At 36.6% G+C, this 72,089-nt stretch overlaps 2 protein-coding genes and 2 pseudogenes across 4 annotated transcripts in view; all 4 read left to right on the top strand.

Moving 5' to 3' along the window:
* Positions 1-24,885: 24,885 nt before the first annotated feature.
* Defb41 (defensin beta 41) lies at positions 24,886-39,046 on the top strand. 2 transcript variants are annotated; one of them, NM_183124.3, is made up of 2 exons: positions 24,886-24,998; positions 38,691-39,046. In NM_183124.3, exons 1-2 carry the CDS (start codon positions 24,944-24,946, stop codon positions 38,822-38,824), a joined length of 189 nt encoding a protein of 62 aa, NP_898947.1. In that variant the 5' UTR covers positions 24,886-24,943; the 3' UTR covers positions 38,825-39,046. The 2 variants fall into 2 exon arrangements, with proteins under 2 accessions (NP_898947.1, NP_001035116.1); NM_001040027.3 differs by lacking the exon at positions 38,691-39,046 and adding an exon at positions 29,358-29,633.
* On the top strand, positions 26,645-27,629 carry Gm17837 (predicted gene, 17837; annotated as a pseudogene).
* Positions 39,047-52,547: 13,501 nt separating the features above from the next.
* Positions 52,548-53,622, top strand: Defb18 (defensin beta 18). The gene is made up of 2 exons (NM_001039123.2): positions 52,548-52,650; positions 53,364-53,622. Exons 1-2 carry the CDS (start codon positions 52,581-52,583, stop codon positions 53,549-53,551), a joined length of 258 nt encoding a protein of 85 aa, NP_001034212.1. The 5' UTR covers positions 52,548-52,580; the 3' UTR covers positions 53,552-53,622.
* Positions 53,623-66,459: 12,837 nt separating this feature from the next.
* Defb44-ps (defensin beta 44, pseudogene) overlaps positions 66,460-72,089 on the top strand; it is a 13,512-nt pseudogene continuing 7,882 nt past the window's right edge. Inside the window, exon 1 of the transcript NR_002879.2 lies at positions 66,460-66,503. The product of NR_002879.2 is annotated as a defensin beta 44, pseudogene (transcript). The remainder of the gene's footprint in view (positions 66,504-72,089) is intronic.

The raw sequence follows: 72,089 nt of genomic DNA, 5'->3' as shown, positions 1-72,089 counted from the left end.
TACCCAGTAGGGGTCATCTCCAAAAATAAACGAGAACAGATACACAAATGAGACACCATCAAGAAAAAGCCGAGGGATAAAAACTCCAGTGGCAGAGGCCCCGTGTCACAAAATACTTCAACGACGTAAGCAAAAAAACTTAAAGAAGTTATTCTTTTATGATTTCAAACATTTTAATATTTATTTTAGATGTATATTTTAATTTTGTGTGTATACATGATTTGGTGGCATGTATGTCTATGTACCGTATCCTTATCTGGTGCCTGTGACATTAAGTTTGCTTGTGAGGTAGCATATGAGTGCTAGGAATTGAACCCGGTGCATTTGTGAACACAAGTAGGCTTGAATGAGGAGCATTCTCTCTAGGTGTAACAACAAAAGACTTAAAAAGTTTATTCATTAATGACTTCATGAAAACATTGTCCTCAGAATTGGACACCAGGTAGATCACTACAGTGACAGAAAATCATTTCACATACTTAATATAAAGCAGAATATGTGAATTATCTCTTGTAATCATTATAATAATCTGATTGGAAAAAAAAAAAAGAAAGAAAGAAAGACTAGCCCTTGGGATTGAAGAACAAGGATCATACATATGCCCAGAAAGAGCTCTGCCACCAAGCTATATTTCCAGAATGCAATTTCTATTATTATTTCAAATTCCATTCATGAGAGAATTCAGTACTTTGTTTTCCAAGTTTGAAGGAAACTGCGTTAAGTTGATCCTTAGCAAGTCCATCATCAATGTCTGTGTTCCTCGCCATTAACCATAATTAAACAATTAGGAATGTCATTCTTCTCTTACAGTGGATAATTCAGGGTTTTTCCCCCGAACTATTGCTTATTTTATACATTCTTTATTGGCATATATCCATATATATCTCCATTCTACTTTGTCTCACAAAGGCAGGCTCTCAGACCTTCTGACTGCAATGTGCATTGTCTCCATCTACCACAAGAGGGCGGTAGTCATATTTTCAAGGTGGTTGAATCCAATCAGAACCACTTGCTCCAAACATTGTAAAGGCCAATGGCTACTGTCGATTCAGAATTGTAAACATAAAACCTACTAAAATGAAACAAACAACAAATAGTTTTATTTGCTACCTAAGAGACAGCCTGCTCCAGGAGTTTCTTCTATATATTAGAAACCATATATATATATATATATATATATATATATATATATATATATATATAAAACAAATCTTAGTTGTGTGGACAGTGGGTTGATAACATGAAAGGAGAAACCACTAATTTAAAAAGTAACAATACATAATAACTGGGCGTGGTGGCGCACGCCTTTAATCCTATCACTTGGGAGGCAGAAGCAGGCGGATTTCTGAGTTCTAGGTCAGCCTGGTCTACAAAATGAGAATCAGGACAGCCAGGGCTACACAGAGAAACCCTGTCTTGAAAAACAAAAAAACAAAAACAAAATACATATTAATAGAATGTTTTTAAAGTTCATTCTTTCCATTTCAATTACTAAATGTCTCACGGTTTACACCAATGTGTAACTGCAGTCTACTTCACAGATGGAAGCTCTGAGAATTAAAGACATTTGAAGGTCAATGTCTACTTTGGGCAGTGATGCTTATTAACATGAAAGATTTCCCACTTACAGTTCAAGTCTATGACACAAGCATTTTCCTTTTGCGTTTTGATTTTCTAAGAGTGGGTCTCTCTGTGGCCCAGCCTGGCCCAGAAGTCACTATGTAACTCAGGCTCGCCTTGAACTAGTGCAATCATTCCATGTTACCTCCCGAGTACTGAGATTCTAAGTGTGTCAATATGCTCTGCTAAAATACATTGTCTTTATTTCTCACAGAAAGTTAGCATGAAAAGGATAAAACTTGACAGTTTCCAACAACATAGAGTTTTGAGAAATTGGTCTTTTCCCTACAACTTTCCATCACTCTTAATGTGGTTTGGTGATACTTTGTTGTTGTTGTTGCTGTTTCCAGAGTTAACTGGCTGAATAGATCAAATATGTATGTGTGTGTTTTTAATTTCACTAAAAAAATAATAACTTGGTTCTGAGCCTCAGATCTTGTTTGCCAAGTTTCTACAAGGAGAGAATTTTTATGGTCAAATTATAAAACCCTGAAAATAGGACTTTATAATAGAAGTGCTGATGCAACCGTAACTATGGTATTGCAATTGTATCAGGAGAAGAAAATTGGTTTAGATAATGTACCCTTCCGGAATGAGCACCATTCTAAATGATTGCACATCTCCATAAATCTAAGCTAACTCAGTAATTCAAAATTACTAAGATTTAAGTTTAGTACCAATAAGCAATAAACTTGTGGCTACTGCTATAATAACTGTTGGTCTCTCTACCCTTATTCCACAGCAGGTGGTCTGCTCCATGCTGTTTGCAGACTGAAAGAAAGCAGGCAACACTTGCAAACTAATTCTGGAAGTTGATAGAAGATTCCAGAGCCATTTCAATGGTTGAAATAGTTTTGTGAGGCTCCCCCCTCCTTTCTTTGTGATTTAAATGTTCTGAGACACTTGACCTTTCCAACAAAGGAAGGACAAATAGCTTAGCTCTAATTTCACATCTTAATGATGGGCCCCTTGAGTTCTAGAATTTTTCTGAGCAGATGATTGTCAGCTTTAAGTCCTTATTATGAGATTACCTCTATTAAGGCAAAATCATTCATTTGTTGTTGAAGGAATTTCATCACCTCCAAAAAGTTAGATAATATTTCAATCCATTTGTGCTTGACACTGCTTAATCAGTTATGAAATTATACTCCTTTCTTTCTAAGATTTAAAGGTCATACCATTTGTTCAAACTATGTATTTAGTGGATCACACTGATATGTCCAGTTGTCAGATGTAAGAAACATTTTTAAACATCAACTTATGAGGAATCATCTAGGCAGCAACTGAGTGACTCACTTCCTTTTGCTCTAGTCTGAATTTTTCTTGAGTAAGTACTGTAAGTACTGTTCTGAATTATTTGCAAATTCATTTACAATTTTTATTAACATATACAGCTCAGGTGAATAAGTTTCTCCTACTATAATTGTATGACTTGAATCTCAAAATTCTTTCTTGTTATTATTTGTTCTAAACTTACTCAGAAGAAAACTTTATATACAATACTCACTGAATACATTCTATACATCCTATACTTTGAAGACAAAGAGGTACTCTGAAACTAGAAAGTGATATTAAAGATAATAGAAGATGGTTGGTTAAGCTGAAATATGACATCAAATATTTTGCTTATTGCCCTTTACTTTGGACGTGATACAACCTAGAGACAATGTGGAAAAGGAAACTCAGCCAAGGAATTTTCTGGATCAGGATGGTCTATAGCCATACTTATGAAAGATTTCTTGATTGACAATTGAGGTTGAAGGGCCCAGCCCACTTGAATGATGCCATCTCCAGGCTGGTGGCCTTCAGCCACAAATGAATCCAGTGACTGAATTATTAACAAGTATTCCTCATGGTTTCTACTTCAGCTCCTGCTTGACTTTCTGCCATGACTTCCATAATGATAGATCAAGAGTTGGAAGTGTAAGCCAAAGGAACACTTTTGTCCCCCAAGGTGTTTCTCGATAATGGTGGTTTTATTGGAGGGTGGGATAGGGGAGGAAAATATTTATTTGGCTTACAAGCATAGATCATAGTCCACCACTGAGGGAAGTCAAAGAAGGAACTCAAGCATTGCAGGAATCTGGAGTCAGGAGCTGATATAGAGACTATGGAGGGGTGCTGTTTACTGGCTTGCTCCCCAACGGCTTATGCAGCCTGCTTTGTTTTGGGGGGTGTTTGTTTGTTTGTTTGTTTGTATTGTTTTATTTTGTTTTGTTTTGTTTAAGTAGAACTTACCAGAGACTTGAGAAGTGAGAGACTCTCAGGACTCAAATGAAGGGACCATAGATGAAATGCCCAACAGTGGGGAGAAGGAACTCATAGAGTCTACCTCTAGTAGAAAGACAGATCATCAAGTGGAGGGATGGGGTTGCTATCCCACAGTCAATAATTCTGACCCAGACTTGTTCCTGTCTAAAAGAACTTCAGGGACAAAAACAGAGAAGATAGTGAGGGAGAGGAGGTTCAGCAACTGGCGCAACTTGGGATTCATCTCAAGGGGAGGCTCCTAGGTCTGACACTATTACTGATGTTATAGTGTGCTTACAGACAGAGGTATAGCATGGCTATCCTCTGAGAGGGTCAACAAGCAGCAAACAGAGACAGAGGTAGTTACTTACATGTAACCATTTGACTGAAGTTGGGGACCCCGTGGTTGAATTAGCTGAGGAGGAGGGCAATTTCATAGGAAGACCAGCAGTCTCAATTAACCTGGACCCCTGAGATACTGAGCCATCAACCAAGCAGCATACATGACATGGTCTGAGTCCTCCTGTTCCCCTACACACACACACACACACACACACACACACACACACACACACCAGAGGACAGCTGAGTCTGGCCTCAGTGGGAGAAGACATGCCTAACACTCAAGAGCCCTGGCCTTCCAAGGAGTAGGGAGGTCTGGAAGGGAACATCCTCTTGGAGACTGGGGGAGGAAGAATGAGCTCCCAGGGAAGGGGGGGGGGGCTGGTGGGAAACAGGAGGAGGGACATCCTCTTGGAGATAGGGGTGAAGAAGAATGGGATGAGGAACTGTGAGAGAGGGGATAGGGAGGATGACAACAGGTGAACTGTAAAACAATAAAAGTAATAAGAAAGAAAGAAAGAAAGAAAGAAAGAAAGAAAGAAAGAAAGAGGAAGGAAGGAAGCAAGGAAGAAGGAAGGAAGGAAGGAAGGAAGGAAGGAAGGAAGGAAGAGGGAGGGAGGGAGGGAGGGAGGGAGGGAGGGAGGGAGGGAGGGAAGAAGAGAAAGAGAGAAAGGAAGGAAGGAGAGAAAAGAAAAATTATTATTTTTTATTCATTTTACATCTTGCTCACTGCTCCCTCTTGGTCACCTTCTATTACAATTCTTTCCCCATCTTCCTCTCCTCCTCTGAATGGGTAAGAGGGCCATCTAGATACTCCTTCCCCTACCTGATTACTTCGTCTATTTTTTTAGGCTATGTGCTTCCTCTCACAGTGAAGTCAGCTAGTAGATCATATCTCATGTACAGGAAACAGCTTTTGGAATAGCCTCCATTCCAGTTAATACAGGGTATGTTGACTATGGGTCTTTATGTAGATACTAATGACTTTTAGGCACTGCAGAATATTGAAAATATGAGTGCAGCTCTCATTTGATCTCAGGCTATCATATCTCTTCAATTTGTGATAAACTTCTTCCTACAATTGATCTGATGTCTGACAACATCACATTCATGTTCAGCAGACTTCTTTGCTTCTCCACACATTTTAAAATGCATTTGGGAAAGTTAAGGTTTGGCCAAAGTTGATACTCACATGGAATTTGAGAAACCTTAGAAAGTTCTGTCTATTTCCAAATTGACCTTGCATATTACTGGCATGATTATTAATATTATTTTTAAGTTCTGATATAACACAGTCAACAATGGTTTTGGAGTTGACAATTAATCCTGCCCAAATCAACCTGATGGTGGCAGCACATTCCTCACTACCAGCTCCAATGTTCTTGGTTCCCATACAATTTTGGGGACACCATTAATGTAATATAAGTAGCCTTCGACAGAATCCACAACACAATGGTCTTGAGCATCCTATATAACCAGGACTGCCCTTGATCTTCAAATCTTCCTGTCCTACCTTTCTTCTATGCATTCTTTTCTTTTATAGATTTCTTTTCATATAAAATATACTGATTATAGCTCCGCTCCTCCAAGTTCAACCTCACTTCCCCCCTCCCTATAACCAACCATTTATGTCTACCATGACAAAACAAACAGATTTCAAAGGGATAACAATCAAATATAATATGATAAGCTAAAAAAAATTGGAATGAGACAAAACAAAGAAAAGTAAAAGAGCCCCCCCAAAAGAACAATAAGCAAACATAGATGCAGAATCCCACTAGGGAGTCCTGAAGGTTGGGAGTTGATGAAGACATTCCTTGAGGACTGAGTATTCCAAGGTGTGGATGTTGGTCTCCCTGTATTTCCAACTGGTGAACAAGGAAGCTTCTCTATCGATGGCTAAATAAGGCATGCATCTACAAGTATGGTAGAAAGTCATTAGGAACAATTTTATAGCTACATTCTTTTTAGTAGAATTGTAGCATTTTGATATACCCTTGGTACCTGGACTATTTAGTCTCAGGTTCTTGTTCAATATCAGGTATGGGTTCCATCTTGTAGAGTTTGTGTTAAATCAAATCAAGTATTGATTGGTGACTCTCACAAGCTTTGTGTGACAATTGCACTAGCACATCTTGCAGGCAGGACACCATTGTAGATAAAAGGCTTGGTGGCTGGGTTGGAATTTTTCTGTTGGAAGCATGCAAAGTAAACTCTGTTATCAGAACATTATCTGGTAGGAATAAAGGCCCTAGGTAGATACCAGGTTGACTACTCAATGTTCAGAGGAGGTATACAGGTGTTTCTTCAACAATGGGGTCTTGCCTTCATTTTATATAGAGCAATCTATAGTTTTAGCAACAGTCTGAGTTGTTTGGAGTTCTCATGTGACCCCATTTGGCAAACATTTTAATTAGATGTAACCCAATGCTAGTAATAGAAGCTTAATTTTCTGACAAGGGTTGTCAGAGCTCTGTGCTCTGTCCCCCTTATTATTTGGCAATTTCATTTAGATTGCCTTCATATGTTTATATGTCTGTTTCCCTTACTTGTTCATATATGTGTATATACATACACACACACACACACACACACACACACACACACACACACACACAAACAATTGTATTATGTTTCTATACTACCCTTCAAATGGTCCTCAATTTAAACTGTTTATTGCCACACCCACACCAGTGGTAACTGTGTCCAAGCAGTTCTGAGGCAAAAAAGTTTCACAGAAACTTAGTCTCCTGGAGCCTTGGCATTCTGTAGCACGAATGCTCCAAACTTGTCCTTTCATTACTCTGTGAATAGATCTGTGTGCTTTCTTTCAGTATTGTTTTATTATAGGTGCCTCTAAGAAATGATGTTACAAATACCTAAATCGGGTTGAACTTTACTTCCTGGCCTTCACCAATGTCCTAGGAAATCCTTGTGCTGACCCTCGGCTTGGAATTTTGTAAGAATGTTACTCATTCAGACAAAATGACCCAGTGTTGACAGTTAGTAATCAGGTATCTCACAGTTGCTGGATAGGAGCTAGTAATCTCAGGGCTAGTTCAAAATAGTAAACTTAGAATTCTCATTACAGACATGAATAACAACCTACATTACATAATAATAGAAAGAAGGATGGTTGTAGTTTAAGGAGGAACTGGATTACTGTATTATTCATGAAAAGGTTAGTAGTATGGAACGCCCCTGGTGCATGATTTTCACTAGGCCCAGAGGAATAGCATAATTATGTATTTACTAAGGGACCCTTGGTGGTGGGTTTAACAGTAGACTAGCATTGCATCAGACCTTTCACCTGGCTCCTATAAATAGTTAATTTTAGATAGAGTTGTTCTTATTTCAGTTGTAAACATTGCCTGGCTTCTGTAAGCCTTTTATGTATGCATTTTCTCTGTTTTGTGAAAAGAACCATTATGCATCTTGATGTACCCTGGCTGATGTATCGCCTAGATTCCTTGTTTTTCTTCTGTATTATAAGTCTAATGCTCACTTTGAGACATTACATTCAGATCAACACTCCCTTGTGTTCATATCTGTTTGTCATCCCACCAACTCCTTGTCCACCTGATTACTGCAATCCTGGTTCCCCACAGGTTGAGAGACCAACTGAGTCCAATCTGAGGCAGTTTATCTCATATTCCTTCACTGATATCTTCTTTGTCCCATTCTCACATAATTCTCCAGTTTCTGTCCCTCAGTCCCTTCCTTCCATTCACCTATAACAATCTACTCCATTTCCCTTTCCTAGGGATGTGTATCTGGATCCCACAGTCTCTTACTCTATAACTAACCCCATTGATCCTATGAACTATAGTTTGCTTATCATTGACCTAATGGCTGATACACAGCATGCCTGTCTTTCTGATTCTGTTAACCTCACTCAGGATGATTTTCTCTAGTCTTATCCATTTTTCATTTAAATTTTATGCTTTCATTCTTAATTTCTGAGTAATATTCCATTTTGTAAATGTACCACATTTTATTTTTATGATCCAATCATCTAATGTGGGACATCTAGGTTGATTTTAATGTCTGCCTATTGTGAATATATCAAAAATGAACATGGTGAACAAGTCTCTCTGGCAGGATGAAGTTTCCTTTGGGTATATGACCATGAGTGATATTGCTGGATCTTGAGATAGATTGATTCCATACTCCTGATTTTCACACCAATTTCCACAATGGCTACACAATTTTATACTTTCACCAACAATCGATGAGTGTTTCTCTTACAATATAATCTGCCAGTATGAGCTATCATTCATTTATTGATCTGGGCAATTTTAATTGGGATAAGATGAAATCTCAATTTAACTTTGACATGCATTTCTCTACTGAATACAGGTGTTAAACATATCTTTCTAAACCTCATTTCCCTCTTTTGAGAATTCACTCTTTAGATGTTCACTTTATTTTTAATTGAGGTATTTTTTCCTTGAATTCGTTATAGTAGGTCTCTACCAGATATATAATTTACAAAAATCATTTTCTATTCTGTAGGCTGTTGCTTTGTCTGAATGATAGTGCCTTCAGCATGAAGAAATGGACAATTTTCAAGTGGTGCCATTTATTGATTGATATTATTATATTTTTGGTTGTGAGCCTAGCCTTTAATGGCTGAGCCATGTCTCCAGCCCTTGATTGCTATTCCTAATTCCTATGATAATGGTGTTTTGTTCAGAAAGTCTTTTCCTGTGTTAATAAGTTCAAGACTATTTTCTAATTTATTTTCTATCATGTTCAGTGTATATGATTATATATTGTGGTTTTGATCCATTTGGAGTTGAGATTTTCCAGATTGGTAAATATGAATCCATTTGGATTCTTCTACACACAGCTTTCCAGAATGACTATCACAATAAATTGAAGATGTTGTCTTTTTTTTTCCAGTAGGCATCTATGCCTTTTTGTTGCTGTTGTCAAATATCAGTTGTCCATAGATATATGGATTTATGTCTGGGTCTTCAATTTGATTACTTTAATCAAATTGTGTGTTTTTGTGCCAATATCATGCTGTTTTTATTACTATACTTCCATAGTACAATTTGAGGTTGGAAATAGTAATACTTTCAGAAGATTTATAATAATAATAATAATAATAATAATAATAATAATAATAATATTATTATTATTATTATTATTCAGGATCTTAGTGTCTATCTGGGTTATTTATGTTTTTACAAGAAAATTAAAAGTGTGCTTTCAAGATCTGTGAAGCAGTCTCTTAGATGTTTTATGGGGATTGCATCGAATCCGTAGATTGCTTTTAGTACAATAGCCATTTTTACTACATTAATCCAACTGATTCATGAATATGGCAGATCTTTCCAGCTTCTGATATCTTCTGCAATTTCTTTTCTTGAAAGACTTGAAGTTTGTATCATACAAGTTTTTCACTTGCTTAAATATAGGTATCCCCAGATATTTTATAGTATTTACAGGCATTGTGAAAATTTTGCTTCCTGATACCTTTCTTATGTCATTTATTGTCTGTATATTGGAGAACTAGTAACTTTCTGAGTTAATTTTGTATCTGGCTATCTTGCTGAAAGTATTTATGTATTGTACAAGTGTTCTAGTGGAAGGTTTAGGGTCACTTTCTGTATACTATCATTTTATCTGCAAATAAAGAATATTTGACTTCTTCTTTTCCAATGTGTATTTCTTTGACCTCCTTCAGTTTTCTTATTGCTCTAGTGAAGGCTTCAAGTACTTTATTGAATAGGTATGGAGAGAGTAGGCAACTTTGTCTTATTCCTGCTTTTACAGGAATTGCTTGGATTTTCTCTCCATTTAAGTTGATATTCGCTTTGAGCTCTTGTAAGGTGCCTTTATGATGTTGAGGCAAGTATTCATATTCCTAATCTCTTCAGAACTTCAACCATGAAGGGGTGTTGTGATTTTATCGAAGGCATATTAATCATCTAATGAGATGATCATTTGTTTTTCCTTGCATTATTTTTTATGTGGTGGATGCTTTATTGATTTACATATGTTGAACTAACCCATTTCTGGAGTAGTTGCTCATGATGGATGATCTTTTTGATGTGTGTTTAGATTCAATTTAAAAGTATTTTATTGAGAACAATTGCATCTATGTTCATAAGCAAATTGGTCTAATAAAATAAATGGTTCAATGTTCCTTATATTCCTGTTTTGGGGATAATTGGAGGAGTGTTGGCATTAACTCTCCTTTGAAAATACTGTAGAATTCTGTGACAAACCTGTTTATTGTTATTGATATTATTATTATTATTTTATTATCGGTGGTGTGGTAGATTTTAATTACTCCTTATATTTCACTAGAGATTATAATTATGTTTAGATTGCTGTCTGACCTTTATATAACTTTTGGTATGGCATATGTAGGGATGCATTTCTTTTAGATTTTCCAAACTGGTAGACTACTGTCATTTTGAAAAATTTTATTGTATTTATTTACTGTCCAGTTGTTGCCCCCTTTGGTCCTGTTGCTACAGTTACTTATCCAATTCCTCCTGCTCCTTGCCCTGAGAGGATGCTTCCTCCCCCTATCAGACTTCCCCTTTCCCTGAGGTCTGAAGACTCTGATTAAGCACATCTTCTTGCACTGCAGCCAGACCAGGCAGACCTCTGCTATATATGTGCCAGGGGCCTTGGACTGGCCTGTGTATGCTCCTGGCTGGTGGCTCAGTCTCTGAGAGCTCCCTCAGGTCTCCGCTAGTTGAGTCTGCTGGTGTTCCTGTGGGGTCACTCTCTCTTTCAGCTTATTTAATCCTTCCCCCAATTCAACTTTAGGGGCCCCTGACTTCAGTCCAATGGTTAGGTTTAAGTATCTGCCTCTGTCTCAGTTAGCTGCTAGTACAGTATCTTAGAAGACAGCCGTGAGAGGCTTCTATCTGTACACACATCATAGCATCAATCAGGCCCTGGTGCCCCTCCCCCTCCTGCCATGAGATGGATTCCAAGTTGGGCAGTTATTGGACTGCCTTTTCTTCAGTGTCATCTTCATATTTGTCCCTGGAGTTCTTTTATTTATTTATTTTTTTATTTTATTTTTCAAATTGTATTTAAATGATTTTTACAATCCAGATTTTATTCTCCTCCCGATCCATACTCTGACACATCCCATACATCCTCCCCCATCTCGACAAGGAAGTTCCCAATCCTCCACCCCTACAGACATCTCCACTCCCTGGAGCCTCCACTCTCTTGAGGAGTAGGTGCATCTTCTCTGACTGAGCCCAGACCCAGGAGTCCTCTGCTGTGTATGTGTTGGGGGCCTTATACCAGCTGGTGTATGCTGCCTGGTTGGTGGTCCAGTATTTAAGAAATCTCAGTGGTCCAGGTTAGTGAGACTGCTGGTAATAGTCAGAAGCTTGAAACAACCCAGATATCCTTCAACCAAAGAAATGAATACTGAAAATGTGGTTCATTTACACAACTGACTACTTTTTTTTTAATTAGATATTTTCTTTATTTACAGTTCAAATGTTATCCCTTTTCCTAGTTTCCCCTCTGAAATTCTCCTATCCCCTACCCCTCCCCCTGCTCCCCAACCCACCCACTTCCATTCCTGGTCCTGGCATTCCCCTATACTGAGGCATAGAGCCTTCACAGGACCAAGGGCCTCTCCTCCCATTCATGACTGGCTAGGCCATCCTCTGCTACATATATAGCTAGAGCCACAAGTTTAATCATGTGTTTTCTTTGATTGGTAGTATAGTTAGTTCCAAGGAGCTCCAGGGGTACTGGTTAGTTCATATTGATTTTCCTTCTCCTGTAAGGCTCTGCTGGTGCCTGGAAAATACAGAAGTGGATGCTCACAGTCATTTGCTGGATGGAGCACAAGGTCCCCAATGAATGAGCCAGAGATATACCCAGGGAGTTGAAGGGGACTGACTACTGGTTTTTAAAGTGTGTTCTTATGATTCTCTGGATTTTCTATGTATCTGTCATTTTACAATCTTTTTATCTCTAATTTTCTTCATTTTGGATCTTCATTCCTTTCACTTAATTTTGATCAGTACTTCTCTATCTTAATGATTTTCTCAAGAACAAACTCTTCGGTTTTTTTATTCTTTGTATTGTTTTGTTTGTTTGTTTTTATTAATTTCAAACTTGAATTTGATTATTTTTTGCTATCTTCTCTTTTGGGGGTTGATTTCTTCTTTTGGTTCTAGAACTTTGAGGTGTGCTGTTAACTTACTTGTATGATATATCTCCAGTTGTATTGTTGTTTTTGTTGTTACTTTGAGATGTGTTTATTTGTTTTTATGTAGACAATTACTGCTGTAAACTTATCTCTCAGAACCACCTTCATTGTGTCCCATAAGTTTGGATATGTTGTATTTTCATTTATATTCAATCCTAGAAAATCTTTAATTCCTCTCTTAATTTCTGTCCTGGCTCACTTTTTACTCTGTATTCAGTTGCTTGATTTTCATGTATCTGTAATCATTCTGTTGTTGCTGTTGTTGATATCCAGCTTTAATCTATGGTGGTCAGATAGGATTCATGGTGCTACTTCCATTTTCTTATATCTTTGTGACTGAGTATGTTGTGAATTTTGAAGAAAGTTCCATTAGGTACAACGAACAAGGTACATTCTTTTGTGTTTGGATGAAATATCATGTAAATATTTGATCTATTTGGTTTGTGATATCAGCTCCATCACTCCTCTTTTTAGTTTTTGTCTGGATGACCTGTCTTTTTGTGGTATTGAAGTCACTTACTATCAGTGTGTGAGGGTCAGTGTGTGATTTAAGGATTTAAGCTGTAGTAATGTTTATTTTATCAGCATGGGTACTGATTTATTTGATGCATAGATGCTAAGAATTGCAATATCCTCTTGAGGGAATTTTTTCTTTGATAAGTATGTAGTGTCTTTCCTTATATCTTTTTGATTAGCTTGGGCTTGAAACCTATCTCAATATCTCAGATATTATAATGGCTAAATCAACTTTCTTCTTAGGCACTAACCCTTTTCCCTGAGATGTTGTCTACCCTTTATGTTAAGGATATTTTTCTTGAATTCAGCAGAATGATGTATCCTGTTTTCACACTCATTTTGTTATTCTATGTTTTTTATTAGGGAATTGAGAAAACTGACGTTGAGAGTTATTAATGGTAAGTGTTACGATTCCTGTTGTTTTGTTGTTTTGGTTATCCCTTTTTGGTTTGCTTATCTTGTATTATTTATACCTGGGTATAGTTAACATCTTGTGGTTGACATTTTTCTTCTAATAACATCTGTAGAGCTTGATTTGTTGAAACACAGGGCTCAAACTTGCTGTTGTCATGGAATGTCTTTTCTTCTCCATCTATTGCAATTGAAAGTTTTGCTGAGTATTTAAGTCTGGGATGGCATCTGTAGTCTCTTAAAGTCTATAGATCCTATGTTCAGGCCCTTCTGTGTTTTCACGTCTTCATTGAAAAGTCAGGTCTTATTTTAATAGGCCTGTCTTTATATGTTAGTTGGTCTGTTCCCCTTATACATTTTATTATTCTTTGTTGTTGTTGTTGTTGTTCTGCATGTTTAGTGTTTAGATTATTACATGTATTTTAATTGTCTTCTCCTTTAGGTTAGGGAAATTTTCTTCTATAATATTGAAAATATTTTCTGGGCTATTTATCAGGGTTTCTTTTCCTTCTTCTATCCCTATTATTAGCTTTGTACTTTACATAGTGTCCTAGATTTCCCAGATATTTTGTACTGGGAGTATTTTAGATATAATGTTTTCTTCCACTGAGGTATCCATTTCTTTTATCTTTTTTCACCTGAGATTCTCTCTTTCACCTCCTGTATCCCATTGGTGAGGCTTGTCTCTAAGCTTCCTCTTTGAGTTCCTAAAATTTTCATTTCCCTATTTCCCTTAGTTCTTCTTTTCTATTTTAAAAATTAGATATTTACTTTATTTACATTTCAAATGTTGTCCCCTTTCCTGGTTTCCCCTCCAAAAACCCCCTATCTCCTACCTCTCCCCCTCCTCACCAACCCACCCACACCTGCTTCCTGGCCCTGGCATTCCCCTACACTGAGACATAGAGCCTTCACAGGATCAAGATGCTCTCCTCCCATTGATGGCCAATTAGGCCATCCTCTGCTACATATGCAGCTGAAGCCATGAGCCACACCATGTGTACTCTTTGGTTGGTGGTTTAGTCCCTGGGAGCTCTAGAGGTACTGATTAGTTTATATTGTTGTTCCTCATATGGGTCTGCTAACCCCATCATCTCCTTGGGTCCTTTCTCTAGCTCCTTCATTGTGCTCAGTCCAATGGTAGGCTATGAGGATCCACCTCTGTATTTGTCAGGCACTGGTGGAGCCTCTTCAGAGGCAGCTATAACAGGCTTCTGTCACTAAGCACTTGTTGCCATGCACAAAAGTGTCTTGGTTTGGTGATTGTATATGGGATGGATCCCCAGGTGGGGCAGTCTCTGGATGGGCATTCCTTCAGTCTCTGCTCCACACTTTGTCTCTGTAACACCTTCCATGGGTATTTTGTTCCCCCTTCTAAGAAGGATTGAACTATCCACACTTTGATCTCCCTTTTTCTTGAGTTTCATGTGGTTTGTGAATTGTATCTTAGGTATTCCAAGCTTCTGGGCTAATATCCACTTATCAGTGAGTGTATACCATGTGTTTTCTTTTGTGATTTGGTTACCTCACTCAGGATGATATTTTCTAGTTCCATCCATTTGCCTAAAAATTTCATAAATTCAATTTTTAATAACCGAGTAGTACTCCATTGTATAAATGTACCACGATTTCTATATCCACTCCTCTATTGAGGGACATCTTGGTTCTTTCCAGCTCCTGGCTATTATAAATAAGGCTGTGATGAACATAGAGGAGCATGCATCGTTATTACATGTTGGAACATCTTCTCCGTATATGCCCAGGATTTGTATTAGTAGAGCCTCATGTAGTACTATGTCTAATTTTCTGAGGAACCACCAAACTGATTTCCAGGGTGGTTTTAAATAAAGGAAATATCCAATAAAAAATTAAGGGAGCCACCATTAGCCATTTTTCTAGGGAAAAAATTATCATGTTTTAAAATATGTTATCTAGACATACCCAGATATAAAGGAATACACTGCACCAAACAGTGCTGTATCCTTAGTTGTATATTCTCATATAAGATTTTGAGTTTATTTTGAGAAAATCTTTCTTTCTCCAAATGAGAGTTGAATGAACATTTGACCAGTAAAGTCAGATGTGCTTATTGATGTTTATTTTTGGAAATCACATTTGGTATCCTTCAGAAAATATATCTAGCCTGATTTTTATAACCCATAATAGAGTTAAAAGTAGCCACAAGATTGTTTTCTAGTACAAATAGATAAAAATGTAAAAGCATGGCATGCAACATTTTTATACAAATTATTGTCAATGAATATTCTGCTTCACTTTACAGAGGCCCCTTACATAATATCCATTGAAAGTAACAAAATTTAAGATCTGAGAAATCCTAGATACCTAGCTCCATACTTAAAAGAGAAACATCTATACAATAGTGTCTTTGATAACAAATAAACATTTACCATGCTTGACCCATGCACATGCTTTTAATGAGTTTTTCTATATGCTATCATGACCTAGTTAATAGGCTTTCTAGGAAGTTAATTGACTCATTATACTGGAAATAGAAATGATCATACATCAAGAGTATTCTGAGAACAAATGAGTAAGGTTAAGTAGCCACTTTAAAGACTTTAAAAGTAAAATCTAAAATTTATATTTTAGAATGGTTTGGGCATGGGGTATTCTATAACTTGGACATCACAAATTAGCCAGTTTGTGTCCTGGAACCCTGCCTAGGCAAGGCAAGAAAATGAAAATACAGAAATACACACACACACACACACACACACACACACACACACACACTGGGAATTGTTAGAGTTCATGAACTCATACCATTACAGTGTTCAACTTCAATGTGTTTATTAGTTACCCCATAGGGACAAAGTTAGAAAGTCTTCTAAAAAAAGTCTTTGCAGGTAAGCAGTCTAGGGCTATAAATGTACAAGAGGAGAAAGTGCAGTTGCTATTCTCTGCTAGCACACTGAGGGAGCATTCAAAAACTTTCATACTTGAACTCCCAAGAAAAGCTTGACAAATCCTCTTGATTCTGGCCCATATGGGTACCAGCTCTGCCTAGTTTCCATGATTGCTTTCAGAGTTCTCAACAGGTCTTGTTTATGTCAAAATACACATTGGATCAGAACTTTACTTCCTCTTCTCCCTACAAAGGAAGGTAGAAACTCTTCCTATTCAAAATATCATTGTCCAGTGATAGGATGTTACTATAAAATTTTGACAGGTATGTGTACTGTGGGAAATTTTTTTCCTTAAGATTATGATGATTAACTTGTGGTATTAATAAAAGGAAAATATGATTTACAAAACTAGAATGCTATTTTAGTTTAAGCAATACAGTTCTGGGAAACAAAAAGGAAATTTGCTTTTACTACAACTCTTTCTATGGTAGATATCGCTGGACCTCACATGGGTGTTCAACTCCACTAGTTTAACTTTTTATCACCAATACCTGAGAGCTATGTAGAGTAGTAAGGTTGCTGTGTAGAGGGGCCCCAGTGACTGAGAAAACAGATCTCAGCTAAGTACTTGTGCTTGAAAGATACTAGTACTATCTCCTACATTCTGGAAGAGCTAAATTCTTTTGTTTTTTTGGTTTTGTTTTTTTAACCAATATAATCTATATATTTAAAAGTCTAAGAAAGAAGTATTTGAAATCCATTCTTATATTTTCTAACATCGCCTCTGTGTTTGTAAACTGACTGCTTTTACAATTTTTTGTTTCCTATAATGTGGTAGTTTTCATTGTCCCCACAATGCAATAAACTTCTATCACTAATATAACAACTACCTGTACTCAGAAGAGTAATGAAGCATGGATCAAAGGAAATGTGGCATTTTAATGAACAGCTATTTTGAAGTAGCCATGTGTTTGGGTTAAATGTTACATGTTGTTCTGGATAAAATCTCTGTCTTTAATTAAATGGGTTCCTGTGCTTGATATCACAGAGTGTTCTTGGATTCTCAGCCTCAGAAGTTTCATATTACATGGCATAAGAATAGTTTATAATTTGAAGGTCACTGAAAAGTAACATTGCTTCAAGACTGCCTGACTCCCACTCTCTTCTGCTGCAACACTCCTGGGACATTTCTTTTACCTTGAATTGCTTTCTAACTGATTTCCCTTCATTGCTTTTTGTTTGAAAATTCATTTTTTTTTGGTCCTCTAAACTGTGCCACACCCGTTGAAGCTTCTACTAAAGGGTTGTTCTTCGTTTTTTCAATTGTGAGTTATATAAGATTAGATGAATGTTACAGGTTTCGTAACTTTTAATGTTTGTACTTGCATTCATACACTGCACATGCCTTTTTGGCCATTTACTTTATTGAAAATACCACATCTCCTACAAAAATCTGAAAATGCCACTCACACTTATTTTTACACTTCACATACTATTGTCATAAGAGGCTAGTAAAGTAGAGCTGCTTCTTGAATAAAAGAACAATAATTTTGAGTTACAAAATTGGCAAGAGACAGATTTATATCTTAAAGGATCAAGGTGTTTATAAAATAAAAGCTCAAATGAAAAGGAGATCAGAGATATGGAATAAAAAATAGGCAGGTGAATTTTCTTTAAGGTTGAAGGGACTAGTGAGCCCATCCTGACAAATAGTCTTCATAAAAAAACGAGTATGGGCTCTTTGTCTTCTAGGCTATTGGCAAAAATTATATGACTCCTGCCTCTAGTGATAGTCTATACAATGTCTTCTGATAATGGGTTATATATGTTCCTCAAATTGTCTGACAAAACACTAGTATTTAGCTGACACCATGCACTGGTTTCTCGTTAGAGGCTCAGTGGTGTTTATTTAAGAATTATTTTGTTAGATTCATGTATTTATAAATGAAAATCGTTTTCCGAGGAAAATTATGAAGGGGATTGTGGAGGGGGATAGATGGAATGAATATGCAAAGAACTTCTTATGAATTAGCTTTAAAAATATATCATGCATAGTGTATGGTATTACAGTGTTATTGTTGCAAGTATACCATAAGTGAAAGTGGAAATTGGGGTTTGGAGATTTATTCCTTTCCCAGTCACAGCTAGCTTTTTATAAAGTAAGATTACAACTATAAGGCCAGCAAAATGGCACAGCAAGCAAAGGCACTTGCCACCTAGCCTAAAGAACTGAATTCAACTTCCGGGTCCCATATGGCAGAAGTAGAGAAATAATTCCCTCAAGATATCTCCTAACTTCCACACATGTGCTTTGGCATACTGGTATCCAAACACGTACATATGTATGCATACACAGATACACGCACCCTAAAACATATGCATGCACACATTTATATGCTCATGACACAGACACACACGCACACACACACACACACACACACACACACAAAGCACATGTCATCAATCAATTTGATATTGCACTCAGTGTTGAAGGAAGCCCACTTCCTGCTGGCTAGCTTGCATAATGAAAGAAGGAAGTCTGTTAGTATGCTAACAGAAAAACATCAAAAATTTACCTAGTTATTTCTCCTGTGAGATATTGTAATGATCAGCATGCTAAGCTATGTCTATTGTGTAATAGTAGCACCAAAGTTATGGAAACGTCATTTTGATTGTATTTATGGTTCACCTTATAGGAAGAAATGCCTATATGGTATTTCAAATCTAACTAAGAACTATGGTTGTGAGCTCACAAGCCACAGATGTAAATCTAGTATTATCTTACTAAATCTAGTATTATCTAATTGCCTTACATGATCGATATACTCATAGATTCATTCAGCTCTCAGACAACATCAGAGAATTTATTTCTGTAATGGATGGTGGTTAACTCACAAATGGTCCAAGTGAAAAGACTAAATGTTTGTGTAAGGTTCAGCCACTAGTGGGACAGCTATACCACAATCCACCAGAGGTAGTGGAGGACTGGACAAAAATAATCTCTTCTGGATGGGGCAGGATAATGTACTCATGAATTCATAGCAGCTGTGGTTACCTGCACATGACCTGTTGAAAATCAAGTTAACAACCCAGCATAGGAAGTGAAGGAACTCATGAGCTCCTACATCTAGCTGAGGAGCTATTGACAGTTTATGGCTTCCAGGAAAGAAGAAGTCATTTTTTTTTTAAAGAATGCTACCATTGAGAAATGGAACATGTGGGCTGAGAGATGGCTCAGCCTAAAAGCTAGGCTCACATCCAAAAATATAAGAGAAATGGAACATGTTCCATTGGATGGCCCTGTCTTAGTGTTTCCATTGTTGTGAAGAGACACTATTACCAAGGCAACTCTTATAAAGGACACCATTTAATTGGGGCTAGCTTACAAGTTTAGAGATTAAGCCCATTATCCTCAAGGCAGGAAGCTTGGCAGGATCCAGGCAGTCATGGTGCTGGAGACAGAGCTGAGAGTTTTACATCTTGTTCCAAAGGGACCCAGAAGACTGCCTTTCAGGCAGCAAGGAGAAGGGTCTGAAATCCCACCCCCACAGTGACACACATTCTTCAACAAGGACACACCTACTCCAACAATACACCTCCTAATAGTGCCACTCCTTGGATCAAGCATATTTAATCTATCACAGACATAATGGCCATGTGTATGTGGGCAGCATAAGTTATACATAATAAGTTATTTAATAAAAAGAAGACAAAAGTTGTGAGGGATGATGAGATCTGGAGGGTGCCATCATAGACTTAAAGTCTAGGACTTTCCTTGTTGGAGCAGAAGGTAGTTCTAAGGTGCAGGCACCTAGCCCTATCACCAAGCCTGATGAATTGAGAAACAAATTCTTCCTTGGAAACAGATTCTGCAGACTTGATCTTACAGGTTGTCTTTTTTTTTTTTCTTCAATAATTAATTTATTTATTCACTTTACATCCTGATCTCAGACATGTTTTTCCTCTCCTCCCAGCCCCATCCTCTCAAACTCTTCTCCCATTATCCACTCACTTTCTCCTCTGAGAAGGCTTCTAGGCTAAGAACCCAGTCACTATTCTTATCAGGACAATAGGATGTACACCGAATTTCATTTATCTACTTGTCAGAATTTGCCACCTACTGGTCAGGTCACCGAACCAGTCTGTCTAAAGTTTCCAACAAAAAGCCTGACCACAGACAGTAGGCGACCTGTACAGAGGACCTAAACAGGCTTCTTTGTCAGAAACCATCTAGGATAGACCAAGGCTATCCTAGAAGGTGGCCTTCATGGAGTTGGCCCACCATCTTTACATGGCTAATGATGGGTGAGCTCTGAGAAGCATGGTTCCAAAGACCTCATTTCTGGATTGCTTTATGCAGCTGATAGGCCTTTGCTCTCACTATTACATAGTCTCAATATTCCTGGACATTAGCCAGCCGTTTGAGCAAATTTCCTGCAGGTCTACATAAAGATAAACTTTCATGAACCATTACTGTTTAGATGAATTACTGATTTTACAGAATTCCTGATTTGATTTAAATAATCTTAAGATGAAAGTTTTAAGAAATGGTTTTAGTTGTTTTGCTCAAAAGATGTAGTAAATTTAGAATCAAAATATTTTTTCAATGAGTTTGTTTATATAGTGGATTGCTTTGATGGATTTCCATATATTGGACCATCCCTGCATCTCTGGAATGAAGCCTACTTGATCATGGTTGTCGCAGACCCTTTTGGTCCCTGTCTGCATCTGTGTTGTGTATTCCCTTGTCTGGGTAAGGCCGGCTATTGTCCCAAGTAAACACTCTACAGACCAGCCCTGAGCTATTCGGGCTCTGTTCTTTGTAATGCCTAATTAGTTTCGCTGTCTCTACTAAAAGTAAATTTGAATGTTACTGAATGGGTAACATTCTTACTGAATTCCTACTGAATTCCAAGTTTGTCGGCTTCAAGGATTTTTCTGGGACATTGGAATACTGGCAAATGCTTATCTATGTCAGAATTCAATCTTTAAAGGCACTTATAATAAAATAATACTAAAAGAGAGCACATGGATCCATACACCAGACTAACGGGGATAGGGTATGAGTATAAGTGTCATGAGAATGCCAAGGTTCCAGGTTGGGTTTCCTTGAAACTCTTTGCCTCATGCGTGCTTCCAGGCCTCTCAGCCTGCCAAGCAGACTTCACTGGAGTGTGTATTGCACATGGTGAATGATCTTTTTGATGTATTCTTGGTTTCAGCTTGAGAGAATTTTATTGAGTATTTTTGCATCGATTTTGATAAGGGAAATTGGTCTAACATTGTCCTTCTTTGTTGGGTCTTTATGTGATTTAGGTATCAGCCTAACTGTGGCTTCATAGAATGAGTTAGGTAGTGTTCCTTCTGTTTCTATTTTGAGGAATAATTTGAAGAATATTGATATTAGGTCTTCTTTGAAGGTCTGATAGAATTCTGCACTAAACTCATCTGGTCCTGGCCTTTATGTGGTTGGGAGACTTTTAATAACTGCTTCTATTTCTTTAGAGGTTATGAAACTGTTTAGATCATTTATCTGATCCTGATTTAACTTTGGCACATGGTATCTGTCTGGAAAATTGTCCATTTCATCCAGATTTTCCAATTTGTTAAAGAATAGTCTTTTGTAGTAGGATCTGATGAATTTTTAAAATTTCCTTGGTTCCCATTATGTCTCCCTTTTTCATTTCTGATTTTATTAATTTGGATTCTGTCTCTCTGCCCTCTGGTAAAACTGGATAAGGGTTTATCTATCTTGTTTTCTTAAAGAATTAGCTCCTGGTTTAGTTGATTATTTGTATTGCTCTCTTTGTTTCTACTTGGTTGATTTCATCCCTGAGTTTGATTATTTCCTATCTACTCCTCTTGGATGCATTGGCTTCTATTCATTCTAGTGTTTTTAGATGTCACAGATGCCAGGAAACAATGGGGATGCCATTAGCCTAAATACCTTACAAAGGGGATATAGAACCTGTAGAGATCATTTCCAGTGGTTAGGCACTGACTCCCAGTTGATGAATGGGGCCACCCACCCATCTAAAAATATTAACCTAGAATTGTTCCTGTCTAAAGGAAATGTAGGCGCAAAGTAGAGCAGAGACTGAAGCAAACAACATCACAACCAAAGACAGCACCACCTAGGAATCCATCCCATCTGTAGACACTAAACCCAGACACTATTGATTATGCCAAGAAGCTCTTGTGACAACAGCCTGATATAGCTGTCCCCTGAGAGGCTCTGCCAGAGCCTGACCAATACAGATGTGGATGGTCATAGCCAACCATCGGATTGAGCACAGGGACCCCAGTGGAGGAGTTAGGGGAAGGACTGAAGGAGCTGAAGGGGTTTGTAACTCCATAGTAAGAACAGTAATATCAACCAACCAGCTCCCCCCACCCCCACTTTCCCCAGTCAGAGCTCCTAGGGACTAAACCACCAACCAAAGAGTACACATGGCTCCAAGTGAATGTGTAGCAGAGGATTGTCTTATCTGGCATCAATGGGAGAGGAGGCTGTTGGTCCTGTGGAGGCTCTGTGACCCAGCATAGGGGGATGCTAGGGTGGTGAGACTAGAGTGGGTCAGTGCGTGGGGGAGCACCCTCATAGAAACAAGGGGTAGGGGGAATGGGATAGGGAGTTCGCAAAGCAGAAACCGAGAAGGGGAATATTATTTTAAATGTAAATAAATAAAATAACCAATAAAAAATAATAAAATTTGACACTTTTCATAATAGTAAGTAAAATCTGAGTAATAAGAAATACAATAAACTTTCATAAATTACAATAAAAGGAGTCATAGTCTTGGCACAAATTTGTGTTCAAGGAAAAACATCCACGTCCAAAGATAAAATCACAGGTGTGCACTATGATAATGCAAAGCAGTGTAAAAGCTGTTGCTTTGAATATATAATGAACTTACGGTATGAAATAGTGCTCTGAACTTGTTATCTATGAGGTAATTCTTTCTTACATAGTGAACTTTTTCTCTAAAAACTATAAGTAGCTGAAAACAATAAAGAAAGACAGTGTGGCTGTTTACCACTTTACCCAATGTATATGTTCTGTGTGAGTGACCCCTTTTCTTTCTGGTTCAAAAGAAATTAGTGAGTTCTGAACCTCTTGTCTAGCCAGCAAGGGACTCCTAGATGATCTGCCAGGGAAAGGAGCTCTAGGAATAAATTCTTCGATTTGTTAATTTGCCAAACTTTAGCACTTACATAAGCACAAATAACAAGAGATTTATAGAGTAAGAGACCAATGTTTATTTAAGCATAAAGAGTTAAGTTTTCAGCACTGTTGAAGCACAGAACACTAAGAGAGAGTTAAGTCTCCAGCATTTATTAAAGCACAGAGATTTATAAATTAAAGATAAAGCCCAGTGAGTTATGAAGTAAAAATAAAGCACATAATCAAATAGCAATGGACTAGTTCTGTTCAACATGATGAATTCCCCGTGCTTTCTTCTTTCTCAGGTAGAAAATACTCTGTCTTGGGACTTGAATTCCCTTCTTTGACTTTGACTTAATTCCACAGTTTTCATTATTATGTATTATATGAAACACTTGTTATGCAGAACATCACCAAGTCTATAAGTTCACCTATCCTTTCTCTTTGTCTCCTGTGGTGAAAATGTAGGATGGAAGTCTCAAACCAGTCCCATATAATCTTCATAAAAATCTCAAACCAGCCCCATATAATCTTTATGAATCTGTACTATTCCATCATATTTACTATTTGTATGGAACAAATAAATCATATTTTCCAGAGCAATGTGTAGTCTCTTATAGTAGTGGTAATTTTTCTGGGTCACATTTGAAGTACAAATGCTTAACCTCCATTTAAAACCTTCTAAATCCAAAATCAAATCTTGATTGAACAAGCCATCTTGGAAATTATTATGTAGGTAAAAGTTAAGAACCACAGTGCAAGAGTTTTTTGTTTGTTTGTTTTCTGGTTTGTTGTTGTTATTGTTATTTTGTTTTGTTTTTTTTAACCTGACCCTGTGTTAGGAGACTTGATAGCTTCCTTTTTACAAAAGTATCAGTTTCTGTAAGCTGGGCTGACTCCCAGAAACTTTTTTACTCTATGTAAAATAAGCATGGACTTTCAGGTCCATAAAAAGGATGGTGTAAATTTTGAAAATGTGTGTTAAATAATTAACTAATTATCATTTAAATGTGTGGATATCTTCCCTATAATCATCAGTGAATAGGGAATTCCTGGTTATGTTACATGTAAATGATTGTATTTTAGAATAGAAACAAATCACTGGGTCTTTGAGCCTCTAGTTATTTTACCCCATGAAACACGAGAATTCAATTGATATCTCAGCTCTGACATCCTGAGAGACAACACTGAATTACAACAATAATAGCTCCTTTTGAATAGTAAGCTCAACACATATATAAATGAGGTCATGTAGCTGTATTTTAATGGTCATTTTAAACAACTATTTGTTATTCAAATATTCTGAAAAAAGTTGATTATTGTGACATTTCCTTAACATTAATCTAATTAGGCTTTGCTTTCTTAAGGAAATTTACTAGAAATAATTTTATGACCATGTTCTTTGAAAAGTAGAAGGAATCACCCACACAGGCAAATAATTTTGGTTTTTGCAAGCTTCAGTAGTTAAAGGTGCTTTAAATAGAAGTGGTCATTTTTTCCTGACTACAAAACCTACTGACTTTCAAAAGATCCATTGCCTTTTCTTGTCCAAGAAACTGTACCATGAAGTTTCATCTATTTTTCTTTATTCTGCTCTTTGGGGCCACAATATTAACAGGTAATATGGAAATATTTGTCTAGAGTACTTATAGTAATGGAGTTGGGGAGGCATCAGTTGCTGTTTGTTTAAATTATAAAACACTCAACAAATGAGAAGATTATTATACTGGATTTATTATGCTATTCTTAAATTGCCCCTATAACAGAAACAGTTACTAGGAGGAAACCTGGTAAGACAAGAATAAAATATAGGTTAGGCAATAAAATTGTATTAATACTTCTTACTTACTGATGCTTATGCTTATGAATATTATTTTGCATATGAAGGTTATAATACATAGTGGGATTGGCTTCCAGTGGGTTCATACTCCAATATGTTAAAATCTAAAATGATTACAAAGTTTAAAATGAAAGTAGGTATAATCATCTCATACCTCATTGGGAAAAACTATTGTTGGGCATCATTAACAGCAAGGTTTAAATAAATCAGTGTTACAATATTTACTTCAGTTTCACTGTACTCTACAATAATAGACTATTCATGAAGTTCTTTTTGGCATTCTATTTTCAAAATTACAAGCCAATTATGGCCCTGGTTGGTCTTTTATGTGTTTATTTTTGTTTGTTTGTTTTGACAGTAAATTGCATTGTTCTTTCTTCCTTCTTACTACAATTTCTCCCGCCTGATCCAAACTTCTACACAGCACACACTTCCTGATGACATTCATATAACAGTCTTCTAACTAGAGCTTTAACTATTTCCTGTCATTACTACCCCGCGAACTATTCCTTTCCATCAGAAATGAAGTAAAATGCGGGTCATCCTATATAGTGATACACATGTGTTAACCTCACAAATGCAAAATACGGATACTCATTTTCAATTATTTTTTTATATTAATTATTCATTAATGAATTCATTCATTCATTCATTCATTCATTCATTGTAGACTGTTTTTCCATTATGTACCCTAGGTTTCATATGGTCTCTAAAACATATTGGATTGTTTTCTATGTTTTCTACAATAATTTATTATGTAAATGTATTTCAAGTCTTTATCTTCTTTATCGTTTACCTCCTCATGTGCCATCACTAATAACTAGTTACTTATCTATTCCTTCAACAAAGGGAAAAATGAACATTCAATACAGGCTTGGAAATTATAAATCATTTAGATCATAGAGTGGCATAAATTAGTTTCATAAGGAAGGTGTGCTTCTTTAAAATTAAACATGAACTAAACCTATAGAGAACTCATTAATACAGACCAAAATACTTGAAAAACACTATCACTATGTCTGGATGTTATTTTCTTTTCAAACTCGGGTATAATATAATTTCAATGACAATTAGTAGGCTTATTTTCAGTTTACAGCTCACCAATCTATGGAAATAGAACTAAAATGAGTAAAAACATATATCACCAGAGCTGGGTAGATGGCTGAGTGCTTACGAGTGCTCACAGTTCTAACAGAAAGTCTTGTGTATAAGTTCACACTTCCCAGCATTCACAGTAGCTATTTGCACTCCACCTACAACGTCAAATCTAGGGAATATAATGATCTCTCTGACCTTTATAGGAACCTTCATATAAATGGTGAGCATACACTATTCCAGAGACTAACACAAAGATAACAATAATATTTAAATATATAGGATGTCATGTGTGCTACTCTTAAAATTTTATAGATAATTATCTTTAATTTTCTAAATTTGAGTCTGCTGAAGACCTACAAAAGGCCTTGGAGCTCACTGGTTTAAAAGTGTTTGGCAATGAAATTGAACTTGCAAAACCAAAAGGAAGAGATAGTAAGAAAGTTCAAGCTGCAAGAACACTTTTAGCCAAAAACCTCTCTTTCAACCTCACTGAGGGTGAATTAAAGAAGTGTTTGAAGACGTCATGGAGATCAGATTAGTCAGCCAGGATGGGAAAAGGAAAGGCATTGCTTATATTGAATTTAAGTCTGAGGCTGATGCAGAAAAAGCTTGGAAGAAAAGCTGGGGGCAGAAATTGATGGACGATCTGTTTCACTCTACTATACTGGAGAGAAAGGACAAAGGCAAGAGAGAACTGAAAAGAATAGCACTTGGAGTAGTGAAAAGAAAATTTGGTTTTAAGTAACTGTTCCTACAATGCAACAAAATAAACTCTTGAGGAAGTATTTGAGAAATCAACTTTTATCAGAGTGCCCCAGAACCCACATGGCAAATCTAAAGGGTATGCATTTATAGAATTTGCTTCATTTGAAGATTCTAAAGAAGCTTTAAATTCTGTAATAAAATGGAAATTGAGGGCAGAACAATCAAGCTGGAGCAAGGACCCAATGATAGAAGTCAACTATCCAAAACTCTGTTTGTCTGAGGATTCCACTGAAGAGACTTAAAAGAGGCATTGATCAGGAAACTGGTTCTTCTAACAGGTTTGGTTTTGTAGACTTTAATAGTGAAGAAAATACCAAAGTTGCCAAGGAGGCCATGGAAGATGGAGAAATTGATGGAAACACAGTTGCCTTGGACTGAGCCAAACCTAAGGGTGAAGGTGGCTTTGGTGGCTGAGGTGGAGGCAGAAGTGAAAGAGGCAGATTGGGCAGAAGAGGCCTGGGAGGGTTTGGAGGCAAAGGAGGTGTCCAAGGTGGGAGAGGAGGAGGGGGAGACTCCAAGCCACAAGAAAAGAAGATGAAGTTTGAATAGTTCCTTTTATCCCATTCTTTCCTTCTTCATTTTAACGAAAGGACTCTGGAGGTTTTTACTCTGTTACCTGTTCAATGACAGAGCCTTCTAAGACATTCCAAGACAGAAAAGATTGTAAACTCTGAAAAAATTCTAATTTTGATATATCGCATACAACACATTTTGATTCCTTCTCCACTTCTTCCAGTAACTCATATAAAATCTGCCCACCATATCTACTAATGTACCAACCAATGTACCAATGTGGCTTTTGCATAACCACATGCCATTTTATTACCACTGACTAATGTCCTTAAAATTTCTATAGAGGGAGTTTCCATTTAAATAACAGCTTTCTTCTGCATTTTCTAGACACTAGAAATGGAATACTTTTTTGTAGCTCCATTTTTCATCATTTTCTGACAAGTTGGAAATTGTTGTATTATCAACAGGCATTTAAAAACTCCTACATATGCTATAAGTATAGGACAACAAAATTTTTTTATTAAAGAAAACACATTGTCTGTTTTCCCCAATTCTTCCAAAACATTTATGATAAAATGAATAAATGAATAAATAAATAAATAAATAAATAAATGTAAACAGAAGTTGTAGATGATAGAATTATTTTGAGAATCATTCTGTGCAAATTTATATTGTATATTGCTATAGATTTACATACAATTTAAAGAAATTCTTAATCATATTAGGATATTATATTGTAGTATAATTCCAGTTTCATAATTCTAGACAAAAATATGCCAGTGTTCACCATAGCAGAATATCAATATTGGTAGAAACTCCTCATGGCACCAACTACAAATTCTTCAATTGCTCTTTTTTTTTCTACTTCAAAAAGAATCAAAATGAAATTTTAGTAAACTTCCTTTTTCCAAAGAAATAAAATAAGCAGGGATTTCTGCTTTTATGTAGCCTGTAAGCTCAATTTTCAATGAAATACAAACATTTATATACAATGTGGAAATAAGTGTGTGCCTGTGGAACTATACACCATAAGAAAGTGATACCAGGGTGAATTTGGCCCCTATACAAATTTATTAATTATCAATACTAACAAATAAAATTTTGAAAAATGCCCTTTTAAACAACTATTATTTCAGAAGTGGTATGGTTACTTTAAAAACCAAGTAAGAGCCAAAAATAAATGTAAATTCTAAACCATCCTTTCCATCCTCCTTCTTTTTCTCCCTTTCTCTTTTTTCCTCTCCTCTTTTCCCTTTGATCAATGCTTCTATTATATATAGATATAATGTAATTAATGTATTTGAGGGAAATCAATAAATGTCCAGGAAATTTTTGAGCATTTGAATAATCTGTTTAACATTGCCTAATTCTAAATGTTTTGAAAGATATAGTTAAATTGCAATGAAAATGTTAGTAATAATTAATGAAGGCCCAGGATTCAGGTTGATCATTTATGAGAGCAGAAACAGACATTTCTAATTCTATGGACAATGGCAGAAAGAAGGCCAGACAGTGTAAATTCCGTCTTTCCATTGTCTTTAGGAACTGTCCTTGAGCCATCACCACTCAGTCACTTCTGAACAACTATTTAGTCCCAGTACACTTTCTGTGATATCCCTTATATTAGGTGACAGCAACTTTACTTAAACTGTTCCCAGCATTTGAGAATGGTCATCCTATAATCCTTTGTCTCTAGAATGATCTCCTTGCGGCTATGTCATACACTGATTCCTAATTCTAGTTATCCTTTCCTTCTTGCAGCTAAAAAGAGTTATCCTGAGTATGGTAGCTTGGATTTGAGGAAAGAATGCAAAATGCGTAGAGGTCACTGTAAACTTCAGTGCTCTGAAAAGGAACTTAGGATTTCTTTCTGCATAAGACCTGGAACTCACTGTTGCATGTAGAATTAAAGATGGAGGATGAAAAGGACACATTACCCAAGAAGAAGAACAAGTCTCATTAAGTCTTCCCAGCAGGACTTCCAAGATACGTGTGTCTCCATAAAGCAAAAATGATTAAATACAATTTAATTCTGAATTTTTCAGAAGTGGTCCTAGCTCAAGCATTAATTGGTACATTCAAAAATGAGACAATATTGTGAAAGTTCCTCCAACAGTACTCAGGATTTTGTGTCTTGAAATAGTTGACATATTAATATGATGGGAACACCTAAGTCAAAAAAGGGAATTCCCTTGAGGTACAGTCTTCCAGTACATATATACACTGTCAGCTTATTACCCCCACGAAAATGTATAAACTACTAGACTTTGAGATCAGATGTTGATAACATGGATCATTTTCATGAGAGACAAAGCACTTAAGAGAGATCAATCAAGATACGAGATCTAAAATAGGGAGAAAATTCACATCACCATTAGTGTCTAGTTGTGTTTATTATTTAGCAGAGGAAAATATGAATCCCAAATGATGAAGAGCGTTTTTAGAAAGAAGAATGCAGACATAGTTATTTTGTATCAAAATATAAACTATGCCCAGTAATTTAGTTCTGCTCTCTACTTCTAAGGGCTGGTATCACATGAGGAGATACACACAAGAGAGCAACACACATTTCCAAGTCTTGTGAGGATTCTGGTTTGCCTCTGTTTAGCCTCACATTATTTTCTGCCTCTGAGTACATCAGTATTCTTCCCTGTAAGTCTACACAATAAATCCATATAATATCCATCCAAAATTCCTAATTTTTATTATTTGCATAGCAGTACAATTCAGAAGTTTCTATCAATATAAAAAAAGCTTGTGAAACAGTCACTCACCCAATAAAATAGAATAGGTTTGGGAAAATTAATTAAGGAGAATGGAAATTTTAAAGACATACATATTTACTAGACTATAAATCAGAAATTTAGAAAATAAATAACTTATTTTATTGTGGCCTTTCTGTAGTTCTGGATTCAAATGCAGACAAAAGGCGTGAGGAAATTTATAGTAAACATTGTTTACAACATTGTGATACACATGGTAGCAATATATTTTCACCACAAAAATTGTGTGTGTGTGTATATATATATATATATATATATATATATATATATATGAATTTTCAGCATTTTAATTCAATGAACACATGAGCCCCATTATGAAGTGGTAATTTTCTAAGCATACATTGCAGCTTTAAGTATATTTTCCTTTTTCAGTCTTTAATAAATTCAAGTAGTCTGATTATCTCATGTGTTCTCTTGCAACATACACACACAAAAGTGTTTTATGGTACTCATTTACAGCAGTCTTTCTCTGCCTTGTCTCTCTTGGTCATGTCATTTGGATAATTCTCTTTAGAAGAGCTACACTCTACATTGCATGTTAACTGGCAGAAGCAGCTCAGGCTTTTACCCACTAGATGCCAACAGCACTTATTCCTTTAAAGGTAAAAATCAAAATGCTTACATGTCTTGATAAATATCTCCTCTAAGGACTAAAAGACATGCAAATACACAGCATCCAATCTCACAGAAAATAAAATTTTAAATGAAAACAAAATAATCACTAACATTGACATCTGATCACTAATCACATTCTCTGTGTCTTGTGAGAATAATTTTTCAAATCTTTATTATGTCCATATATATTAGCTGGGAGTGTATTGAGAAATTCAGAAAAAAAATGGACAAATGTTCTGTGAGTATATTAATCACATCAAGAAAGTTATTAGAAAATTATGACTATTAAATGAATATTTAGGGTTTTAACTATCCCACTATTTAGTCAATACTACAAGTCCTCTATGAGAACAGAGAGGTATAATATGCAATCAATATAGGGATCCCAGAAATTAGCTTGGTAAGGTCTACCAAGCAGTTGAAGATGGTTAGAAGTTCTTCAGCCAACAATGTGCCTATCTCTATATTTAATGCAGGCTGCCCTAGCATGTCTGATTCTCTATCTACACTACAGAGTTCAACTGAGAAATGACATCCCTCTCAACTCTGAGCTGTCCTCCCTCAAGTGTACACACAAAACACTGTCCTAGGTATTCAGTTTAAGACAAATTTGAAGAAGATACATAGGAAAAAAATTAGTATTTTCTATTTGTATCAGAATTAAAAACTGAGGAAGGTTCTCTGTGCTTGTTACCCTAGCATTGAGGGGTAGAGTCAGACAGAGTATGTGAGACTTCTGGCAAGCCAGTTTAGCTGAAAGATAAGCTTCAAAATCAAAGACTTTCTCAGGGAGTAAGGAGACTACAGAGGAAGAATTTTGATGTGCTTTAGCCCTGCATGCATATGCCATGTGTACACGCCTATATACACATATGCATGCAATACATACACACACACACACACACACACACACACACACACACACACACAAGTAAAAATATGAATTTGAGTGCATTCTTGGTATGTTAGAGGTAGCTAAAGTTCATTACTGATTGACAAAAGTAAGGACAAATTTCAGATTTCTTGCATGGGCTCTCACAGCATAAGTTTTGTTATTTCTTGAAAAAATTGAATCACTGGAACAAATTCACTCAGTACTGGATATGTGAACTTTGGAAGGTAAAAGAGACTGTAGAAATGAGTATTTGGAAAAGATAGAAAACCACTGGCTGTGTGGAATATGGTGATATTTTGAGTTGGGACAAGAGGAGACCAGCAAAGTTTCAGTCAATAGGTTAGAATTTCCTCAGAGTATGGAGGCTCTGTTAACTGAGAGAGAGCAGTAGAATGTCCAGATATAGATGTTGGCAGCTAACTTCACATGGTGCAAAAGCCTTAGGATGTCTATTAAGAATGTTCAGTTGGTGACTGAGGGGAGAAAATGGGAACAATATCTAGGAGTGGAGAAGGCAAAGAATTTGGAATTATAAACTAGATCGAATGCTGTGATGGAATTTTTACAAGAATCAAAAGTTGGTTAGACCTGACCTCCATTGTTGCTCCATGTTACCAGATACACACAAGTAACTTTACAATGTTTCTGACTCAAAATTTCATTTGAAAATTCAGTCATTTTATGTGATTTTTACTTGATAAGACTAAATATTCTCAAATCTCTTCAGAATGGACTATTTCTTCATATATTTCATGTTTTTCTCTACCTAACTTCTTGTCAACTAACCTAGACTTAGCATCCACTTTACAATTCTTATACAGTTTCTCAGTTGCATTTGCCAATATTTATTTTCTGGTCTTGTCTCAAACAAGACCCCGTACAACTTAGTTATTACTAAAAATATATGAGCTAAAAGAAAGAATTCTCTATAGGAAAAAAAGTGGTGAAAAAAAAAAAACTCTAAAGTTAAAAGATTAGTTTAACCTGTCACAAACCAATAAATCTTCTATACTAAGAAAAATGAATAATTGAATTTGTGAACTATGGATTTAAATATATGTGGGTAATTTCATCCCATGTGATTGCATCAAATGACTTGAAAAAAGATATTATTATAAACCACACTTCTCAGTTCAGAAAATGAGCATACAGTGTATTATGTTTTTGTGATACAGGAAATAACAAGTAGAGAGCTACTGAAGAACTATGAGTACTTTTCACTAAATACAAAAATTATGTTCCTGCGTCTATTATATTGACACCCAGTCACTTTTACACATGCTTTTTAAGCAACTTATAAAATCGATCAGGATTGAGGAATACAGACTATGTAAGGTCTCCTAGGGCATCACAATTAGAGCTTGTGTTTATACCGTAGTGAAGACAATGTGTTTTAAAGCTGTCTCTGTACTTTCATTGCAAGTCTTAAACACTGACAAAGAATGCTTCATTTATGGTTAAATTTTACTGTGAATCCAAAAGCGAAGTAAGGTCAATCACATTTGAAGTACTCTATTTTGAATTCTTAGTAAGTTTTATACTACAAGAATTTCTTATATACTTTATTACATACCTTTTCAAATTCACAATAATGTTCATTCAATAAGAGTTGATATCACAGCCGGGCGTGGTGGCACACACCTTTAATCCCTGCACTTGGGAGGCAGAGGCAGGCAGATTTCTGAGTTCGAGGCCAGCCTGGCCTACAAAGTGAGTTCCAGGACATACAGGGCTATACAGAGAAATCCTGTCTCGAAAAACAAAAACAAAAACAAAACAACAACAACAACAAAAGAGTTGATATCACATGAAATAGACTGTATAAAGATATAGTCCACCCCTATTTAATCTTGAGAGATCATGTCCTATCCAGTGTTGGCTCTTTATTGAAATTTCTTCTGTATTAGTGTCAACATATTTACTGCATGAGCACATGACTTTTCAAACTTACCTCTACACATTTTCAGTTCAGCCTGTGTTCACCCAGAGCATCATGAGACTAAATGAAGAGTCATTAACAGAAAGGTGATGTGCTAGTCAGTAAAAATATATATTGGTGCATACACATACATATATACAGACAGACAGACACACACACACACATATATGTGTGTGTATGTGTGTGTTTGTGTGTGTATATATATATATATATATATATATATATATAGGGAGAGAGAGAGAGAGAGAGAGATAGTAGATAATTGATAGATACATGGATAGATGACATAGACAGAAAGATAAGATAATATTTATCTTGATACAATGAAAAAGTCAATTACTAAAGAACTAGGGAAACTATGATTAATTCTGGTGTACTGAGTTTTTAACACTTGATTTCCTATCTACAAAGTTTTCCTATGAAGGTCCAGTCAGGGCTCTGACACACAACGGTTACCCTATCCTTTGGCCATATTCATGGTCAAGACTTAAGAAATTTCTTGAAATATATATTCCTGGTAGAGGAGCAAATGATAATTTGAGGTTTTCCTTTTTCCAAAATTATTTATCACCAATTCTCTTTCTCTAGTACTTTACAAGATGTACTGCAGCATGAGTGAGCAAAGGCATGCTGTGTTTCCTTCTACCCAAAACCTGTTTTGATGTTAGTATGATATATGTCTACTGATTCCAATCACATCTCAGGAACTCTCTTATCCTTAGGGATTATCTTTGGATAGCACTGTACAGTTTTTACTTGCATATTAACTGATAAGTATTCATAATAATATTAAGGAATATCATTCCTATCCAAAATATATGGATGGTAAATTTTCACTCATGGTGCTATATAATTACCATTAAAAATTTTAAGAAAAAAGTGGGGTCAGTAGAAATGATTCCCTGACTAAAGTGTTTGATGTTCAAGTGTAATGACCAGAATTTGGATACTCAGCACCAAATAAAAACCAGAAATGTGTGGTGGCCCACTATAATCCCAGTTCTTGGGATACAATAGCAATGGCTCTCTACCATAATGTAGCTTGAGAAAATATGTGGGAAGCCGCCCTCACATTTGCCATTATAAGATGGCGCTGACAGCTGTGTTCTAAGTGGTAAACATAATCTGCACACGTGCAGGGGCAGTTTTCCCGCCATGTGTTCTGCCTTTCTCGTGATGACAACTGGGCCGATGGGCTGCAGCCAATCAGGGAGTAATACGTCCCAGGCGGAGGATAATTCTCCTTAAAAGGGACGGGGTTTTGCCACTCCTTCTCTTGCTTTCTCTCTCTTGCTTTCTTGTTCTCTCTCTCTTGCTTTCTTGTTCTTGTTCTTTCTCTTGCTTTCTTGTTCTTGTTCTTTTTCTTGCTTTCTTGCTCTCTCTTGCTTTCTTGCTCTTGTTCTTGCTCTCTGGCTCCTGAAGATGTAAGCAATAAAGCTTTGCCGCAGAAGATTCCGGTTTGCTGTGTTCTTTCCTGGCCGGTAGCGAACGCGTGTAAGAGTTGGTGCTGAAACCCGGGACGAGAAAACCTGGGACGAGAAAATCCGGGAAGAAAAACTCGGGACGGGAGTTAACCATCACCGGCGCAAGGAAGATTCTTCATTCCGGAACCAGAACTGCGGGTCACGGTAATGAAGTGTTCCCGTAAAACAGACTGTTGAGAAGGATTCAACTGCGTGAATTCAGAACTCTTCAGCTGGGGAACAGGGTACCCGTAAGTATAGCTTTACAAGGTAAGTCTGGCCTTGAACTTTCTAACGAAATTCAAGACAGTCTATCAGAAGTAAAGTGGGAAATAGCTTTACAAGGTACGTCTGGCCTTGAACTTTCTAACGAAATTCAAGACAGTCTATCAGAAGTAAAGTGGGAAATAGCTTTACAAGGTATGTTTGGCCTTGAACTTTTTCTAGTGTTAGGAGCCTTTTTGTTCCTTTTCACATGTTATCAAGTGGTTAAGGCAGGGCTGAAAATTCTGGATGAAATTCAGGGCAATCTATCAGAAGTAAAGCGGGGAGAGAGAGTAGGAGCAAAGAGGAAATATGGTGCACAGAATAAGTATACAGGCCTTTCCAAGGGTCTTGAACCTGAGGAAAAGTTTAGGTCAGGTAAGAATACCTGGGGAGAGATTAGAAGGAAGGAAAAGAAAAAAGATCAATCAGCGGAGGTTTCTAGGAGAAAAAGCCTATACTCATCACTAGGTAAGCTCAAGGAGCCAGTTCTTAATAGTTCTGAATCAGATGAAAAGGCTATTAGGGCCTGGAAGGCGCTCTCCCGAGCAGGTGAAGCCACTGGACAACTAACAAAGACCTCAGGAGTCATTCTCAGATTTTGTGGCCAGAATAACAGAGGCAGCAGAGCGTATTTTTGGAGATTCAGAGCAAGCCGCACCTCTGGTAGAATAGCTCATTTATGAGCAAGCCACACAGGAGTGCAGAGCGGCCATAGCCCCAAGAAAGAACAAAGGTTTACAAGACTGGCTCAAGGTTTGTCAGGAGCTTGGGGGAACTCTCATTATGTGTTACTTCCATTCAGTATGAGAAATTTACTAGGGCAGCTAATTTGTTAAAAAGTCTTTCTCAGTATATGTTACAGAATTGGATGGCTGAATTTGAACAGACACTTCGGGAATTGAGACTTGCCATCATTCAGGTCAACTCCACGCGCTTGGACCTGTCCCTGGTCAAAGGATTACCCAATTGGATCTCCTCAGCATTTTCCTTCTTTAAAGAATGGGTGGGATTGATATTATTTGGAGATACACTTTGCTGTGGATTAGTGTTGCTTCTTTGGTTGGTCTGTAAGCTTAAGGCCCAAACTAGGAGAGACAAGGTGGTTATTGCCCAGGCACTTGCAGCTCTAGAACATGGTGCTTCCCCTGATATATAGTTATCTATGCTTAAGCAATAGGTCGCTGGCCACTCAGCTCTTGCACCCCACGAGGCTAGTCTCATTGCACGGGATAGAGTGAGTGTGCTTCAGCAGCCCGAGAGAGTTGCACGGCTAAGCACTGCAGTAGAAGGGCTCTGCGGCATATATGAGCCTATTCTAGGGAGACATGTCATCTTTCAAGAAGGTTGAGTGTCCAAGTGTCCTTCTCCCCAGGAAAAACGACACGGGAGCAGGTCAGGGTTGCTCTGGGTAAAAGCCTGTGAGCCTAAGAGCTAATCCTGTACATGGCTCCTTTACCTGCACACTGGGGATTTGACCTCTATCTCCACTCTCATTAATATGGGTGGCCTATTGCTCTTATTAAAAGAAAAGGGGGATCTTTGGGAAGCCGCCCTCACATTTGCCATTATAAGATGGCGCTGACAGCTGTGTTCTAAGTGGTAAACATAATCTGCACACGTGCAGGGGCAGTTTTCCCGCCATGTGTTCTGCCTTTCTCGTGATGACAACTGGGCTGATGGGCTGCAGCCAATCAGGGAGTAATACGTCCCAGGCGGAGGATAATTCTCCTTAAAAGGGACGGGGTTTTGCCACTCTTTCTCTTGCTTTCTCTCTCTTGCTTTCTTGTTCTCTCTCTCTTGCTTTCTTGTTCTTGTTCTTTCTCTTGCTTTCTTGTTCTTGTTCTTTTTCTTGCTTTCTTGCTCTCTCTTGCTTTCTTGCTCTTGTTCTTGCTCTCTGGCTCCTGAAGATGTAAGCAATAAAGCTTTGCCGCAGAAGATTCCGGTTTGCTGTGTTCTTTCCTGGCCGGTAGCGAACACGTGTAAGAAAAATAGTCAATGGATAGGTATTCTCTGGGTCCAGTGTGAAGTTCTCTCCCAGTAATGTAAGGAGAAAAAGCATCTGACTTTAGCTTTGGTCCTCTGCACACATACATACACTTGCGTGTACACCCACATAAACACGTACACAGACTCTGTCAGCAAGTCTTGTATGACCACTATCCTGCTATTACTTGATTATTTAGGTGTAGTGTCAAAAATCAGATCAAATCTAATTATCATATAAAGGTCTAGATTTAGGCTAGATGAATGTAAGTAACATAACAAACATTTTATAAAATATATACAATTAATTTTTAGAATATTTTCTTTGTTAAGTATTACTGATGAAAGGTAGAAGAAAGGTAATTTGTTTCTAGTTGAAAGAAATTTTCAGTAAAAAATAATCTCTGCATGTACTAACAATTAATGAGATTAAAAAGAAGAAGCCACAAGTGTAGGAGAAAGCACGAAGTATGTGGAAAGTTTTGGAGAGAGGAAAAGGTACAGGGAAGAGATGCAATTATATCATAACCTTAAAAACTAAAAAGTCATTAAAAATAAAGGAATCTCTGGAATAAACAGCAAAGCCTTTTGGTAAAGATATGAAAGACAATGCACTGTCCTTTAAAAATGGTGAAATGTAATCTTTATAGAAAAGTATAAATATTGTTTTAATAAGTGTACATAAATTGGTTTAGTAAATAAAGAATAAAAAAGGTACATCTAAGAGCTCAGGTGCTGCTGACCTTCAAGTTTAGCATTGGCATTGAGCAAGCAAAATGCTTGCAGATTCATCCATTCTCCAAATGACTGCTGAACTGTGAAGAAAGTAATAAATAGTTGCTCCTCCCCCTCTTCTTTGACCCCATTATTTCCATATATTTTCTTTCAAATTATTAATATATTGATAACTTCATATATATGTGTGTATGTTTAGGCATAGATATCAAAGAAGAAATTTATTTTCTTATTTTTATTAGTATCTATTATTTATCTATAGCAATGGCTTCTATTTGGATATTACTGTGCATGTATAAAACGTACCTTGACCATATTCACCCCTTACTTCCTCTTTTGTCTCCCACCTATTGGTCTTTCTCTTTCCAGAGAGTTTCCTTCCATCTTTCATGTCTCTCTCTTTCTTGATTGCAGCCAGAAGTCATATTGACATCAAGAATGGAATAGAGAGATGTGAAAAAGTGCGAGGAATGTGTAAGACCGTCTGTGATATTGATGAGTATGATTATGGATACTGTATCAGATGGAGGAACCAGTGCTGCATTTAAACTGCCACACAGAAGTACTACTTACTGTCCATTCCAGAAAAGAAGTGCACTGAAGCCCAGCTCAAATCTCCATCCATGCACACACCATTAAGTTTGAGAACTGAGAAGTAAACCATTGCATAGCTGCAGTGGAATATACATTTTCCTGCATCTTTTGAAGAATAGCTACATTGTTTTGAGTATTTTCTACTGCAATAAAAGTGCTGTGAACATTTTTATCAAAACTTTGTGTGAATATATGTGTTTATTTTTATTGTTCTTAAGTAACTGCTTAGAAGATAGATGAGGTATGTGGAAAATATACATGTGGTTTTTGTTTGTTTTGTTTTGTTTTGTTTTGTTTTCTAAACAGGGTTTCTCTGTGTAGCCCTGGCTGTCCTCACTTTGGAGACCATGCTGGCTTTGAACTCAGAAATCCTCCTGCCTCTGCCTCCCAAATGCTGGGATTAAAGGTGTGTGACACCACCACCCAGCATACATGCAATTTTTAAAACAATAAAGCCCTAATCTGTTTTCTACACTTTATCTCTGACTATTTCTGCCTGCCTGCCTGCCTGCCAGTTTGTCTATCTCTGTCTCCCTCATCTCTCTCTTTCTCTCTCTGTCTCTCTCTGTCTCTCTCTGTCTCTCTCTGTCTCTCTGTGCGTGTGCGTGTGTGTGTGTGTGTGTGCGTGTGCGCATGCATGTGTGTACTGTGTCCATGTCCACCTACCATGGGACACACATGAAGGTCCCAAGGATCAACTCAGGTCATCATGCTTAGTGGCTGAAACTTCTGGTCATTCCTGTTTTACAGTTTAATATTTTACAATTTCTTGCTAGTAATATTAAGAGGAGCTCAAGGAATCACTCCTAAGAGAGCAGAAGGACTATAGAAGACAGAAGAGTCAAGGACACCACAAAATCTGGGCTCACACAATCAACTAACCAGGGTTCATAGGTGCTCACAGAGACTGAAGCGACAAGGAGTGTCCACTGGTCTCTCCTAAGTACCCTACATATACTTTATAGTTGTATAGTTTGGTGTCCTTGTGGAGCTCTTCACAGTGGGAATGGAGACTGTCTTTGACCCTTTTTGCCTGCTTTTGGAATTCTTTTCCTGTTACTGAGTTTTTTCATCAGATTTTAATATAAGGTTTTGTTCCTAGACCTAATTTAAATTGTTATGCCATATTTGTTTGCTGTCCAAAATTAGGGAGGCCTGATCTTTTCTAAAGGGAAATGGAGGAGACATGGATGTGAGGCAGATGGGAGGTATGGAGAGGGCCTGGGACAAGAGAAAGGAGAAGAATACACAGAATGGCTGTAATATCTAAGAGAAAAAATAATGGATAAATAATAAATAGGTAGATAGGTAAAAATATGAGTCATAATTCATGCATTTTCTAGTGAATTTAGATTCAGTCCTTCCTTGGTTTTACATGTTCTAGCAGGTATGGTGCTGACATTTTATTTGAAGGCCAATAAGTAGTTATATTAAATGCTTCCAGGTGCTGGTGAGATGGCTCAGCGGGTAAGAGCAGTGACTGCTCTTTCGAACGTTCTGAGTTCAAATCCCTGCAACTACATGCTGGCTCACAACCATCCGTAACGAGATCTGATGCCCTCTTCTGGTGTTTCAGAAGACAGCTACAGTGTACTTATGCATAAATAATAAGTCTTTAAAAATGCTTCCTCAGCAAACATCTTTTATGAAGTATCATTTTACTCTTTCCACATTATAAATTCAGAATTTGCTTTAAATTCCATTTTGAAATCTTTGCATTGTCTATATATGAAAAACTTTGTTCTATCATCCCTATTACAAGATAGACAACAGAAAGTGTATTCACTGACTTTCACCTTTATTCTGCCTCAATTGTTGTATTCCCTTAAATGTACACCATCTGAGAGGCAGCCTATTGTTTGAATGATGCAAGAAGTTTTAAAACGTGATTTGATTGTGTTTTCTATAATAATCTATTAATATTTGATAGATGAATATTAACACCACTAATTTTAACTTCACATTATTTCCTTTATAGTTCTGTTGTATTTTTCTTCATATATTTTGAATCACTGTACAAAGATGAATGAATAGGCAGAAATTTCCCCTCCTCTTATTTTGAATGTTTTTAATTATAATGGAATTATGTACCTTTGCTCCTTCTTTCCCTCCTTTCAACCCTGCTCATCCACCCTTCCTAGCACCTTCTCATTCTCATACATTCAAGTTCACAGCCTCATTGTCATTGATTACATTTGAAACATACATATCTGTACATGTATGCACAAATGTACATAAACACAAACTTCTGGGCACATGTTGTCATTTGTATTAATATGCTTTCAAGGATGGCCACTCTTTATTCAGTTCCTCTTAATAACTCTTTTAATGTTATAAAATACCACTTTAAATTGTTAATAGCATTTTGTGTTTGAAATTCTCTTTTATAACTTAAAATGATGCCTTCAAACTTCTTTGAACTAATTCTTAATTTGAATCATTTTACATTGACTTACATAAGATTTATCTCTGTTTTAGAAGTTGTGATGTGATTTTCATATCTAGCTGACTGTATCATGAATTAAACTCATTTCATGTCTTAATGAATTGTGTACTTTAAATAAGTTTATTTTGTTTCTTTGATTGAATCATGAGATATGTAGGACACATTTACATTGTCTTACTTCAGAGAATGTTCTGCTGTCTGATGATGTCATTTTTTATCTTGGCTTTCTTTTTCAATTTCTCACTTCCCAACAGTTGTGCTGTCACAGATTTTAATCATATATAGTGACTTTCCTCTATATTTCATTTTTATTTAAAGTATATTCTCATATTTTCCCAGTTTTGAAGATTATATCCAGGACCCCAAATATACTAACAGAGCATAGAACAATTCACACACACACATATACTCATGTCAGTGTTTGTTTGTTCCTTTTCTTTTCCTTTTTTCTTCTCTTTTGGAACAAGTGTCCTTACTGGCTCTAGTTCTATAGGTGGCTAAAATAAGAAAAATGGTAAAGGACCTTATCTTAAAATTACATAGATTTTCATGTTAATATGATCATTTGTCATATATCATGTCTACAAAAAATGCACAATTTTTTTTATTTCAATGGAAATAAGGGTTACACCAAAGTCCATGTTCCATGTGCTAACAATATGAAGAGGTTTTCAGAGCAACAGAACAAGGTCATAGGTAATTTTCAAATGTAACAGCAGAAATATTTCAGGAGGCAAAGCAAGGAATCATATGCAACAGTCTTCCCATAGTATTTGATGTCACTCTTTTTGGATGAGGGAAACTAGGTGCTAACTTAATACATTTCAGAACTTTTCACCTGGGAGTCACAATGATGCTAGATCAGAAACACAGTGGGAAATGTATGGCAAATAATGGGGCTAATGGCCTCCTTTCTAAAAATCATGAAATAGAATTATGTTTTCAGGTCATTGCTAAACTTATAATATTAAAGCATTGACACCAAAAGTCCTAGATTTCTCAATTTAAAAATATTCTATAACAATTTTAACAATATTCCCACACTAGGTAAGGGGGGACCTGTGAGAATTCCAACAAGGAACGGACAGGTATGTCTTTTGATCTTGGAGGTTTCACTTCATGATAACTGTGTTAAAACTTCCTGCAAGCCCATAATTTAAGATGCCCACAATAACATGGTAGACATTTTAAAAGGTTTGGAGGAACAGTGATGTATAAGGGTGATTCCCAATCTTGATTAGGACACTGGATTACATTATTTATCTGAATGTATTATTTCTACAGCTTGTTTATGATACAAATGCTCATTTAATTGAGATGACAGGAAAATGAGAATTAAAAGATATAGGAGTTTATACTCCCTTTATATTTCAGATACCTGCAATGGGATCTTCCTGCATTTAAACTTTGTTTCCTTTATCTCTGCCTACAAGTAAAAAATATGGAAATGAGGGGAATCTTAGGAAATTATGTAAAATAATACAAACATGGGAAAGGCAGGCTTCCATAACAGGTAAAAGATGTGAACCTAGCTTTCTCTATTTTGAGAGAGGATTTCAATGTGTAACAGCCCTATCTATCCTGGAACTAATTTTTTAGAACAGGCTGGCCTCGAACTCATAGAGATCTGCCTCCTCTGTCTCCTTCTCGTTCTTTTCTTACCTGTAAAACAAAAAGACAGAGTAGATGACTACTCCTACTTAAAGTCACTTCATCAGGCCTGTTTGGGTTTGGTTCTAATGATTTGTCTTAATTTGGCGCCAAAAATCACACAGAAATATACTTGTTCAGATGCCACACCCACTTCAGTAGTGACACATGTGACAGGCCCAAAAGCTTGGACACAGTCCCAAGGTGAAATGTTCACAGAAACTTAGTCTCCTGGAACCATGACATCCTGTAAAACGAATGCTCCAATTCTGTTCCTGCGTTAGTCGGGTGTACGGGTGTGTGTGCTTTCCTTCAATATTGTTTTATTATAAGTGCCTCTAAGGATTGGTTTTGACATATAGCTAAGTTAGATTAGCCTCCACCAGTGTTCCAATGTCCTAGGCAGTCCTTGAGCTGACCATGAGCTTGGAATTCAGTAAGAATATTACCTATTTAGTAACATTCAAAATTACCTCTAGTAGAGACAGTGAAAGTAATCAGGCATTAGAATTTACTTGAATAGAGCTAGAAATCGCAGGGCTGGTTTACATAGTAATTACTTAGAACAATAGCTGAGTGATTCCCATACACAGGAATTTACTGTGGCCTAGGAAGAAGGTGGGTTGTGGTTGTAGGAGGAACTGAAGTATTATTCATGAAAGGGCTAGTAGAATGGAATTCCCCTGGGGCATGTTTTTCACTAGGCCCAGAGGAATAGCATAATTAGGTATTTACTAAAGGACCCGGGGTGGTGGGTTTAACAATAGACTAGCATTGCATCAGACCACTCACCTGGCTCCTGTGTTTAGCTGATCTTAATTAAGGGTTGATGCTATTCTTAGTTGTAAACATTGCCTGGCTCCCCCTAGCATTTTGTATATGCATTTTATTTGTTTTGGTATAGAACCAATATGCCTTGGTGGATGTATTCCCCATCTTTCTAGAGTCAGGGAAGCAGCCCCATGGTCCACTCAGTTGATTGGTATTGGGAGCTATTAATGCAACGCTAGAGAAGAAAAGGGGGTCAAAAGCTGGCCACTGGACGCACCGCTCCGAGAAAGTCAGCACTGGATGTCCTGACCTCAAGATGTACATTGATACCACCAAGTTCCTGTTTCCCGGTGTAGTCGCCAAAAGAAAAATTTCCCCTGCCCCATCCCTCCTGCTGAGAAGTACTTCCTCTCTTTCCGCTGCCCCATCCCTCCTGCTGAGGTGCATTTCCTCTGCCCCATTCCTCCTGCTGAAAGGCACTTCCCCTTTTTCTTGTGCACTTAAACCTCGGGCCTGGCTAATACATTTGGGGCTTTGATGCATTCCAGAACGTCTCTGTGTTGTTATTCGCACAAGGCCCTCGTCCCTCTCTACCCCCCATTTGGTTCTTAGGAGGAGGTCCCCTCGAGACCCTCGAATAACTGGACCTGCGGGACAGGTCAGATTGGGTCTGGGATAGTGGAGAAAAAATACAGATTTTAAGAGGTGATAATCCAGGAATATCAGAAGAGAAGTGGTTAGCCATGTGGAGTTAGGGAGAAGCCCAGCCATTCCTCTGTTAAGGTATATTAAAATTAAATCCAGTGTTTGTGTCTTTCATTTCTCTGATTCAGAGAACTCTGGCAGTTGGCAAGACGTGTGATCACAGGCCAGGAACTCAGAGTGGTTAACAGATTACCAAGAGCTGTTAAGAGATTACCATTACACAGAACAATGCCTGTTGTGTGTCCTGGCCTTACTGGACTTCCCTTGGAGAAATTCCATTCTCTATTTTGGCTTCAAGATTTAATTAAAGTCTGACATCATGTTATAATTCTTGCTCCAGAATAACAGTGACAAAGGTAGACTTTTCGCTTGGTGTCACAATTTTCTCAGTGTCTGTAACCTTTTCCTTTGCTTTTTCATGGCTATATAGGCTGGTTTGCTCTTTACTAGACCTAACTTCACACATTTTTGATAGGCCTAACCACAAAGTAGAGTGACAAGAGAAAGCAGTGAGGAAACTATTTGGACAGAATATCATTACACATCAGTAACACACAGCTATTCCTGATATATGCTATCTTCTTAGGTTTTATTTATTAATTTTTTTTACAGCATGAATGTTTAAAATACTTTTTTGTGGAAATCTGCTAATGTGTAATGCAAAATGTCCACCCTGAGGAGAGTATTCACCTAAGTGTCCTAACTGATACAGCTACTTAGACTACTACAGATAGGTCAGTCTGGGTATAAGTCAGTAGTAGGATTCTCACATGTATCAGGCTTGTGGTTTAAGGCCTAGCATAGCCATAAAATAAACAAACACGAAAGAACAAAAACTTTGATTGAGATTCTGTCAAATAAAATTAAAGCCATCATATGTATATGCCAGAAAACAAGAATACTTGGATATATATTTTGCAAGTTTGAGACATTAGACAATAAGTCAGTCAAGCAAGTTATCTTAGCTATTATTCATCAAAGATGGCAACAGTAACCCAGATTAGATGAGAAAGTACCAACTCAGTAACACAGCAATCAAAATAAAAGACAAGAGTCAACAGTAGTGCTAAGATCTTGAAGGTTGCCTTGCCACTTCAAAGGAGAACTCTTTGCCCATCAAACAGAACATAGAGAACATAAAAAGATTCAAATGGACACAGGGAGATCTGTGGGCTGGGTACTCCAAGCGAAATGTTCCTGACTAGGACATAAAATTGTTTAAAATCTTTCACCCACAACATTTTGATATACCCCTACCAATTATGAAGAAACAGGAGCAATGTTTTAAAAACAAGATTAATGAAGCTTCCAGAAAATTAACAATGTGACATTTTAACTTTAAAACATTTGCTGTCCATTCTTTAAACAGAGGCTTAATAACCTATAAACTTGTTTTAGTTTTTTAAAGAAATATCTATGAAGTTTTCAAGTAATAGTCTCTGTTGAGTTGCAGACTCAGGGACCATCTAAGATTCGTTAATTTTAAAGATGAGCATAGTCATAAGTTGTTTGTATAGTATGCATGAGACTCTGGAGTCATTCCTCAGTAAGGAAAAAAAAAACACAAGGAGCTAGGCAATATGCCTCACAGATGAAATATAAACATGGACATGTCTCATCCTCCAAAGTCTGCCATCCTGTATTGATTTCTGCCCTCTGAAACAGTGTTCACTTCACTGTTTTTAAGAAAGAAATTAATAGCCTAATTTCTGTCTCCTGACAATTGTCTAACAAAAGTGTATGTATTTGTATGTGATATTTATTTTGAATTTGATCAGTGAAAATATTTATTGAAGATTGAAGTTTGATAAAAGTGTGTTGAGAATTGGAAGGGGGATTGATTTAGAAAGAAGAACTTCAAATATAGAGATTTTAAAATAGAATAGAATATTAACCTGAAGTATATGAAGTCAAAGGTAAGATGGATGAAATATCATGCTTCTACACATTTCAATCAGAATTATGGCAGTTGAGCTGGGCCTCTTAGCTTTTGGCTATAATTCCAGGAGTAGAGAGGCTTAAGAAGAGTTATGAGTTTAAGATAAGTCTGTTTTACATAGTCAAAAAGGAGGAACTTGAGGTCAAAAATCAAATATTTCATCTTCTTATTTAGAAAAAAAGAGCCGAAGGTTTTTACACTAGAGAGTGATTCTCAGGAGACTACTGGTGAACAACAGCCCACAGAGGAAATTCTCTTGAGCTAAGCATAGCTGTTGAAAACACAAAAGCAACATGCTGAAAAGGGAGATGGGCATAAACTATACCAAATGAAATCTGATCTCTCAACTGCTTAATTTGGACACACCTACATGTCTTCTAGAAAACTCTTAGTCTGATGAACAGGTTCTTACTGTTAATTTCTCATTGAGGAGTAACAACCAAAGACAAATATCAGGTCTCTTAGAGTTTCGAAGACCCCTTCCCACCTCTTCTCCTAGTCCCACACTTGTACCCCTTCCTCTACTTCCCCTCCTCTTCTTCTCAGAAGAGAAGTTACCCACCCCCTGCCAGGTACCAACCAACCCTAGCACATTCAGTATCATCAGGACTAAGCACATCCTCTTTCACTAAGGCCAGACAAGGCTGCCCAGCTAGGGAAAAGAAATCTAAAGGCAGACAACAGAGTCCAAGTCAGAGACAGTCCCTTCTCTAGTTAATCAGGGACCCACATGAAGACCAAATTGCACATCTACTACATAAATGTAAGGGGCCAAGTTTCAGTCCATGTATGTTTCTTGGTTGGTGGTTCAGTCTCTTTGGGCCCCCATAGGTCCAGGTTATTTGGCTCTGTAAATCTCCTTGTATCCTTGACCTCTGGGACTCTTCAGTCCCCATCGAATTCTTTGAGATGACTCCCTGAGCTGTGCCTAATGTTTGGCTGTAGTTCTCTGTATCTGTTTCCATCAGCTGCTGGATAAACCTTTTCACATTCTTTTCTTTTCTTTTCTCTTTTACCCCCTGTATCTTTTCCTCTCACTCTCTGACTTTTTGTCAACAGTTTTTCATTTTGAGTTTACTTATGTCTTTAATTAACCTGAAACGTCTGCCGTGGGACTTTTTTTGTTGTTGTTGTTGTTCTAAATGTCCAAATTATTGAGGAATGTGAATGTTCTCTAAATTAAGTGGGCATCTATGGGCACAAGAAAAACGACATGACTCTAAACTCCATGTAGTACTGTTCCATCAGAAACCACATGGAATCTGCCCAAGCCTAGCTAGAAAGCAGAAGATATGAGACTGTTGTCCTTGTCAGTCATCTGGCAAAGAATCAGAACATCAGGGACAGGCTCCCCTCCAAGGTGAACAGGTGTGAGCAGCATTGGAAACTTCAAAATGTGAAAAATGAGGTGAATCCTAGGGAGAAATAAAGAGCAAGGAAGAATATGCTGAATTGGTTTAAAATAACTTATTGCTTGAAACACCATCTTTTCAGTCACAGAATTACTAAAGAGCCTATTAATTTCTATTTCTATGCCACTGCAAAGAGTCCTCCATTTATAAGCTAAATGGGTCTTTAACTTCCCTGGTGTCATACAAAATTTCTCTAGTTTCATTTGGTTACTATGACTAACAGCATGACTGAATGTAACATACAGGAGGAAAGGGTTCACGTGACTTATATTTCCAGGTTAAGTCTATTATTGAACGAATTCAATGAAGAAAGTGAAGCAAGAACTTGAAGCAGAACCGAAGAAGTACACTATTGTTTGGCTTCCTTTCAGCTTCATTCTTAATTATTTTTCTCTTCTTCTTTCAAGACAGTTTTTAAAAGCAGAGTTTTCACCATGTAGCTTTAGCTAGCATGGGCTCTTTATGTAGACCAGATCTCAAATTTAATAGAATTCCTGAAACTGTCTCCTAAATTCTGGGATTAAAGGAATGTGGCACCACACATAACCATTAGCTCCCTTTCTTACACAGGCCAGGGTCCCCTGTGGGTTGACATTGTGGGCTGAGACCTTTAATATTAATGAGTATGATGACAATTCCCTACTAACATGCCCATAGACCAATCTGATCTAGCCATTCTGCAGTAAGGCTTTCCTTTTGGATAATTTAACAATTAAAACTATCTAAGATTATAATTATTAAAACAGTCATTGCTTCTTTTGAAGTGTCTGTCCTATTTTTCAATATACATCATTTAACTGGCTTACTACAGAGAGTTAGTGTTCTGAAGAATGTTTAATATAGTCTCTATCCATGGGTCATGATTTGGTTATCACCCCACTTTAAGTGTGATAGAGACCCTTTATCACTGATAACATCACTCTCTTCTCTAATAATTGGTTGCATTTTAGGCAGAATAAGTAAATTCTAAAATTTCTCAAATAATTTAGTTGAAAACATATTTTAGACTATGTCTATCTTACTCTTCTACCATGGAGCATATCATAAGAGTTGTGCTATCATAGTTAGACATCAGCAATTCTTTAAATTATTAATGAATACAATAAGATTTATGCATAATTTCACTGATTATGTAAACAAATTGATAAATTGTATTATAGTCATTGGAGTTGAGAGAAGAAAACTTAGTATCAAAATGGTCACATAGCCAGTGAAAGCAGTTTTTAGAAACAAACACAGAACATTTTGTAGGTATTTTTTAAAGCCAAGTTCTACATTCTTCAGAGCCTAGAAAATGGGTTGCAATGCAATGGTGCACATAAGTAGATAATTGTATTAAACAGGCTTTAGAAACATGTTAGGGATTCATTTCTATGCTTCTAAGACCACTACCAAAATGCTGTGAGCACTCAGTAGATAGTTCTTGGTATCTTATACTTTAATTTTTAACTCTTACAACTAAGTACTCTGCATTAATCACTATCCAATGGGTGCATGAATTGTAAATCATATTAAACTCTATAAATGTGCACAGATACCTCAAGTAAAATATTGTAAAGTCACCATTAAATTTATTTTTATCAGATGTTCGATGAGTTGTAGTAGGGCTTTTTGGAGTGGAAATATTGTTTTGTTTTGCTTACATGCTTACCAAGTCAAGGTTTTTACCATTGTAATATATGTTTGTTGATTGCTTGAAGAATGAGGAAAGTTTGAGCTTCTTTACTGATGTTATTCAAGGACAACTCTTTAGATAATATCAAAACAATTGACAGTTGTTTGCAGGTATTGTTATTTGGTTTTTCACTCATATAAATGCTTTTGATATTCAGTCTTTAAGCATATTATGTTGAATATACATGCATACACATAAAAATATAGTTTTTCTTTGTCTTCAACTCCTCAACACATGAATCATAAAGAAATATTAAAGATTAGAGAGTTTCTCACAAAACACTGGCACAAGACTTCTGGTATTTCTGATTCACTCGAAAAGTATATGAGAACATTTCAGGGAACCATTATAAGAGAATTAACTGATTTCTTAAATAGTTTAGACTACATTTTTAAAAAAGGAGTTGCTTTTATTGTTAATAATCAAAGTGAACCAATACTCAGACAGAAAATGTACCTTGCAAAAGTCCTGCAGAAGCATAAATCCATAGCACAGAATCTCTGCACATGCCAAGTTGTTTATATTTACATTACAACAATGGGCTTAGTTTCACCTGCTCAAGGTTGAGATGGTTATTTGGGTTCATCGGGGAGAAGAAAAAATATCTATCTCAGTTCTAGGCATCATTTAACACTTGTGAAAGGAAGTAGAAGAGCTTACACCAGTAAGCTTATTCCTGACAGAAGCAGAGAGCTAGGCTACATGGGTGGTAGTTAGTTAACTATGATAAGGATTAGAAAGGTGGAATTTGTTTTATGATGAAAGTTTGAGCCAACTTTTTTAGACTAATCAGGGGTGATGGATACATAGGCTGTAAGTTTTCTTTAAAAGGTCATCCAAATTGATTCTAAACATTATCAAGTTCAGAGTACATTAATTTAGGTAGTCTCTCTGGCATTTTTTGGTGATTAATTTACATTGAAAGGCAATTTATTAATTGAAATAATATTTTTTCTCTTGGGGAGGGTTTGGTGAAAGCATGAATATTCCTTTACAGTAAAAGGCAAAGAAAAAAGTCAAAAGAACATCATGGCTGTGAAATTCCAAAAGATCTGATATTTGTCTTTGGTTGTTATTCCTCCATGAGAACTTAAGTTTCAGAACCTGTTAATCAAACCAAGAGTTTGCTAAGAGACATCAATCCCCATTCCCATTCTCAACACACTTTTTCCATTTTTCATTAAAAAATTCCACAGCCTGAAACTTTTGTTAGTGGAGAAATAGAACCTGAATTTCTTCTCCTCTTCTCTATCAGATTCTGAGAAAATTTAGTAGGACATTTCATATTGCTTATTTGGTTCTTACTCATGTCTTCTGTATAATAAGACCCTAATTTTATTTCTGTCACTAGCTAGGAACTATTGATCAAAAATGAGGAAAAGCGAAAGAAGATTACAGGGTCCAGCTAATACACCTCATTGGTCATTGTGGTTTATTGCAAACAATAAAATGGTATTGTCTCCACTGTAGTAAAATGGGCACCTTTGTGCTAGGTCATATTTTATTTCTTTAAACACCAAGTTATTTCTGACCTTCACCTTTCTAGTTGTATTTTATTTGTACATTTTTTTAAAAATCAGCAACAGATGTAGCTAGAACAAAAATTGGTCATTTGGGAGAGATAGCATTTCCAAGTTCAGTAGGAAGCTAAACATAATCTAAAGTGTTAATGTTCATATGTCAATCTCACAAATGGTATTTGTTTAGTACTTTACCACTACAATTCCATGTATAAAAGACTAGCCTTGCTAATCCATCTATGAATGGATCCTAATAGAGTGGTGAATGTTTTTTTTTATGTATGGTTCATGAAATTGCATACTAAAGTGTCAGAATAGAAGGCATTTTTCCCCCTGAGACGACTGTTCTTAAGACTCTTAACCTGCTATGTTCTAATATAAAGTATACTATTTTATGATCATATGTTATGAAAATCACAATACTTACTACTTCTGAGTAAAATAGTTTTAATGTAACGGTGTTAAGACATTTTGTAGAAATATATTTCCTGTTTATATAAAATTAAATTCCATGAACAACATCTGGATCAGGCCACCCATACAAATACAGAAATGTTCTCCTCAGATGTGATGAAGCCAGAAGTGGGAAGGTTAAGAGTATGCCCCATGTTAACATAGTAGCTGAGAGTTCACCTTAACTTTGCCAATGATGACACAAGTAATTGGGACCAATCAAATGCTATAGCTTCCTCAATTTGAAACAAGTTTCTATTGATTATTAATACTGTTAAAATTAATCTGTTTAATGAGTACAAAATGAAAAGAAAAAGGGCTGTACTGTTGCTCAGTTGAGTAAAGTTGAGTATAGTACTAGCCTAGCATGTGTGAACCATTGGTTCAATTCCTAGCACTATAAAAATGCAAAAAGGAAAAAAAGAAAAAGAAAGGAAAAGAAAAGAAAGGGAAGGGAAGGGAAGGGGGAAGGGAAAAGGAAAGGAAAGTAAAGGCTAAGTAAGTACACTTAGGCCAGTGTACAACACATTCAAGAAGGCTGATAGAAAAAAATGGATAAAATTCATGATATGCTCTCTGTTCTTTATTTTCCTTGTTTTACTATTTTAGTGCACAAAATAATGAATTTCATTGTGACATTGTTAAATGTGTCCTGTACTTTATTCATATTCATTAATATACTCTTATTTAAAACCACCCTCGACTCTTTCTTTGTCTGTCCATAAATGCTCATGCATATGCTCTCATATGTATGTATGTAGGTAGGTAGGTAGGTAGGTAGGTAGGTAGGTAGGTAGGTAGGTATGTTATACCTTCCACATATGAAGGTAATATAATTTTCCCAGCCTGGCTTATTTAGCTTAGCATGTAGTTTAAACTAATTACCAAGGGAACTTTAAACTTCTTTTTTTCTTTTTCTCTTGTCTCATTGAAAATGAATTCATGTCTGGGTCACTGAGACCATAAGAGCACTATGTCCTCTATTATAGTTATTTGCTATTTCATAATACTTTCATGAATATTTGTTCAGTCCAGAAAGGCATAATTAATCAAAATTGGAATTGCTGAGAAGGCTATAAAAACAACATTCTCTTCTTTCCAAAACCATAAACTCTTTGAACTCTAATTCCACCTTAAGAATGCAATCAACAATGAAGATGTTTGGCATCATCCTGATGGTTATCTTCTCTGTGTCCTGTGGTCCTTCTGGTAATGTTTGGAATATGGAACGAATAGGAAAGAGAATATTGTTTTCATAAATCCTTTATATGAAAAATATTGCTTAGAACATAATATGAGGAAATACATTTTATTGTTTGGTTAATGAAAAAATGAGTAAAGCAAATAGTTAAATAATCAGAATGTTAATGAGTAAAAAATAATTTAATAATCATAATGTTAATGCAAAATGCTGCATTAGACCTGGTGATTTTGTAAAATGATGACATGAACCTGTTCCTTATCAGTAGGAAATACTTTTCTTTCAAATCTAAGTTCACTAACTGACAAATTAAGACTTTGTTAATAAGAGAGCAGCAGGAGTGCTGTTGATTTCAGTTAAAGAGAGCTCAGCTTTTTTTCTCATGGTATTTTTTCCTTTGAGAGATTATATTCAAATTAAATATTTGAAACATCTTGAAAAGGAAAATGCTAAAAGCAATGAAAAATATTGTTTATCAAGTAAACTTGAAGGAGAAAAGGCTTTATTAATGTCACTAAGGTATGATTTTACACACAAAAATGTGAAATTCTATGCAACAGATAAGGGTATCCATCTATCCATTTATCCATCTATCCATCTATCCATCTATCCATCCATCCATTCATCTATGCATCCATTCACCCATCCATCCATCCATTCATATGTCTCTTTGCCTATCTGAAATAAACTTTGATTAATAATTATTGATGTTTTTCTCCAGCTCCTCAGATGAAAACAAGAGAGGTTGCAGAAAGAACACACAAATGTTCCCTGGTCCGTGGTACATGCAAGTCTGAATGTAACAGTTGGGAGTATAAATATAACTACTGTCACACTGAGCCCTGCTGTGTGGTGCGAGAATACAAAAGAATGGAGAAATTATTGAGTACTCCCAAATATACAACTTAAAGTATGAATTGTAAATCTAATACATGATTGAAACTATACAAATTACTAATAAAATTGGATTTTTAAGTTTGTATCAAGTGGGATGTTTATGACATTTTAGATTGCACTATGATAACCTGGGATTTATTTTTTAAAAATGTATTGGTTATTTTATTTATTTAAACTTCAAATGTTATCCCCTTTCCCAATTTCCCCACAAACCACCCCCTATCTCACCTCTTCCCCTGCTTCTATGAGGGTGCTCCACACACACTCACTGACTCCAGCCTCACCACCCAAGCATTTGGGACCAAGGGCCTCCCCTCCCATTGATGCCAGATAAGAATTTCAATGTTGGATAGAGAAAATAGAAAGGAAACATAAAAATGTTTCTGGACGAGAGCAGATCATCTAAAATTTGGAAGATGTTCCATTATGCCTGCCTTTCTCCACTGTTTTATTTGAAGCTTCCGTCAAATGAGTTGGAGGACACTAAACCAGGGCTTATACTTCTACGTAGTAATTTCATGGTTCTTATACAGACTCAGACTGCACATAATCAGACAAATAAGAAGGCACTATGAACAAGATAACTGTTAGAAGAAAAAAACCTGAAAAACACAGAAAAATGGGATACAGAGGAAAAAGCCAAGGTCTTGCCTGTGCTGAGATATAAGGAAATGGCATAGGAAAACATTGTAAGAGAGGTTATTTGAGAGATGTAGGGTTACAAATGAAACTTTGACATTTTACCTTTATGAACTGAGTAAAGTAAAATTAATCAAGTTGTGGTTGTGAAGGCGTTCCTTTCTTATTATGAAAATTTGAAGAATTTTAGAATATCTCCATAGGATATCACAATATATAATTTCTCTCCCTAACATAAAGATCTGTTTGTGTGTGTGTGTGTAGATCTCTCTTCTCTCTTCTCTCTCTCTCTCTCTCTCTCTCTCTCTCTCTCTCTCTCTCTGTATGAGTGTGTGTGTGTGTGTGTGTGTGTGTGTGTGTGTAGAGCAAGACAGAAAAACAGATTTCATGATTGTAATATATAATTATTGAAAATTTATAAGATAAAGAGAGTCTTTTGCCTGTAGTAAATGGAAAGAAGTACTGAGACCCACAACCAGACAAAGTGCAGAGAAGAGAACTTGGAACATCAGTCATAAATGGGATGTTTCCTTCAACGTACACCCCTCATGGGTCAGAGAACTCTGCTGAAAGGAGGCCGAAAGGAATTCAGAGCCAGAGGGGATAGAGAGCATCTAGAAAACAAGGCTGTCTGAATACAGAAAGACTGACACATACTAGCCCACTGAGACTGTGGTATCATGCACAGCACCTGCAAAGGTCTAAGTCAGATGAGCACAGCAACTAGGGGGGGTGGGTGGGCACATGTTACCACTCCTAACACAGACGTTATCTCTAATTTAAAAGGAAAAATTAGTTTCCTCCAATAGAGTATACAAATCATTCTTAAGGGCAAGTCCTGTGCCAGCAGTAGGTGACCAACACAAGGTGAACTCTAGTAATTTTGGAGGCTTTTGTCTCCTAATGCTTTGTCTGAGCATTTCCTTACTTATTTGTTTGTTTGTTTATTTTTTAATCCTACTGGTCTTTTGTTACATATGATGGTTTCCACTTTGTACCTTTAAAGGATTTCTGTGTGTAAATGTGTATGTTACTGTGTCTTTAAGTTTTTCTGGTTCCTTTTTTGTCTCTTTTTTATGTTCCTTTGTGTTGTCCTATTCATATTGATTTGCTTATTATATGATATTATTTATTATTTCCTTAGATTTGTGCTTATTTTCTAATGAAAAAGAATGAAAATGCGTATGAGTTGAGTGGCTTAGTTTGGTGGAGAGATACAGAGGCTCTGGAAGAAGTTGGAGAAGGGGAAACCAGAATCAGAATATACTGTATGAAGAAATATATATTTTCAATAAAAAAAGAAGATAATCAAGGTGTCTAATAATTGATTTTAGCTGCTATTGTAAGAATGTGGAAGTGTATGTTAAACCTGATTTGACAAAAATATGCATTTCAAAAATGCTTTTCACTTCATTTTCTGAAGAAAAGACAGTAGTTATTTACAGTCAATTAATGATCAATGAATGGATTGAACACATTATTCTTAAGATTATCAACATGATAAGAACTGTTTCTGCTCACATATCGATCATTTTTCCATACTACTGAAAAAATTAATTTAATCTATTAAAAATATTGTGTCTACTAATGATATATTCTACAGAATTTTTAAAAAGATATTTTAAGTAATGCTAAATTACAAAAATTGTAATTAAAGATTCTTGCTATGTAAAATTCAATTATGTTTCTATTAAACCAAGAACAAGTAACTACAAAAATGAAGTATTAAAACATTATATAGGAAAGAAAAAATAATGAAATAATTACATTTATTAATTAATATACTCTTTAAAACAAAACCTTAAATATGCCAACTACATTGTTAAGAGTAATTAATGAATATATATATTCACATATATGTATATATGTATTTTTCTCCTGAGTATTCTAGTCACAGTAAAGAAATGCATTCCACCCAGCTTGCAGGCTATATTAAAGATTTCCATGGAATACTGACTTATGAAATGAAAGAAGAAATTCCTGAAATAATACATTCTACTCGACTCTCTAACATTAAGGATTTTAATAATGTATGAAACAGCGAAATTAGTACATAGATAAAAACAAAAATAAACAAACATATGTCAATGGAAAATGGGTTTAAACAAGCAAAGCAGACATTCTGGATGCCTTTTGATCTATGCATCAAGAGTTCTACTCTGCCAATAGAATCAGGTTAGAGATGTCTGGGGATATAACTTAAAGATAAAGAGTTTTCTTAATAACTGGCAATCCCTGCCTTCAGTAATTCAACAGTGTAAACAAAGAGGAAGAGAAAGCATAGAAGAGATACTTATCACATATAGGCATATTTATGACATAGAAAAGAAAAGGAAGGCTAGAGCTTGTGAGATTTAGAATAGCAGAAGCACTGAAAAATATAAGGACGACATAGAGTTTTCAGTAAGTAGTGAAATACAATTATTCAATAAATAATAAAAATGATACAAGCAAGATGTCTGGAAACTAAATTTAATGTATGAAAATATAGTAAATAAAATACTGTGGTAAGATTTTATGTAAGTTTGCTTTAGCCTCTGGACCTCTGAGATCTCTCAGATACTTGACCCCAAACCAGGCAGCATACAACAGCTGATATGAGGCCCCCGGCACATATTCAGCAGAGGACTGCTGGATCTGGGTTCAGTCAGAGAAAATGCACCTAACCCTCAAGAGACTGGAGGACCCAGGGAGTGGGGATGTCTGGAGGGGTTTAGTTGGGGACATCCACGTGGAGATAATGGAGGGGGGGAACATGGGATGTGGAACAGTTAGAGGGTGGTCCGGGAGGAGGATAAAATCTGTAGTGAAAAAAAAGATTAAAATATATTTAAAAAAAAAAAAAGATTGTCCTACCCTAAAAGTTAACTATCACTTTTAAAATAATATTAGTATGAACATCTGAATTTCTAAATTATTTTTATATTTTTGGAAATAAATGTATAAAAATTGATTATATTTTAAAATCTATCCTTAACAATTAAAAAAGAAAGGCAATCTGTGAAAAAGAAGTAAAACAATAATTCACAAAATCTAAAAATAATTTAGATCGATTGCTTTAAACTATTCCAGCAACATAAATGAGCAATTATATGAACAATTTAATTAAAAACATATACTCCTATATACAGACACCAAACCCAGACAGTATTGTGGATGCCAAGAAGTGCTTCCTGACGGGAGGCTGATATAGCTGTCTATGGTGAGGCTCTGCCAGAGTCTGACATATAGAAAGGTGCATGCTCATAGCCAACCATTGGACTGAGCCTGGAGTCCCCAATGGAGGAGTTAGAGAAAGGACTGAAGGAGCTGAAGAGGTTTGCAACCCCATAGGAAGAAAGACAACATCAACCAACCAGACCCCCCAGAGCTCCCAGGGACTAAACCACCAACCAAAGAGTACTCATGGAGGGATCCATGGATTTAGCCACATATGTAGCAGAGGATGGCCTTGTCTGGCATCAGTGGGAGGAGAGGCCCTTAGTGCCAGGGTGGTGAGGTGGGAGTGGGTCAGTGGGTTGGAAAGCACGCTCACAGAAGCAGGAGCTGGGAGGAAGGGATGGGGGAGGGGGGGTTCCAGAGTGAAAACTGGGAAGGAGGATAACATTTGAAATATAAATACATAAAATATCCAATAAAAAGAAAAATATATACCCATGTCAAATAATTGAAGACATAAAAATTATAATCACATTTTATTTCTTATAAAACTTTTGTAAATTATTGGTAAACTTAAAACCTAAGTATCCAATGCATGAAATCTTGATGGAGCTGAAGAAAAGGCTCAGCAGGGAAAATATGTGGCAGGCAAGAGTGAGACCAGCATTCTATACACAGAACGCAGAAAATTAGATACGCATGTAGCCCATAGGCAAATTCAACCCATCAGAAGTGGTGATAGGGGTTTCAGGAAATATTTGATATGTAAAAGGGCCAATTTAGAGAGCTGTGGTTCATTCGGAAACTGTGTCTGAAGTGACAATTTATACAGGACACCTAGTGTTAACCTTGGGCTACAAAGGCATGTGTACAACCAGACAACCATATGCATACACATGAAACCACACACTTATCCACATGAAAAAAGACTATCTGTAGTAGTTTCACATTTATGCTAAAAGATGGTGCATAATTTTCATAATTTTAAAATATTAAAACTTTTATATAATCAGCCTGTTAAAACAAAATTATTGAATATATTTCAAGTTACAGAAGATATTTTCAAGAGAATATGATGCAGCTTTGAAGAAAGCTAAATGTAGGTGATAAAAATAAAATACAGCATGAATTTTAATGGCATGTTCACAAAAAATAAATCTTGATTTTTGTATATCCATCATGATTCACTTCAGTGTATTCATAAATTTGTTATTTTTTAACTTTATAACATCAACTCATAGCATTTTCTCTAATATAAAATGACATGTGCTTGACTTAGCGATCACTAATTTTAGACACATGACTTTTGAAAAGTTCAGATAGGTTTAGAGTGTAAAGGTCAGTGTAGGAAAAACTCCCTAGATGATGAGAAGTAGGTTTGTATTTTTCTCTCACTGTGTATGGTTTGCTGCCCTGAGACAGTAGGTTGAAATTTTTATGTTAGAAAGCATCTGAAAAAGACACTGTTTATATAACTAATGAAATTCTATTAATGCCACTGAGATAACCAAACAGGTCTAAGTGGCTGTCTTTACTTGCAGATGTTCTTTTCTTACATATACGATGGAATGATCTGGAAATTTAGACAAAACCGTGTCTGTAGTTCTAACACACGTTTTTCATCTATGCTCCAGTTTAGATTTTTGGAGCACCTAACCTTATATAACTTAAGCCTTTCACAAACTCATCAGAATCACATTAGAATTTTGATTCTTATAAGTCAATATTGGGGAACTTACTAATTGTACAAATAACATAATAAGGTTATGAGAATCAGGAAACAACCAAGCAAAAAAGAAAGAAATATTGGTGCACTGTGTATGGACCTTCCTCCTTTTTTTTTTCCTCTCAAAGTTTGATTGTTCAAAAATGGTCTAACCTTAACATTATTGAATCTATTGATAACTGGGATTTTGGTTTGATTTCCAGTGAGAGAGAGAAAGAGAGTAGATACTATTAGAAGAGGTGGTCTGAGGAACTGGAAGGGGCAGAGTGAGTGGAGAGCATAATTATGGTATATTATGTGAGAAAAGAATCCATTCTCAATTTTAAAAGAAATAGTTTTAAATGCAATCTGAATTTAAGCTAAAGAATCTATACTTATAACCAAGTTCACTCAGATTTTTTATAGTATAGTTCTATATTTGAAGTTTAACATACAAATTAGACAACTGAAGTATTTTCTTAAATATTATAGTAACACTTTGGTGAAAATATGGACACTAGAAACAGTTTTCAGGAAAATACGAAGGATACATTAACTCTGAACGAAAATTTCACCAGTACTCAAACATGCTAAGTTGAAAAATCTACTGTTTCAGAATTATTTTATTTTGCTCTGATTACTTATCAGAAAACTATCCACAAATATAGCATCATAATTAAATCTGATTGTCAGGACTGGGAACATAGACAGTAAGGTATCAAAAATGTTGTAGAAAAAACCGAGTAATGTATCCCTCCAAATGCAAATTTAATTCATTATAACGCAAAGGTTGAAGACAGAGAAGATATTCACGGTGTGCTTTCCTGTAGGATCAGAAGTTGAGTATGAGGAAAAATGGGGAGGGGGATACTGGAGGTTAAAGGATTAATATAAGTTGGGATAGCAAATGGTGACGAGGGGTAGTGGCTAGCTTAATCAAATTAAAGGTACACGAATATGCCGTTTTGGAAGCACATTAGATGGTAAGATAATTTTCACTATGTGCTTAAATAGATCAGTGATTTCAGTTATTCTTTTATGGCACCCATATATACATTGTTGAGTTCTGATTACCACTTACAATGGTAAGGTCGTTGTAGGAGAAATTACCTTGAAGACCATACAAGTTAAAGAAAGGAAATAGTTTTGAAAATATATGGGCTGGAGAGTTGGCTCAGAGATTATGGGTACTGGCTACTCCTCCATAGGTACTGAGTTCAATTTCCAGCAACCACCTGGTGGTGCATAACCATTTCTAATGATATCTGATGCCTGATTCTGGCCTTCAGATATACATGCATATGTGCAAACATGCATAATACCATATACAGAGTAAATATACACATACATCACAAAAGTATAACTAAAGTCTCCTGCTAACCCAAGGGCTGCTCTTACCAGGAATGCAACTAGGCTAAAGGCAGATCCATACCTCTCCTAGTGCTACTAAGAGCCAACCCCCCATCCTCATCCCTTGCTCTGTAGCAGGAAACTGGCTACTGCCTGCCTTTCTTATCTGATCCCCATCCCAAGAATGAGTCACAAAGATCTTCTCCCTCAACCCTCCTTCTCTGGACTCAACCCATTATCACAGCCTCTAACCTGACAAATATTCACTGGGAACATACCAAGCTGAGAAGAACGGCGGACAGGTAAGCTAACTAAAACCCTTACCACTCTCTCTAAATTTAGTCTCTCAGTCTTGTTTTCAACTCTGCAACAGAACCTCAGCTGCAGACTGCCTTCCCCATTGTCAACATCTCTTTTCTCTCTTCTCTAGCTTTATCACAGACCACAACTATTGAGGCACTCTCTGCTAATCTACAGGACATACCTTAAAAAAAAAAAAAAGAAAAGAAAACAAAAGAAAAGAAAAAAAAGAAAAGAAAAGAAAAGAAGAGAAAAAAAAGTAGGCTACCCATAGACCTTGCGTTCTCTCTTTCTTTCCCCCATATCCAGTCCCCAAGTTCCATGCCTAGCTCTGCAGCAGAACACCCATGGCAGCCTTCCCAACTCTCTCTGCTCCCATTCATTTAGATCCCATAAATTTTCTTCTAAACTTTCTCCCCAAGCCCATTGCTTTTTCTTAGACCCCCAAACCCAGGAGACATCCCTTGCTAAGCAAAAGGCTGCTTCTCTCAGGGTAGCAAGTAAGCTGAAGGCAGGCTCTTGAAATCAACCCCCCAGTCTCATTCTTGAATCTATAGCAGTAACTTTGATGTGTATCTCTGACTTCATCTCCAAAGGAACACAAAGGCCTTCTTTTCCTCTACATTTTCTCCCCTCCCCCCAGCTCATCCCATTATTCCAGCCTCCAATATCAACAGGTATTCCCTGTGAGCACAGAAGCTGAGCAGGCCAGTAAAACAGGTAACTCACAGTCATCAAGGTCTCTGAAAATCCAGAAAGGGAAAAGAAACTAGGAAACAAAACACCCACCCAACAAAGACAAATCACCTCTTATCCATGGCGAGATATTCCCACAGCTGCCCTTTTATCTTGGGGGTAACCTACAGTCACCTAATTGGTTGTAAGTTAGGCTTAGTGGAAGGGAATCCTCGCCTAGCACTATAAATATATATAGCCACCTGTGGCTGGTGAGTCCACAGAACCTGTAGGAGAGCCTACTAGTAGCACTTTCCTAAACTAGTGTAGTTCCCGTGATGAGATATTTGTACTTATGTCAATAGATAAGTGTTCATCCTCCCTCCAATCAATGAGGTTTCCTTTAACAGTAGACAGACATCATGAAAAACCCAAACTGGCCAAAATGAAGAGATCAACTGACTGTGAGATACCTACTGCAATTAATATATTTATAATAATTCCTACACTTCAGGCTCAGAGAATATCAACGAAAAGAGAGTGGGAAGCTTGCAAGAGTAAGAAGACCAGCACATTTGTGATACAGTCTTACTGGGGGGGGTCGGGGGAGAGATACATGCAGTATGGAGGAAGGGGAAAGGGATGGATTGTTGGGGAGTTTGGGGAAGGAATTGATAGTAACTGTCACCAAGTTTCACTATGTGAAATTCCCAAACAGCTAAAAATTATTGTTAAGATGCAGGTAACACTCAAGAAATTGGAAGCCGGAGGGAGTGGAGAGGTCTGGTGGGGTTGGTAGGTGGGGACATCCTCTTTGAGAAGGGGTGAGGGTTGGGTAGCGAGGAGGAGTTATGGGATGTGGAACAGTCACAGGGTGGACAGGGGATAAAATCTGGAGTGTAAAAAAAAAAAAGATTAAGTAAAATTTGAAAAAGATAACTCATTATAATTTATAACCCCAAAGCATTATTTTAGCAGATATATTCTACTAAAAGGATATTTCTTCATTTGAGCTAGGACTCTTCAAATTAAATGCCAGAATTTACTCTATAAGAACAATAATCAAATATATATGATTCTCATGAAGAAAAATATAATTTATATGCTCCTATCTACAAAACCTTGGCTTTATTTTTATAGGTTTAAAACATTAGTGATATGTTTCAACTAGAACTTTGTATGTCAGAAAATGTGATCATGATTTTTCTTTAAGCGAAAGCCTTTGCTTTTTTGGTTTTTTGTTTGTTTGTTTGTTTGATTGATTGATTGTTTTTAAGAGTACTGAAAATTGTCTCTACAGCTTCTATCATTCTATACAACATTCTACCATCATGCTATATCCCAACAGCAATTTAGTTTTGATTTTTTTTTACTGCATTTATTCATTTGGTGAGTGAGTTTGGTGTGTGTGTTTCTGTGTGTGTGTTTGTGTGTATGTGATTTGTGTGTGTCTACATATATGTATGTACATATGTGTGCATGTATTTGTGTGTGCTTGTATGGGTATATGTATGTATATGTGTGTGTCGTTGTGTGTGATATGTGGTATATGTGTTTGTGTATGTTATGTTACTGTGGTGTATAGTGTGTGTTAAAAATGTGTGTGTGTGTTAAAAATGTATGTTTGTAGGTGTGTGTAGGTCACAAGATAATTTGCAGGAATCAATTCTCTCCTTCCATCACACATTTTCTAGGGGTGAAACTTCAGACTGGCAGATTTGGCCACAAGCCTCTTCTGAGCCATTTCCCTGTCCCTGTTTGAGACAGTGTTATTATTTTGACCAGGTGAGCTTGGAACTCATTCTAGCCTAAGCAGGTGTTTAGCTGCCTAAGACTCCTTAGAAACTGGGTTTATAAGCTATACCTCTCATGATGGCCTTCTGATACTTTCCTAAGCACGTACTACTTAGAGAAAGAAGCATGATAAAATTTGCATCCAGAAAATATAAACTCATGAAGATATATGTGAGGTATTTTCCATTGAACTACCAGTTGCAGTTGTTTTTGAAAATTGTTTGACTTCTGTTTTTATTATAGAGGTTTTCATCTCTGAGATGTTTGTTTAAGGGGAAGCCTCCTTCACAGATGTCTTACCACAGAGGTCATTGTTCCCAGTCTGCAGCACCTATAAGCAAACCATGATATAACTCTGATATATACAGGCTTTCTTTCCTAAGTTCTCAAAGGAGAACCCTGTTTTGATGCATAAAGCTAATTTTACCATAGCATTGGGTCTCTTCAAGGGGAAGCAGAGTTACCTCTAGTGGAAAGAGTGCAAACTGCCTGAGAGGAAAAGTGAGATTGTTCCATCCCTTAAGAGAATCCAATTGAGATGGTCAATCATCTGCCAATCAGGGACCCATAAGAAGACAGATCTACCTTATGCTAAACAAAAGAGAGAGGAGAAATAATTATCCCTCTAATGAGACAGTAGACAATTCCATTCTAGAATTCTAGTCTTCTAGTGCTTGCAGTCCCTACTGGGAGTCACAAGGATCTGTCAAGATGGCCCAGCTTATTGATTCCCAACTCAGAGGGCAAATGCTCTTAAATTTCTTTGAAACAGGTCTAAGAATTCCAAGAAAGGGCCATGATATCATGCCACATGACTTTATTTTTGAATATTTTGTTCAGCACTTTTATCTGCCTGTTAGTAAAGTAGTGACAGAGAATTAGATATTTTACCCTCTGAAATCCGGTTTAAGGGATATGATACATGATCAATTAGGTTTTCGACTTGCTCAAACAATTCATTCTATAAGTTACCTATTATTTTTCAAAACTGTGCAGCTGAATGTATAATTAAATGATTTTATCTTAATAGCATACACATAAAGCAAGATTTCACTGTATAGACACTATAATCCTTTAAACTATACTCCTTATTACACAGTACCCAAGGAAGTAGAAGAGATTCTGGTATCAGACTCTCTATGACCACTTACCAGCTATATCAGATAGAACAAATTACTTGGTATCTTAACAGCTGGGTTTCAATATATATAAACAAGAAGTGCTAGCACCTTCTCATGAGATGCAATACAGAATAAATAAATTAAAATATACAATCACTAATAGCAATATCAAATGAATACAACAAACTGGTTAAATGCTAATTTAAAAAATAACCTGTTCTTTAGTAATAACGATGATCTCTACATAAATAAATTGATCAAGACAATTTTTACTAAGTCACTATCAGCACAGAAGGTGAATACTTTTCCAAAGTACTTAGGACAACACTGAGAAAATAGTCTTGAAACATGTGGCCAGGACAAGGAGAGCTTTTGCTATCTCCATGCTGATTTGTCTCATCTCTGATCCTGGATTGCTTGTAAGGGCACTGGTTTCCTTCATAACAACTGTTGTGATAAAGATTAGAGTATGTCTTCAAAGTACTGGGCCTGAATAAATACCAAACTTCAATAAAACTCTCTGGACTGGTGGCTGCTTTTAATCAAAGTCTACCCACCTTTGCTTTGAGTTAATTATCAATGGTGTCAAGTCTCTTTATAGTATGTTACAGAATAAAGATAGCTCAGAATACCTCATAGCACATCAATCCCCTGTATTTACAAATCCAAACAAACAAACAAAAAAATGGCTCTAGAATTTGTTTCCCGTTAAACCACCATTGACTAATCTTCAATTTCAGATTGCATTGTTTAGCAATTAAACATAATTAGGTTCAGAACATTTTAATTTTTTATTACAATTTTCATTATTCTCACTAAGTGCAGACATTAGTGCTTAGGAATTGTGCATTAATTTTACTTTGATTAATTTTAGCTGCTTTTAAAAAGACTTTGAGATTCATTTCTATCATTCGTGTTATATCCTGATCTTTAAAACCAGTGTAGCCAAAAAGAAAAGGAAAACTTAGGTCTGCTGCTGGCACTCCATTAATCTACAGTGACTAACAGTAGCATAGTACAGAGCATTTATGTAATTAATTTTCTTATTAATGTGGCATACAACTTGTAAGTATTAGTAAGTAGCATGTTATAAATATACCACATGTAGTTTTGATGAGCTCTATGGGAAGAGAGAGAAAATTCTTTGAATAGCTCTCTGAAACTTCGCTTTCTCTGAAATCTGCATTGTATATAGCACAAACTAATAGCAAAGAATGATTCATCTCAGGTATCATAAAGGATCTTTGTCCCAGCCCGCAAGACAGTCGAACAGGGAGTGAAGAACCAACTGTGGAGAGAATGAAGGATGAGAAACAAAAGGACAGGCAGCAAGTCTGATTGTTCAAGCTGTCAAATTTTTATTATTCCCAGGCAGGTTTTATTGCCCACAGAAGTAGAGTATGGGGGTCGGGGGGGGGGGGGGGATATGACACAGAATCGCTTTGTTTCTGGGAGAATGTACCTGTTCTAAAAAAGCAGGATATTGGCTAGGTAAAAAGTTCAGCAGGAGAAAAAGAACAGAATGGGTTGCTAGGTGCTTGTCCACAAGATTTATAGCTATTTGTTCTTAACTAGGGGTAGTACTTTCTCATAGAGGTCTCAACTTTTTCCCATAGACATCTCAACTAAGCTAGTACTTTTCCACTAAGACCAAGACTTTGTAAGTAAATGCTTATGGCTGACAAGGCAGTTAACATTCAAACAGGGTTGCTCCCAGCAGATCTTCAGTAATAATCAGATTTCATAAGGACTGGATGAGGCCTCTTGACTAGGAAATTCGGATACAAAACTTTACAGATCTGTTTGGCTTTGTAAACTTTGCAGATGATTTATAGTATACACAGGTGTTTAAGCAGAGATTAGAAAAGCAAAGATTAAGTTCTACATCCCCCAGGACATCCCGAAGAATGTCACCAATGACATTTGCCTTTCTAAAAAAAAAAAAAAAAAAAGTTACTTAGAACCAAAACCGTCAGCTGACAATGCTTTTATGGCCTCAAGATGAAAGCGAAGGAATGTTGACCCTTTTGCCTCAGGCACAGATAAACAGATCAGTAACTTGATAAACATGAATGACTGCATTCCTACCACTGCAGGGAGAGACAGAAAAGACAACAATTGCCCATCATTCTCTCATATAAAGACCCTGAAAGCTCTGCTGTGAACTACTCATCAACATGAAGCTCCCAGTTCTCTTTCTTTTGTTTTGTTTTCTGGACCTGTGGAGGACAGGTAAAATCAGATGATGCATTAGAAAGATGAATGTTTCACTGAGCTGAAAATATTATCACATGTCAGCTTGGGACAAGGAAGTGATTTTGTAGCAAAGGTAATAGTTAACTTAGAGTTCCCCAGAGTGTATCATGAATAAAGGATTTGTGGCCTTGTTTCTAGTGAGTCGTATTGCTGTGGGAAACAAAAATATATAGTTTTGATTAAACAACTGTGAGCAAGGAATTAAACATTACTAAATTGAGTATATTTTTTGAAGTTACTGATATATAATTCAGATTTTCTTTCTGTTATGTCTGTTATTTAAACTTGTTCATTTGTTTACTTAATTCATTTATATGTGAAGTAAATTAATTGCACCTAGGAATCATTTTCATAAAGATTAATTATATGAAATAAGTAACGTGTATAAAGCAAGTGAGAGTAAATAGTAAGGAATTTTAACTTGGTATTATGATTATTTTTAAATTATATTGAAAATACCTGAAAGCAGATAACATCTCCTTTTATAGAAAGAATGTCTCCTTTGTTGCCTACTACAGGAGAAACAGAAGACAAATTTACTGTCTTGAGCTTCATGGGTTGAACGGTGTGCTCTCCTTTCTATCCCATTAATTTCATTAGTCTGACTTTAGATTAGTTTCAACAAGGAAACATTTTCATGGAGAAGAGTGAACAGATAGTCTTGACATATTTCAGACAACTTAAGATAGGACAACTATTTTTCTTGTTTATGCAAAAAATAGTGTAATTACTTCTACTCAGTTTTTTTAAAACTTCAGTTCTATTCCATTGAGCTACCTGCTTGTCACTGTACCAATACCATGTAGTTTTTATCACAATTGCTCTGTAGTACAGCTTGAGGTCAGGGATGGTGATTCCACCAGAAGTTCTTTTATTATTGAGAATCATTTTTGCTATCCTGGGTTTTTTGTTATTCCAGATGAATTTGCAAATTGCTCTTTCTAACTCTGTGAAGAATTGATTTGGAATTTTGATGGGGATTGCACTGGCTCCGTAGATTGCTTTCTGCAAGATAGCCATTTTGACTATATTAATCCTGCTATCCATGAGCATGGGAGATCTTTCCATCTTCTGAGATTTTCTTTGATTTCTTTCTTCAGAGATTGAAGTTCTTAGATCAATGGAATGGAATTGAAGACCCAGAAATGAACCAACAAAACAATGGTCACTTGATCTTTGTCAAACAAAGGAGCTAAAACCATCCAGTGGTGAAAAAAAAATAACAACAAACAAAAACAAAAACAAAAACAAAAAAAAAAACAACAAAAAACCCAAAAAACAACAACAACAAAAACCAACCAATCCAGCATTTTCTTTTTTTTTTTTCTTATTGGGTATTTATTACATTTACATTTCCAATAATATCCCAAAAGTCCCCCACACCACCCCACACCCACTCCCCCACCCACCCACTCCCACCTCTTGGCCCTGGCATTCCCCTGTACTGAGGCATATAAAGTCTGCACTACCAATGGGCCTCTCTTTCCACTGATGGCCGACCAGGCCATTTTCTGATACATATGCAGCTTGAGACAGGAGCTCTGGGGGTGGGGGGTGGGGGTGGGGAGTACTAGTTAGTTCATATTGTTGTTTCACCTAAAAGGTTGAAAATCCCCCCAGCTCTCTGGGTACTTCCTCCAGCTCCTCCATTGGGGGGTCCTGTGATCCATCCAATAGCTGACTGTGAGCATCCACTTCTGTGTTTGATAGGCCCTGGCATAGTCTCACATGAGACAGCTATATCAGGGTCCTTTCAGCAAAATCTTGCTAGTGTATGCAATGGTGTCAGCGTTTGGAGGCTGATTATGGGATGGATTTCCAGATATGGCACCCTCTAGATGGTCCATCCTTTTGTCTCAGCTCTAAACTCTGTCTCTGTAGCTCCTTCCATGGGTGCCCTGCTCCCAATTCCAAGACGGGGCAAAGTATCCACACCTTGGTCTTCCTTCTTCCCGAGCTTCATGTGTTTCACAAATTGTATCTTATATCTTGGATATTCTAAGTTTCTGGGCTAATATCCACTTATCAGTGAGTATATATCATGTGAGTTCTTTTGTGATTGACTTACCTCACTCAGGATGATGCCCTCCAGGTCCAACCACTTGCCTAGGAATTGCATAAATTCATTGTTTTTAATAGCTGAGTAGTACTCCATTGTGTAAATGTACCACATTTTCTGTATCCACTCTTCTGTTGAGGGGCATTTGGGTTCTTTACAGCTTCTAGCTATTATAAATAAGGATGCTATGAACATAGTGGAGCATGTGTCCTTCTTACCGGTTGGAACATCTTCTGGATATATGCCCAGGAGAGGTATTGCTGGATCCTCCGGTAGTACTATGTCCAATTTTTTTAGGAACCGCCAGACTGACTTCCAGAGTGGTTGTACAAGCTTGAAATCCCACCAACAATGGAGGAGTGTTCCTCTTTCTCCACATCCTCACCAGCATCTGCTGTCACCTGAATTTTTGATCTTAGACATTCTGACTGGTGTGAGGTGGAATCTCAGGGTTGTTTTGATTTGCATTTCCATGATGATTAAGGATGCTGAATATTTTTTCAGGTGCTTCTCTGCCATTCAGTATTCCTCAGGTGAGAATTCTTTGTTTAGCTCTGAGCCCCATTTTTTAATGGGGTTATTTGATTTTTCTGGAGTCCACTTTCTTGAGTTCATTATATATATTGGATATTAGTACCCTATCTGATTTGTATAGGTAAAGAACCTTTCCCAATGTGTTGGTGGCCTTTTTGTCTTATTGACTGTATCCTTTGCCTTACAGAAGCTTTGCAATTTTATGAGGTCCCATTTGTCGATTCTCGATCTTATAGCACAAGCCATTGCTTTTCTATTCAGGAATTTTTCCCCTGTGCCCATATCTTCGAGGCTTTTGCCCACTTTCTCCCCTATAAGTTTCAGTGTTTCTGGTTTTATGTGGAGTTCCTTAATCCACTTAGATTTGACCTTAGTATAAGGAGATAGGAATGGATCAATTCGCATCCTTCTACATGATAACTGCCAGTTGTGCCAGCACCATTTGTTGAAAATGCTGTCTTTTTTCCACTGGATGGTTTTAGCTCTCTTGTCAAAGATCAAGTGACCATAGGTGTGTGGGTTTATTTCTGGGTCTTCAGTTCTATTCCATTGGTCTACTTGTCTGTCACTATACCAGTACCATGCATTTTTTATCACAATTACTCTATAGTATAGTTTTAGATCAGGCATGGTGATCCCACCAGAGGTTCTTTTATCCTTAAGAAGAGTTTTTGCTATCCTAGGTTTATTGTTATTCCAGATGAATTTGCAGATTTTGTTGAAGAATTGAGGTGGAATTTTGATGGGGATTTAATTGAATTTGTAGATTGCTTTTGGCAAGATAGCCATTTTTACTATATTGATCCTGCCAATCCATGAGCATGGGAGATCTTTCCATCTTCTGAGATCTTCTTTAATTTCTTTCTTCAGAGACTTGAAGTTCTTATCATACAGATCTTTCACTTCCTTAGTTAGAGTCACGACAAGGTATTTTATATTATTTGTGATTATTGAGAATGGTGTTGTTTCCCTAATTCCTTTCTCAGCCTGTTTTTCCTTTGAGTAGAGAAAGGCCATTGACTTGTTTGAGTTAATTTTATATCCAGATACTTCATTGAACCTGTTTATCAGGTTTAGGAGTTCTCTGGTGAAATTTTTAGGGTCACTTATATATACTATCGTATCATCTGCAAAAAGTGATATTTTGACTTCTTCCTTTCCAATTTGTATCCCCTTGATCTCCTTTTGTTGTCGAATTGCTCTGGCTAGGACTTCAAGTACAATGTTGAATAGGTAGAGAGAAAGTGGGCAACCTTGTCTAGTCCCTGATTGTAGTGGGATTGCTTCCAGCTTCTCACCATTTACTTTGATGTTGGCTACTGGTTTGATGTAGATTGCTTTTATCATGTTTAGGTATGGGCCTTGAATTCCTGATCTTTCCAAGACTTTTATCATGAATGGGTGTTGGATTTTGTCAAATGCTTTCTCTGCATCTAACATGATGATCATGTGGTTTTTGTCTTTGAATTTGTTTATATAGGGATACGTTGGTGGTTTTCTGTATATTAAATCATCCCTGCATTCCTGGAATGAAACCTACTTAGTCAGGATGGATGATTGTTTTGATGTGTTCTTGGATTCAGTTAGCGAGAATTTTATTGAGTATTTTTGCATTGATATTCTTAAGGGAAATTGGTCTGAAGTTCTCTATCTTTGTTGGGTCTTTCTGTGGTTTAGGTATCAGAGTAATTGTTGCTTCATAGAATGAGTTGGGTAGAGTACCTTCTACTTCTATTTTGTGGAATAGTTTGTGCAGAACTGGAATTAGATATTCTTTGAAGGTCTGATAGATCTCTGCACTAAACCCATCTGTTTCTGGGCTTGTTTTGGTTGGGAGACTATTAATGACTGCTTCTATTCCTTTAGGGTTTATAGGACTGTTTAAATCATTAACCTGATCCTGAGTTATCTTTGTAACCTGGTATCTGTCTAGAAATTTGTCCATTTCATCCAGGTTCTCCAGTTTTGTTGAGTATAGACTTTCATAGAAGGATCTATTGGTGTTTTGTATTTCTTCAGGATTTGTTGTTATGTCTCCCTTTTCATTTCTGATTTTGTTAATTAGGATGCTGTCCCTGTGCCCTTTAGTGAGTCTGGCTTAGGGTTTATCTATCCTGTTGATTTTCTCAAAGAACCAGCTCCCCTTTGTTCTAGAGTTTTTAGGTGTGTTGTCAAGCTGCTAGTGTGTGCTCTCTCTAGTTTCTTTATGGAGGCACTCAGAGCTATGAGGTTTTCTTAGAAATGCTTTCATTGTGTGCCATTAGTTTGGGTATTTTGTGGCTTCATTTTCATTAAACTCTAAAAATTCCTTAATTTCTTTCATTATTCCTTCCTTGACCAAGGTATCATCGAGAAGAGTGTTGTTCAGTTTCCACGTGAATGTTGGCTTTCTATTATTTATGTTGTTATTGAAGATCAGTGTTAGTCCCTGGTGATCTGATAGGATGCATGGGACAATTTCAATATTTTTATATCTGTTGAGGCCTGTTTTGTGACCAATTATATGGTCAATTTTGGAGAAGGTACCTTGAGGTGCTGAGAAGAATGTATGTCCTTTTGTTTTAGGATAAAATGTTCTGTAGATATCTGTTAGATCCATTTGGTTCATAACTTCTGTTAGTTTCACTGTGCTGTTTAGTTTCTGTTTCTGTGATCTGTCCATTGATGAAAAAGGTGTGTTGAAGTCTCCCACTATTATTGTGGGAGGGGCAATGTGTGCTTTGAGCTTAACTAAAGTTTCTTTAGTGAATGTGGCTGCCCTTGTATTTGGAGCACAGATATTCAATATTGAGAGTTCCTCTTGGAAGATTTTAACTTTGATGCGTATGAAGTGCCCCTCCTTGTCTTTTTTGATGACTTTGGGTTGGAAGTCGATTTTATTAGATATTAGAATGGCTACTCCAACTTGTTTCTTCAGACCATTTGCTTGGAAAATTGTTTTCCAGCCTTTCATTCTGA

The sequence above is a fragment of the Mus musculus genome, chromosome 1 (assembly GCF_000001635.26).
Source record: "Mus musculus strain C57BL/6J chromosome 1, GRCm38.p6 C57BL/6J".
Taxonomy (NCBI): Eukaryota; Metazoa; Chordata; class Mammalia; order Rodentia; family Muridae; genus Mus; species Mus musculus.
The sequence above is the reverse complement of the archived record's forward strand: the minus strand, read 5'-3'. Positions and strand labels throughout refer to the sequence as shown.

Bases quoted from the DNA above. Each gene is read 5' to 3' on its own strand.
- Defb41 (NM_001040027.3), top strand. From the start codon at position 24,944: ATGAAGTTTCATCTATTTTTCTTTATTCTGCTCTTTGGGGCCACAATA. The intron at 24,999-29,357 runs GTAATATGGAAA...TCCTTCTTGCAG, and splicing joins TGGGGCCACAATATTAACAG to CTAAAAAGAGTTATCCTGAG.
- Defb18 (NM_001039123.2), top strand. From the start codon at position 52,581: ATGCAATCAACAATGAAGATGTTTGGCATCATCCTGATGGTTATCTTC. The intron at 52,651-53,363 runs GTAATGTTTGGA...GTTTTTCTCCAG, and splicing joins TGTGTCCTGTGGTCCTTCTG to CTCCTCAGATGAAAACAAGA.